Here is a 68,891-nt window from a genome sequence, read left to right as displayed (position 1 = left end):
GCCACGGAGGGCGTTTTGTCCAGAACAGGACACTGTGGGGAGGGGCGGGGGTGCGTGAGGGTTCAGGGCCTCTCTGCCTGGCGGGAAGGGATGACAGCTGAGAGATCCCCAGTTCTTCAACAGAAAGCAGCGTCAGTCCTAGATACCGACGTGGGAGAAACAAGCAGGTGAGCCCGTGGAAAGGGCGCGAAGCCGCAGAGGGTGCAGGCTGGCAGCCCCGCTCCGGGCCCTGCGTCAGCTCCCTGATTTCTGCTCCCTGCATGAGGACGGGGACGCACCAGGTAATCTGTGCTCCTGATGGCGTGCAGGGCAGCTCACCCCAAAACACTCCACGGCAGCACATCGATTGCTCTGAAGTAAAGAGACTTGAGAAACAGCTGGTGCAAAAAGCGTACTCTGCCCTTCTTCTGCTCACCCTGAAACCTGAATATAAATCTCCATGTGGAAACACCTTCCCTGTACCAGAGGTAGAGAGGCATCTTTACAACCAAAGAGGGAAATGCAAGGCTGAAATGGCTGTACAAGGAACCAGCAAACCCTGTTACTTCACGAACTTGCTACCCCAGGTAAAAACCCCTTGTTTTGTCAAATCTTCACACACACAAAGCTGCCTGCCTTGTCACTTCTTGAGTCTTGTATCTTCAATTTTCGCACGAAATTCAGTAAGGTTGGATTTCTGCTATTGTTTTGTCTTAGGTAAATTTAACTGCTAGACTAACCAGGAAGATGGCAGAGGAGAAGAAACACTCCCCCCACACTCATTTTCTTCCATCTTTAATATCCAATTTGGTTACTAGCTAATAGTGTCCGACTCTTTTGTGACTCCGTGGACTACAGCCTACCTGGCCCCTCTGTCCATGGATTTTCCAGGCAAGAATAATGGAGTGGGTTGCCATTTCCTTCCTTTACATCCATTTAGAATGCTTTTCCAAGTCCCAAGACACCAAGTATCAGCCCCTCTCTTGGTTTCTCTTTTTTCTTTTTGGGGGGACCGTATGCCCTCAGGAGGGACTGAACCCGGGTCCTCGGCAGTGAAGGCGCAGTGCCCCAACCCTGGACCGCCAGGGAAGGCGCTCTCTTGGTCCCTTTTAATGGAAAAGCTGTAAAGCGCAAACTGAATCCTCGAGTCCACAAGGAGCGGGAGAGTCTTGGTGCTGCTGAGGCCAAGCTAGGCAGAAGTCTCCTTCTGAGCTGCTCACATGCAGCCTGGAGACGGGGTCGCCCCGCGAAGCGCTCACCCCCTCGCCCCAACCTTCCTCACTCGCAGGTGCGCCCGAGGCACGGGCGCGGCTGCCCCTCCTCTTCCGGGCGTGGGGCTCCCGCTCTCTGGACCCCCGCCCTTTCCTGCGCTGGGCGCCCGTGCTCCCTGCTTCGCGGTTTCCTCCCTCCTTTGGGGAAGCGAGGGGTCCAAGGATATTCTAAGACAGAACAGGCACATCCTGACTTCCAGCATGATGGACATGTCGTTATTCCAGCCTCCCTTGCTACGGATGGTGTGGCAGCATCCAGAGAGGTCCGCAGGTCACTGTGCCTCTAGACTGGACCTTAGAGGTATTGCTTTGTGGCTTCCCAGCCTGAAGTCTGAGGAGACAGCCACCCCAGACCCGTCCCTCCTCCCCCTCCCCAGCAGGCGGAAGCGCTTGACCTCTGACCCCATCCCTGATATTCTCAATGTCACATAGCTGTGTCTGTCCCCAGATGGGTGGGCTTTATTCATTTGGCTGTGTACTTGGTGGGCGCTTTCAACCTGGCTTCCCTGGTGACTCAGACAGTAAAGAATCTGCCTGCAATGTGGGATACCTGGGTTCAATCCCTAGGTCAGGAAGATCCCTTGGAGAAGGACATGACAACCCACTCAAGTATTCTTGCCAGGAGAATTCTCTGTCCATGACAGAGGAGCCTGGAAAGGTACAGTCCATGGGGTCCCAAGGAGTCAGACTTGACTGAGGGACTAACCCCTGCCTTCTTCAACCTGGCAACTCAAGAAACTTCCCCTTCCCCTTCCCCTCTGGGAACTTTTAAGGCCCCTGTCACCCCTGTGGACTGACTGTTCTCTGCACCTCCTACCGGCTGGCACAGAAGCTGTTATCTGCAGGGCACTTGGCAAGGCATGGCTGCCTGCTGCGGGCAGAGAGCTCTGCTCTCATCTGCCTCCCTCTCCTGCATTTTCCATCTCATTTTCTGGAAGACACAGTTGACTTTCTCTTCCAATTTTTCTAGTACTTTTCTCCAACCTTAGCCATTCTATCCCTCATTGCTAAAGACTCCGAGTCCTCTGCTGTTCTTTCCTGCCCTCCGCTCCAGTTCCCTGGAGAATGTCAGTCACAGGCTGCTGTGTTGTCTTCTGCTCCTCTCATCGTCTCTCTTCTCCTGGGGTTTTGCTGCTGAGGTTGGTGTTTATAATATTTGGCTCTCTTTCATACACAGGCTTTCCACAAATGCCTGATAGTTCTGGGATGTTCGTTATATTAAGGAGAAAACACAAAACAAGGTTGGAAATTGTTTACATGGCAGGATGTGAGTGATCTAGGGGTGAGCAGTTGTGTTTTTTTTTTTTTTTTTTTGCTAAGGAACCAGCAAATGGAGGAGCCCCCTGGTCTGGTGGCAGGCAGGGTAGAGGCTGGGTGGTCCACGGGACCTGTAATCCCCTCCTTTCAGTATGAAGCAGGGCAAAGGCTAATAGAATTTGCTGAGAGAACGCACTGGTCATGGCAAACACAGGCTATGGCAAAGGCAGAGGAACCAGAGACCAAATGGCCAACATCCGCTGAATCATCGAAAAAGCAAGAGGGTTCCAGGAAAACATCTATTTCTGTTTTATTGACCATGCCAAAGCCGTTGACTGTGTGGATCACAATAAACTGGAAAATTCTGAAAGAGATGGGAATAGCAGACCATCTGACCTGCCTCTGGAGAAACCTGTATGCAGGTCAGGAAGCAACAGTGAGAACTGGACGTGGAACAACAGACTGGTTCCAAATAGGAAAAAGAGTACGTCAAGGCTGTATATTGTCACCCTGCTTATTTAACTTATATGCAGAGCACATCATGAGAAATGCCGGGCTGGATGAAGCACAAGCTGGAATCAAGACTGCCGGGAGAAACAGCAATAACCTCCGATATGCAGATGACACCACCCTTATGGCAGAAAGTAAAGAAGAAGGAAAAAGCCTCTTGATGAAAGTGAAAGTGGAGAGTGAAAAAGTTGGCTTAAAGCTCAACATTCAGAAAACTAAGATCATGGTATGTGGTCCCATCACTTCATGGCAAATAGATGGGGAAACAGTGGAAACAGTGGTTTACTTTATTTTGGGGGGCTCCAAAGTCACTGCAGATGGTGACGGCAGCCATGAAAGGAAAAGACAGTCCTTGGAAGAAAAGTTATGACCAAACTAGACAGCATATTCAAAAGAAGAGACATTACTTTGCCAACAAAGGTCCATCTAGTCAAAGCTATGGTTTTCACAGTAGTCAGGTATGGATGTGAAAGTTGGACTATAAAGAAAGCTGAGTGGTAAAGAATTGATGTTTTTGAACTGTGGTGTTGGAGAAGACTCTTGAGAGTGCCTTGGACTGTAAGGAGATCCAACCACGCCATCCTAAAGGAAATCAGTCCTTAATATTCATTGGAAGGACTGATGCTGAAGGTGAAACTCCAATTCTTTGGCCACCTGATGGGAAGAATTGACTCATTTGAAGAGACCCTGACGCTGGGAAAGATTGAAGGCGGGAGGAGAAGGGGACAACAGAGGATGAGATGGTTGGATGGCATCACCAACTCAATGGACATGAGTTTGGATAAACACTGGGAGTGTGTGAAGGACAGGGAGGCCTGATGGGCTGCAGTCCATGGGGTCGTAAAGAGTCGGATGCGACTCAGCGATGGAACGACAACACGAGAGACAAGCTAAACACATGGTCACACATCTACAAACTCTTTTTTGAGCAGAGTAAAACAGTACTTTCATGTTTAAAAACCACTTCCTCGCTTATTACCTGGTTTCTCCGTCAACTGTGAAATAAATCTCCAAACACTGAGTACCATTTACTAAGATCCTTCTTATTTGTCCTAAGCCGTGAATTTGAAAATAACCTGTCACATAATCATAAGCTGACTTTCATGATCACTTTGTAATAACATAAAAATCCTTACTAGTCAATCATAAAAAGATTAAAGAAGTCTTAATTCTAAAAAAGAAAAAAAAAGGACCAAATTTAAGAAATTTATCATAAAGACATCGCAGGTATCAAAGAAAACGATAAACAGTCTAGTGGGACTTTTACATTAAGGGTCAGCTCTTCTGTATTGCATGCACATGCCAGTAAGAAGCACACACATTTCATAGGCCCCCGAGCGGGCGCGGGGATCCAGGATCCACACTCACAGCGTTGTGACGTCCGCCGCCCGGCCACCCCACCTTCCGCCTCGAGCAGGCCAGTGCCGCAGCCCCACTGCCCACAGCTACAGTAAGGAGCACGGCCAGGAGCAGGCTGGGCAGGGACCCCGGCGCTGGGGCCCAAATACCTGGGCTGGAGGGGCGGGCAGAGCGGGAGGGGTGGGCGGACTGAGCCATGCCAGAGGGCGGGGCGACAGTTAGACCTGCACAGGGAGCAACAGCATCTTCCTACCCCCGAAGCCCCTCTAGGTAGCAGAGCTGGAAACCCCCAAGCTCTATGGGCTGGAAGCTGATTGTATGGAGGACTCTATCAGGTCAGAAAGGAGGCGAGGGATAAAACTGATCAAACACACTCTTCCTCTTCTGTGGGTTCAGAGGGACGGGAAAGAGTTGTGTGTCTGTGCAGCAGGTGGCGGCTCTGATGGGCACGTAACAGGCCCGATGGGGCCAGAAGGTCGGAGCTAGTGATGCGGTGGGGCGTGGGCTGGGCTCCGTGGGTGACAGAGGAGCTGGGCCCGAGGGAGGGGTGAGGTCCAGGGGCGACTGGAGGAGGAACAACCAGGCGGAGTCACTGGTGGGAAAGGGCTCCCGCTCCCAGGAGGTACACTCAGGACCGGGCAGAGGGTGTGGGCCGGGGAGCAGCCAAGGTGAGGCAGGCAGGGCTGGAAGGATTGAGCAGGGCTGGACTGGAAAGAACCTGGAGGCCGTTCTGAGGAATTGGGGTTTTATCTGTCAGTCATGGGGCTGTAGTGTTAGAAAAGACTCTTGAAGGAAGTCCCTTGAACTGCAAGGCAATCAACCCAGACAATCCTGAAGGAAATAAATCCTGAATATTCATTGCAAGGACTCATGCTGAAGCTGAAGCTCTAAACTTTAGTCACCTGATGTGAAGAGCTGACTCATTGGAAAAGACCCTGATGCTGGGAAAGATTGCAGGCAGGAGGAGAAGGGGACGACAGAGGATGAGATGGTTGGATTCATCATTGACTCAATGGACATGAGTTTGAGCAAGCTCCGGGAGATGGTGATGGACAGGGAAGCCTGGCGTGCTGCAGTCCACGGGGTCGACTGGAAAGCAACACGGTTCAAGCTGGACGAGTAACATGATTCCTTCATTGATCGGTTTCCTCCCCTCCCTCCCTCCCGTTTCCTTTCTGACTCCAGCACCGGCCCTCAGGGTGGACTGGGTGCAGGGGGAGAGGCCCCAGGGGCCCTTAGGACTCGGCTCTGGGGACCAGGGCACAGCCAGGCAGGCCTGAACCCGGGCAGTGCAGCAGTGGCGGGGTGCTGCCCAGAGCTGATGAGATAGTGGAAATCACAGGGTATGAGACCAGGTAGATGGGGGCAAGGGGCCAGGAAAGGAGTGGAGATGCAGGTGCCATTTACTAATCTAACTCAGGTAACTGTACTCATTGTGATGTAATTAACTGAAAGAGAGCCTACCAGGGAACGGGGAACGGGAGGGTCAGGGGTCTAATGTAGAATTGCTGTGCTTAGTCGTCAGTCATGCCGGACTCCTCGCGACCCCATGGACTGTAACCCACCATGGATTGAAAATCCGCCCGTAGGATTTTCATTTCCTGCTCCAGGGGAACTTGCTGACCCAGGGGTCAAACCCACATCTCCTGTCAAGGAGGACTCATGGTGCTTGCGGAGCATTAGGTGAAGGTGTCCAGGAGACAAGTAGGAACAGAGCAGGATACGGGCCGTGGGTGCAGGAGCCGCATGCGGGATTCACCGGCCCAGCTGCGCCTGTGTGTCAGGGTCATGGCTGAGGACAGACGCTGAGGCCCCGCCAGAGTTCGAGTGAAAGTCGCTCAGTCGAGTCCCACTCTGCGACCCATGGACTGTATGGTCATGTATAGAATTCTGCAGGCCAGAATGCTGGAGTGGGTAGCCTTTGCCTTCTACATGAGATCTTCCTGATCTAGGGCTCGAACCTGGGTAACCGCCATCGCAGGCCAATTCTTTACCATCTGAGCCACCAGAGAAGCCCCAAAGAGATACACAGGGGACCTGAAATCCTTCTAACAATCAATTAAAACTCAAAAGATTTTGAAATATTATCTTTTCCAACTAAGTTTTTCCTATGTGATTATTTTTAAGAAAGTAACATTGTATCTGAAAAATATTTCCCTATCTGGTCGAATCTGAAGGATCCTGCCAAAAAAACGTAAAAGAAGGCATTGATCTTCTCGACCCAGGAATGTGTCAATGCAATCAACACTTACCTTATCAGAGGTCTTCTGGAATCTATTTCAGAAGTCTTCCAACAATGTCCAGAAAGGAGAAGGCTTCTGCGTTTTTCAAAGTCTTTATTTTCATGATCTGACTTTCAGCTCTAGAGAGGAAACAGAGTTGGTTTCTGGCAAGCACACCCCAGCAGGTCTGGGTAACCCAGCAGAGCACCATCTCCCACCACCACCAAGGTCAGTCCCTCTTGGCCTCCTAACTCTCAGCCCAATGAGTCCTGTTAGCAAAAGACCGTGCCTGCAGCTCTGCCTGGGTGCACTCAGATGCCATGTCTCAGTAGCGTACAAATGGCAATGCTGAGCATGGCCCTGTTCTGCACAGGTTTCCGGAACTTAGAAGGCTTTTATCCCACTACACTTGATTTTCCTTAACTTTGAAGACCTTTCTCCCTCTAAACTTCTTTCCCCCATGAGTGCTGCATCCTTCCATAATGAAGATTGTCAACTCAAATAGCAGGGTCGTCTAGGCCTCTCCCACGAGTGTGGCACTGGGCTGGGATCTGGGCACCTGGCTGATGACACGACCTTTGACCTGAGGTGCCTCCCAGGTGATGAGAACACCAGAAGTGCTCAGAAGTACTTCCTAGATGTTTTGAGAAAACATCTAGATGGTGGCAGCCACACACAAATTCCCCAAGAAAGTCCCAGGCAGACACTTCACTCCAGACGGACTTTATGGAGGAGCTTCCATATTCTGTGTGGTCCCCACTAGGTGACCGGCCTTAGGACAGCCTCATTCTCCTTGACTTGATTTTGTGTCCGTACGATCAACCACAGTGTCTGGAAAGATTTTGAAAGGGATTGTGAGGCTTCCTGGGGGATGTGATTATGCACAAATGTTAAAGCTCTTCAGCCAGACGCAGAGGGAAACAGCATTTTAGATCCAGGTCTTGCTGGTGATGTCAGTGAACAGGTCCTCTGAAAATGATCTGGGAGGTCCCAGGAGGTGGTGGTGGGAGGCAGGGGCATGTGTCCTGGAGGGGATTGAGGAGAAGTCGGTGGCAGGAAGGAGCCTTGAAATCCAAGCCAGGCCAGATCGGGAAGGGCCTGCACCCAGCACACGGAACCCAGAGAAGGGCGCCCGGTGGTTCCGGGGTTCCGCACATAAAGTGCTGGGCAGCCGGCTCCCCTGCTCCCTGCAGCTCCTGAACGTGACTTCAGGTTCCGGATTTGCCCCAGGTAGAACCTCTCACATGTGAGTGGCTTTCCACCTGGAAAATCGGTCAGATCCTAAATGCAGCAGACCTCGTCTGTCCCGCACACCTGTCTTAACACCCCCCATCCCAGCTCCTCACCCCACCTCAGAGCATGTGCGTGGTGGGCTCTGCTTCAAGACGATCCACAGACTGTTCTCTTTGCAGAAACACTGCAGGACCCATCCCAGAGTCTCGGGTGTTCCTGCCCTGTGAACACAAGGGTAAGACAGGAAACAGCCAGAGCAAGCAGAGGTTTTAAAAGAACGATTTGCCCTAAACTTGTTTAATATTTTTTTCATTTCAGTTATCTCCTAGCCAAGTGCTGGATTTATTATGTTTATTTGTTCGTGTCATGCACAATCCTCTGAGTCAGAAGGTGGTGTGTGAGAGGAGAGGCAGACGTCTCAGCTCAGCGCTCTGAAGTGGAAGAGAAGGGTGTCGGGGTCCCCTAACCCCCTGAATGGGGTCCTCTTCCCAGAGAGGCCTGCAGCTCTGGCCATCCCTGGGCCCCCGTGCCAGCTGTCTGCCTGCCCAGGAGTTAGCGTCCAGCCGTCTGGAGCCAGGCCTCGTGCGACTTGTCCGTAGGAAGGACAGGAGGCAGGGGGCTTCGTCCTGCCATGGGCCTCTCTCTCCACAGGGCGTCCAGGTGAGCCCTGATCCAGGGCCGCCTGGACGCAGCGCCGGCCCCAGCCTCCCCTGATGTTCGCAGCCATCAGGGCAGACGCCCGGGGAACGCCTCTGACCCCAGGAGAAGAGGCAGGAGGCCCGCAGGCCCGCCGCGCGGCTCCCGGCCCTCTCCTGCTCTCAGAGACACTGCTTCAGGGCCCAGGCGCCGCAGGCCTCACCAGGGCGCTTCCACCGGGACCCAGCAGGACGCCCACCCCCACTGTGCGCGGAGCCAGGGGCCTCTGCCCGCTCGTCCTCAGCCCCGGGCCTTCACGGTCCTGACAAGAGGGCTCTCTCCTCTACCGTGGACGTGGGCCGCCCCTGTGTGCCAAGGCCTGAGGGACTTCCCTCCGTCCGGCTTGTATTCCCGTGGTAGGAGATGGGTTTAACCAAGAATGAAAAAACCGAGCTTGAAATGAGAAAAAAAGCTATTCATTTTTTCTCCCTCTTCTGCCAACAGTAGATACATGGACTATATCCTGCCAGGCTCCTCTCTCCATGGGATTCTCCAGGCAAGAATACTGGAGTGGGTGGTTGTTCCCTTCTCCAGGGGATCTTCCCGACCCAGGGATCAAACTGATGTCCCCTGTATTGGCAGGTGGGTTCTTTACTGTCTGAGCCACCAGAGAAGTCCCAAAAAGATACACAGGGGACATGAAATCCTTTTAACAATCAATTGAAATCAAGAGATTTTGAAATGCTATCTTTTCTATCTGAAATTTCCCTATCTGATTATTTTTGAGAAAGTAGCATTGTATCTGAAAAATATTTTCCTATCTGATTGAATCTGAAGGATCCTGCCAAAAAAAGAAAAAGAAGGCCCCTAGAAGGAAGCATTTTCGGAAGTTTTCCAACACTGTCCAGAAGGGAGGAGGTTTCCATGTTTTCAAAGTCTTTATTTCATGATCTGACTTTCATCTCTAGAGAAGAAACAGAGTTGGTTCTGGCAAGCGTACCCTAACAGGTCTGGGTCACCCGGCAGAGCACCATCTCCCACCACCATCAAGGTCAGTCCCTCTTGGCCTCCTAACTCTCAGCCCAGTGAGTCCTGTCCGGGCAGTGCTAGCAAAAGACCGTGCCTGCAGCTTTGCGTGCGGGCACTCAGATGCCATTTCTCAGCAGCCTACAAAGAGCAATGCTGAGCATGGCCCTGTTCTGCAAAGCCTTCCGGAACTTTGAAGGCCTTTCTCCCTCTAAACTTGTTTCTTCCATAATTTTGAAGACCTTTCTCCCTCTAAATTTGTTTCCTCCATGAGTGCTGCATCCTTCCATAATGAAGATTGTCAACTCAAATAGCAGGACCAGGTTGGACATAAAGAGACACTTAAGAAGCAATTCAAATGATAGCGATAAAGATTTCCTGATTCAGAGCTGAGGCCATAGCAGTGTGACTCAGAAGGTGGTAAGAGGTCCTGGGGGCAGCAGGGATGGTAGGGGTAGTGGTGACCTGCCCAGGAACCGAGGGAAGGGAAGGGAGGACCCAGGGCGGTGGATTCCGACGTTAAAGGGGCTGATTACGAGTCCAGCCAGCGTTTCTCAAGGGCAGCACCGCTGACACGTGGGGTCAGATGACCCCTCCTGCTTCTCTTGGGTCCCGTCCATTTCTGTCCCTTATTGCGCCCATCTTTGCATGGAATGTTCCCTTCAGACCAGATCAGATCAGTCGCTCAGTCATGTCCAACTCTTTGCAACCCCATGAATCACAGCACGCCAGGCCTCCCTGTCCATCACCAACTCCCGGAGTTCACTCAGACTCACGTCCATCGAGTCAGTGATGCCATCCAGCCATCTCATCCTCTGTCGTCCCCTTCTCCTCCTGCCCCCAATCCCTCCCAGCATCAGAGTCTTTTCCAGTGAGACAACTCTTCGCATGAGGTGGCCAAAGGACTGGAGTTTCAGCTTTAGCACCAGTCCTTCCAAAGAAATCCCAGGGCTGATCTCCTTCAGAATGGACTGGTTGGATCTCCATGCAGTCCAAGGGACTCTCAAGAGTCTTCTCCAACACCACAGGTCAAAAGCATCAATTCTTCGGCACTCAGCCTTCTTCACAGTCCAACTCTCACATCCATACATGACCACTGGGAAAACCATAGCCTTGACTAGACGGACCTTTGTTGGCAAAGTAATGTCTCTGCTTTTGAATATGCTATCTAGGTTGGTCATAACTTTCCTTCCAAGGAGTAAGCGTCTTTTAATTTCATGGCTGCAGTCACCATCTGTAGTGATTTTGGAGCCCAGAAAAATAAAGTCTGACACTGTTTCCACTCTTTCCCCATCTATTTCCCATGACGTGATGGGACCAGATGCCATGATCTTCGTTTTCTGAATGTTGAGCTTTTAAGCCAACTTTTTCACTCTCCTCTTTCAGTTTCATCAAGAGGCTTTTGAGTTCCTCTTCACTTTCTGCCATAAGGGTTGTGTCATCTGCATATCTGAGGTTATTGATATTTCTCCCGGCAATCTTGATTCCAGCTTGTGTTTCTTCCAGTCCAGCGTTTCTCATGATGTACTCTGCATATAAGTTAAATAAACAGGGTGACAATATACAGCCTTGACGAACTCCTTTTCCAGGCTTCAGCAATATGTGAACTGTGAACTTCCTGATTTTCAAGCTGGTTTTAGAAAAGGCAGAGGAACCAGAGATCAAATTGCCAACATTTGCTGGATCATGGAAAAAGCAAAAGAGTTCCAGAAAAGCATCTATTTCTGCTTTATTGACTATGCCAAAGCCTTTGACTGTGTGGATCACAATAAACTGTGGAAAATTCTGAAAGAGATGGGAATACCAGACCACCTGACCTGCCTCTTGAGAAATTTGTATGCAGGTCAGGAAGCAACAGTTAGAACTGGACATGGAACAACAGACTGGTTCCAAATGTTCCCTTGGTATCTCTAATTTTCTTGAAGAGATCTCTAGTTTTTCCGATTCTATTGTTTTCCTCTATTTCATTGCATTGATTGCTGAGGAAGGCTTTCTTATCTCTCCTTGCTATTCTTTGGAACTCTGCATTCAAAGGGGTATATCTTTCCTTTTCTCCTTTGCTTTTCACTTCTCTTCTTTTCACAGCTATTTGTAAGGCCTCCCCAGACAGCCATTTTGCTTTTTGGATTTCTTTTCCATGGGGATGGTCTTGATCCCTGTCTCCTGTACAATGTCATGAACCTCCGTCCATAGTTCATCAGGTACTCTATCTATCAGATCTAGTCCCTTAAATCTATTTCTCACTTCCACTGTATAGTCATAAGGGATTTGATTTAGGTCATACCTGAATGGTCTAGTGGTTTTCTCTACTTTCTTCAATTTCAGTCTGAATTTGGCAACAAGGATTTCATGATCTGACCCACAGTCAGCTCCCACTCTTGTTTTTGCTGACTGTATAGAGCTTCTCCATCTTTGGCTGCAAAGAATATAATCAATCTGATTTAGGTGTTGACCATCTGGTGATATCCATTTGTAGAGTCTTCTCTTGTGTTGTTGGAAGTGGGTATTTGCTCTGACCAGTGCGTTCTCTTGGCAGAACTCTATTAGCCTTTGCCCTGCTTCATTCTGTACTCCAAGGCCAAATTTGCCTGTTACTCCAGATATTCCTTGACTTCCTACTTTTGCATTCCAGTCCCCTATAATGAAAAGGACATCTTTTTTGGGTGTTAGTTCTAGAAGGTCTTGTAGGTCTTCATAGAAGCATTCAACTTCAGCTTCTTCAGTGTTACTGATTGGGGCATAGACTTGGATTACTGTGATATTGAATGGTTTGCCTTGGAAACGAACAGAGATCATTTTGTCGTTTTTGAGATTGCATCCAAGTACTGCATTTCGGACTCTTGTTGACCATGATGGCTACTCCATTTCTTCTGAGGGATTCCTGCCCGCAGTAGTAGATATAATGGTCCTCTGAGTTAAATTCACCCATTCCAGTCCATCTTAGTTCGCTGATTCCTAGAATGTTGATGTTCACTCTTGCCATCTCCTTTTTGACCACTTCCAATTTGCTTTGATTCATGGTCCTAACATTCCAGGTTCCTATGCAATATTGCTCTTTACAGCATCGGACCTTGCTTCTATCACCAGTCACATCCACAACTGGGTGTTGTTTTTGCTTTGGCTCCATCCCTTCATTCTTTCTGGAGTTATTTTTCCACTGATCTCCAGTAGAATATTAGACACCTACCTACCTGGGAAGTTCATCTTTCAGTATCCTATCTTTTTGCCTTTTCATACTGTGCATGAGGTTCTCATGAAATGGTAGGGACCTAACAGAAGCAGAAGATATTAAGAAGAGGTGGCAAGAATACACAGAAGACCTATACAAAAAAGATCTTCACAACCCAGATAATCACAATGGTATGATCACTCACCTAGAGCCAGACATCCTGGAATGTGAAGTCAAGTGGGCCTTAGGAAGCATCACTACGAACAAAGCTAGTGGAGGTGATGGAATTCCAGTCGAGCTATTCCAAATCCTAAAAGATGATGCTGTGAAAGTGCTGCACTCAATATGCCAGCAAATTTGGAAAACTCAGCAGTGGCCACAGGACTAGAGAAGGTCAGCTTTCATTCCAATCCCAAAGAAAGGCAATGCCAAAGAATGCTCAAACTACCGCACAATTGCACTCATCTCACATGCTAGCAAAGTAATGCTCAAAATTCTTCAAGTCAGGTTTCAACAGTATGTGAACCATGAACTTCCAGATGTTCTAGGTGGATTTAGAAAAGGCAGAGGAACCAGAGATCAAATTGCCCTTGGCTCAAAAAAGCAAGAGGAGTTCCAGGAAAACATCTATTTCTGCTTTATTGAGTATGCCAAAGCCTTTGACTGTGTGCATCACAATAAACTGGAAAATTCTTCACGAGATGGGAATACCAGACCACCTGACCTTCCTCTTGAGATATCCATATGCAGGTCAGGAAGTAACAGTTAGAACTGGACATGGAACAACAGACTGGTTCCAAATAGGAAAAGGAGTACGTCAAGGCTGTATATTGTCACCCTGCTTATTTAACTTATATGCAGAGCACATCATGAGAAATGCCAGGCTGGATGAAGCACAAGCTGGAATCAAGATTGCCGGGAGAAACATCAATAACCTCAGATATGCAGATGACACAACCCTTATGGCAGAAAGTGAAGAAGAACTAAAGAGCCTCTTGATGAAAGTGAAAGAGGAGCGTGAAAAAGTTGGCTTAAAGCTCAACATTCAGAAAACTAAGATCATGGCATCTGGTTCCATCACTTCATGGCAAATAGATGGGGAAACAGTGGTTAACTTTATTTTAGGGGGCTCCAAAATCACTGCAGATGGTGACTGCAGCCATGAAATGAAAAGACACTTACTCCTTGGAAGAAAAGTCATGACCAACCTAGACAGCATATTCAAAAGAAGAGACATTACTTTGCCAACAAAGGTCCATCTAGTCAAAGCAATGGTTTTCCCAGTAGTCATATATGGATGTGATAGTTGGTCTATAAACAAAGCTGAGCCCTGAAGAATTGATGCCTTTGAACTGTGGTGTTGGAGAAGACTCTTGAGAGTGCCTTGGATTGCAAGGAGATTCAATCAGTCCATCCTAAAGGAAATCAGTCCTGAATGATCATTGGAAGGACTGATGCTGAAGCTGAAACTCCAATACTTTGGCCACCTGATATGAAGAACTGACTCATTGGAAAGACCCCGATGCTGGGAAAGATTGAGGGCAGGAGGAGAAGGGGACAACAGAGGATGAGATGGTTGGATGGCTTCACCAACTCAATTGACATGAGTTTGAGTAAATTCTGGGAGTTCGTGATGGACGGGGAGGCCTGGTGTGGTGCAGACCATGAAGTTGCAAAGAGTCGGACAGGACTGAGCAACTGAACTGACTGAGGATTGTATCCTGGGAGACAGCACCTCAGATAGCTCTGAGAAACCTCTGCTCCAAAGAGGTAGTGGGGTAAATTAATATATTTGATTCTGGTGAATGGGGGAGTTCAATGCAATCACACACTTATGAGAGGTTTTCTGCTTCACAAAGAGCTGATGCTGCCATGAAGGGATTTAGTGCTTTCCTAGATATGATGAAGTGCAAGGAGTGGGATCATGAAATCAATTCCTGAAACTCTCTATCCAAAGACCTGTTCCACCAGTTTCCCAAGAGCACAGAGTGCCTCAGTTCCCACCCTGAATTCCCCACAGCGGGTGTTGGAGGTTGGCACTGCAGCACAGGGTTCAATCCTGCTAAACTACCATGCTCCTCTGCCCATGCGATTCTGCAGACAAGAATACTGGAGTGGGTTGCCATTTCCTTCTCTAGGGGATCTACTTGACCCAGGGATTGAACCAGGGTCTCCTGCATTGCATGCAGATGCTTTACTATCTGCGTCACTGGGGTTAACTAAAGTGAAAGTCACTCAGTCATGTCTGACTCTTTGCGACCCCATGGATGTATTCTTTACTATGAGAGCCACCAGAGAAAGACATCGGCAAGCACCAATTTGTAGCTGACAATGCTGTGGATCCAAGCATCTGAATGTAAAAGGTGGTTTCTGGTTTGAAAAGAAAAAAAGGAAGTCACCTTTTCTCAGTTTACAAAGCTGTGGGGCACAATACTATCTCCTGGAAGGAGAGCGGTGCCTGGCCGCGTCTCTCTGTCTTCCCCTTGTAGTCAGTTATCTAAACTGTGACCATGGAGGCAGTAGATTCACGCTGGATTTTCCTAAGAATTCTAGCAGGGACACAGAAAGGTCAACATCAGGTAGGTATTGAAGGACCCTGGGTTTACCCCGCTTGCAGGTCATGGTCACACTTAGGGAAGGAGAGCCAGTGGGGTGAGGAGTCTTGTCTAGCACGTGGTCCCTATGCATCTGGAAGGAGAGCTGGGTGATCCCTCCAGAGAAACATGTTCCAGTGTCGGTGCCTGAACCTCTGCTAGTTGGAAAGAAGGCAGATTGTTTGCCCCAGTCCCCAAAAGCGCTCAAGGAAGCTGAGGTCTTTGCAGTAAATCTAGGAGCAGGGAGCGTGGTGGGAGAGGGTTGTCCTGCTTGGGTGGAGCTCAGGGTCCTTCCCAAACTGTCCCGAAAGAGAGGACATGGAGGAGCCTGGGGTCTGAAATCGTGTAGCGCTTTTGGACTGTGGTGCTGGAGAAGACTCTTGAGAGTCCCTTGGACTGCAAGGAGATCCAACCAGTCAATCCTAAAGGAAATCAACCCTGAATATTCATGGGAGGGACTGATGCTGAAGCTGAAGCTCCAATACTTAGGCCACCTGATGCAAAGAGCTGACTCATTGGAAAGACCCTGATGCTGGGAAAGATTGAAGGTGGAAGGAGAAGGGGATGACAGAGGATGAGATGGTTGGATGCCATCATTGACTCAATGATTATGAGCTTGAGAAAACTCAGGAGATGGTGAAGGACAGGGAAGTCTGGTGTGCTGCAGGCCATGGGGTTGCAGAGTCAGATACAACTTAGCGACTGAACAACAAGTGCCCCAAAGAGGGTGCAGTCTCATCATTTTTCTCTCTTTGGGCAGAGTCCGATTTTAACCCGCTTCTTTAATGACCTGTCACTTCCCAGGTGCACACTGGTAAAATGTCCGCCTGCTCTCTAGGAAAAGCAGGAGATATGGGTTCGATCCCTGAGTGGGGAAGACCCCCTGGAGAAGGAAGTGCTAACCCACTCCAATATTCTAGCCTGGCAAATCCCACGGATAGAGGAGCCTGGAGGGCTACAGTCCATGTCCATGGGGTTGCAAATGGTTGGCTGTGACTAAGTGAGCACACACACACTGTCAAAAGGCAAGGTTACAGGCATTCTGTCCATATGAGGGATCCAGCTCTGTGTCCACGGCCTCATAATGTGCTGTCTGCTGCCCACCTGCTCTGTCTTTTAGAAGGACCAGTACTTGAGCACGTTTCACAACTGAATTTTTGGGCATGGCTGCTGCAGTTTCTCTGGAAGTAATGCTGGGCCATCAGATCTGAAAAGCTTGTAAATACTGTGGATCGCTAACCAGATATGCTCTGTGTCACCTGGATTACTTCTGTTGTTTGTGGGAAACACCCCAGGGTTCACTGTCTCTAAGGAAGCCAGACAGATATAGAAGCTGCCTGGAGCTTATTTCCTGGAACTTATTTCAGGTCCTCCATTGGAGGCCGGAAGTTCTGCCCCTGGACTAGTCTAGAGCTTTGCATTACAGATATTTGGTAAATGTCCGTTTAATTAGCGTGAATCAGTAAGCAATTGACATAATCATCGATGGTCTCACCCATTAGGGTAAGTCTTTTTTTGTTATGTGTCTAAGCCCCCAGTGGACTATTTAGAGACAGCCTTTCTTGGGTCCTTCACTGCAACCTGATTTTTAAGAGACACGGTTAAATCAATCTGCATGCATCTCCATCACGGACATCAGGCAGATATTCTCTAGCGTTTCATGCGTCAGTCAGTTCAGGCAATGCTGGAAAATTCACTTAGAAACAATCCTATTAATGGTGCAAACGTCCCAGTGGAACCTGCGGTGAGGAGGTGAGCACCCTCTCCTCCTGTGTTGGAGCTGAAGCGTCAGCAGGACAGAATGCACTGACCCAGGGGGACGTTTAGTGGCTGCTCTGCGGTCTGGTCCTGGGTGAGTTGCTGTGTGTGTCAAAACTGACTTGTGTTAAGTGACCCGGATATGGGTTGCGACGTGCCTTCTAAATGTATTTTTGGCAACATATTATTTCCAACATTTGAAAGAAGGATTATTTTCAAAAATAAAGCACAGCGAATGAAAACACTGACTTGTAACAATCCCATATTCACAAATGACATAAGCTGTGTTTAGACCCATGATCAGCCTCCTTTGTCCGTGGTTCCAGATCCTTGGCTGGAAATTCAGACTGCTTGATGCATGCCTAACGGGCTTTGTTTACTTGTATTTTCCACGGAGTGCTGAGTCCTTTGAAATGGAAAGAAAAGAAACCAACCCCCTACCTGGGGACAAGTGGGGAAAGAAAACATCCTTTCCTTTCTGAGGATCAGATGTTCTGTCAGGGTTAGCACCAGGGACCAGTTGGGCGGGGTCACAAAGACAAACTTTGTTGACATCATTTCTACCTTTGAGGCGAATCCTCTAAACACGAGACACCAACTGTTTTGCTGCAAGTTTTACTTTCCTTTTAGGTTCGAAGGATTCATTAACAAAAGAAACCACTTGTTATACACAATAAACAATTTCAATATTTAATAGAGGATCATCTGGTTTGATTTCAATCTGCAGTCATCAAAAGAAGAGAAATAGAAACAATAGGGAGAATTAAGTGTATCCATCACCAAACTGGGCTGACAGCCTACATCTAGACTTGAACAGGCCTGTGTGTGCGTGGTAAGTCGTCTCCCTGGTGTCCGAGTCTTTGCAATCGTGTCAGGTTCCTCTGTCCATGGGATTCTTCAGGCAAGAACACCAGAGTGGGTTTCCATGCCCTTCAGGGGACCTTCCCAACCCAGGGATTGAACCTGCACCTCTTACATCGCCTGCACTGGCAGGTGGGTTCTTCAGCACCAGTGCCACCTGGGAAGCCCTGAACAGCGCTGCTGCGTCTGCTAGTCGCTTCAGTCGTGTCTGACTCTGTGCGACCCCAGAGACGGCAGCCCACCAGGCTCCCCCGTCCCTGGGATTCTCCAGGCAAGAACATGGGAGTGGGTTGCCATTTCCTTCTCCAATGCATGATAGTGAAAAGTGAAAGTGAAGTCGCTCAGTCATGTCTGACTCCTGGCGGCCCCATGGACTGCACCCTACCAGGCTCCTCCGTCCATGGGATTTGCCAGGCAAGAGTACTGGAGTGGGGTGCCATTGTCTTCTCCGTGAACAGCGCTGGGAGTCCCAAATAACAGCTATCTGGAGTCCCAGTTGGGAAAAGGTCCCTGGCTGTGCATCCACCCCATGGGTGAGACTTCAAATTGCAGTTTTCAGGGCTCCTGCTTATAATCAAAAGGTGCAAACTGATATCATCAGTTTGTATGCAAAAATACAACTCTGGTTTAACTTTTGCAATGCTGTTTGCTTCACCTTGGAAGTCATACGATGCTTTAGCAGCCGGGGGCTGGCCAGGGGATGGCTAAGGCCATCAAGCAAGGAAGACGAAAGTCCCTTCCTGTGGCCAGTCGCAGGTATTCTTGCAGAGTCCTTGGAGTGTCTGCGGTTTGGCCCAGTTCAAAGATTCCTGATTCCACCTGGTAAGGCCGAGGCCTAAGTCCATCTCCTTGATGGACTTTCGGCTCTGCTTAAAACCCCTTGTCACAGTGACTCAATTTTATTTCTCATTTTACAATACGTTATTTCTGCACAAAGATAAGCTGGAAGGACAGAGCCAAGTGAATAAACCTGGGGTGAAAAGGGCTGGAGAAATTAAGGGTAGAAGTGAGATATCTGAGCCTCCCTCAGTGTTTACTACTCCAAAAACAAAACTAAGGCACTCACACCAGGGGCTTGCTGCTGGCATCTAGTGGGTAGAGGGGCAAGGACAGCCCTCCCACAGCAATGAATTATCCGGCCAGAGGTCAGTACACGGTCGCTGTTGACAGCCCCTGGCTTAGGCTTTAGGGCAGAGAAGGCACTAAGCTATCTAAAGGTGAAAGTCGCTCAGTTGTGTCTGACTCTTTGTGACCCCATGGACTGTAGCCCGCCAGGCTCCTCTGTCCATGGGATTCTCCAGGCAAGGATACTAGAGTGGGCTGCCATTCCCTCCTCCAGGGGATCTTCCCAACCCAGGGATCGAACCCCTGTCTCTTAGTTCTACCTGCATTAGTCAGGTGGGTCCTTTACCACCAGCACCAACAGTGGGCCTTCAGAGAAGTCTAGTGAAAGTCGTTCAGTCGTGTCCAACTCTTGGCGACCCCATGGCCTGTAAAGCCCCAGGCTTCTCTGTCCATGGGATTTCTCCAGGCAAGAATACTGGAGTGGGCTGCCTTTTCCTTCTCCAGCGGGTCTTCCCCACCCAGGGATCGAACCTGGGTCTTCTATGGTGCGGGCGGATTCTTTACTGTCTGAGCCACGAGGGACGCCCCCAGCTCTCCCAGGTTTCCAAACTGAACCTGTCGTGTTTCAGACGAGGCTGGCATTTTCCCCACTGCGGTCACCGGCGCCCTGTCCGCCCTCCAAGGCTGCGCCGGGCGGGCAGGCCAGGGTCCCACCGTGCTTGGTTCACACGGGCCTCTGTGCACCGGAAGAGCGCGCCTGGCTTCGCGCAGAGACTCAAGCCCAGGTACCCGGGCGACGCCCCTCCGGACCAAGTATCAGCCCGTGCGCCCCGCGAAGACCCCGGGCTCGCCCGCTGAAGGCCTCCTAGGGCCGGGCCTTCGCTCCTCCTGCGGCCCCGGGGAGCGGTCACCGCACTGGGGCCGGACCGGACCCACGGCGCACAGGGCGCCTCGCTCGCCCCTGCTGTTCGGCCCTGCCCCAACCGTGCGGCACGGCCCTCCGGACGGCTTCGGTCAGGTCCGGCCCCTCTCGCTCGACTCCGGCCCTCGGGTCCTGCCCGCCCCGCCCTCACGCTCGGCCTCGCCCCTTCCGCTCGTTCCCGCCCGGCCCCCGCCCCTCCCTCTCGGTACCGCTCTCCGTTCCGGCGCCCCGTCCCTCCCGCTCGGCCCCTCCCTCCGGTCCAGCCTGGCCCGGCCCGGCCCGCCCCTCCCTGCGCGGTGTTTGGGCCCGGCGCCTCTGTCCTCGCCCAGCCTGCTCCGGCCGCGCTCGGGTACGTTTCGGGAGGCTGGGGCCGCGGAACCGGCCTGCGCGCTAGGCGGGCGGCGGGCGGCGGGCGGCGGGCGGGGGCGCGCGCCGGGCTGGGTTTCCTTTCGGATCAGGCGGCCGCGGCGGACGTGACGACCCGCTGAGTGTGGCGGCGCCGCCGGCTGGGACCGGGGACTGGAGGACCCTCATGGGGGCGGCGCCCAGCCTTCCCGGGCACCGCGCTCCCAGGTACCCTCGGCGAGCGCCGGGCGTTGGGGACCCGGGGGACCGGGGTGGAGGCCGGAGGACAGACAGGAGCCGGCCTGAGTGCCCAGGTGACCCTCGGGCTAGCGCCGGGCGTTGGGGACTCGGGGGGCCGGGGGCGGGGTGTTCAGAGACCGGACAGGAGCCGGCCTGTGTGCCCAGGCGGACCCGGCGCCCATCGGTCTCCCGCCCACCGCGCGGCCTGCGCTCAGGGTCCCTCAGGCCTGCGAGGATAATCGTGAGGACCGTTTCAGAGCTTGTTTGTTAGGGCTGTTTTTGTTTTTGTTAGACACGCTGCAGGCGCAACATTCCGAGAGTGGGCATCTTCAGTGCTAAGAGGGCCTGGGAGAAACTTTAGTCGCACCTGGGTGCTAGATAAGTTGGCCCCTGAGTTACTTTCTTCCCTTCTCTCTCCCCACCCCCCACCACCCCCCATAAAGCTCTAGTTTGAGAGGAAAAAAAAGTATGGGGAATGAACCTTTACATGCTGCCAGGATTACTGAGCCGCTGGGGGAGGCCGGGGTCTGCTGGGACCCTGGCTTCCGGCCCAGTGGTACCTGGCCAGACTGTACGCCTGCCTGCTGATGTGCTTTAGGGCCGAGGCAGAGAGGGCGTGTGCAAAGTAACCCTTGGATTGAGGTCCCCATGAACAGGAAGGGCTATGGTTATCAGTGTTCTGGGGCGTGTGGTGTCCAGGATTCCCACAACTGGTGACTGACTGCACCCTCAGCGTTATACCACCCCAGAGAAAGGTCATGGCCATGTAAACTAAGTATTTAGAACCGTATGAGGCCAATTCCAGTCCAAAGTGTTGTATTACAACTCAGCTTCTGGCCTGATCACTCCAGCCAGTAACAGGAGAGCGAAATGAGAGTAAATGGAACCACTATTCTTTTCTGTTTGCACTAAGAGCAGGCTACATACACAAAGGGCTTGTTGTCAGACCGCTGGGAAGCCCACACACCTTACACCGCCAAGCTTTCTGGACCTGAGACGAGACCTGGACATGAGAAGAAGGAAAAGCCTGTGCAGTTCTTTTCACCGTTTATTGAACACCGACTGTGGGCCAGTCGTCAGTTGATGTAATCCCCTCAGTAAACCTATAGAGTGGAAGGGGCCATCCCAGTTACACATTAGATAACACACACACACACACACACACACACACACACACACACACACAGACCAGGCGCGGACAACACAGCCAGTTCAGTTCAGTTCAGTTCAGTCATGTCTGACTCTTTGCAACCCCATGAATCACAGCATGGAGGCCTCCCTGTCCATCACCAATTCCCGGAGTTCACTCATACTCATGCCCATCGAGTCAGTGTTGCCATCCAACCATCTCATCCACCGTCGTCCCCTTCTCTTCCTGCCCCCAATCCTTCCGAGCATCAGTGTCTTTTCCAGTGAGTCGTCTCTTCGCATGAGGTGGCCGAAGTATTGGAGTTTCAGCTTCAGCATCAGTCCTTCCAATGAACACCCAGGACTGAAATCTTTAGGATGGACTGGTTGGATCTCCTTGCAGTCCAAGGGACTCTCAAAAGTCTTCTCCAACACCACAGCTCAAAAGCATCAATTCTTCGGCGCTCAGCTTTCTTCACAGTCCAACTCTCACATCCATACATGACCACTGGAAAAAACATAGCCTTGACTAGACATCCCTTGTTGGTAAAGTAATATCTCTGCTTTTCAATATGTTATCTAGGTTGGTCATAACATTCCTTCCAAGGAGTAAGCGTCTTTTAATTTCATGGCTGCAATCACCATCTGCAGTGATTTTGGAGCCCAAAAAAATAAAGTCTGACACTGTTTCCACTCTTTCCCCATCTATTTCCCATGAAGTGATGGGACCGGATGCCATGATCTTTTCTGAATGTTGAACTTTAAGCCAACTTTTTCACTCTCCTCTTTCACTTTCATCAAGAGGCTTTTTAGTCCCTCTTCACTTTCTGCCATAAGGGTGGTGTCATCTGCATATCTGAGGTTATTAATATTTCTCCTGACAATCTTGATTCCACCTTGTGCTTCTTCCAGCCCAGCGTTTCTCATGATGTACTTTTGCATATAAGTTAAATAAGCAGGGTGACAATATACAGCCGTGATGTACTCCTTTTCCTATTTGGAACCAGTCTGTTGTTCCATGTCCAATTCTAACTGTTGCTTCCTGGCCTGCATATAGGTTCTCAAGAAGCAGGTCAGGTGGTCTGGTATTCCCATCTCTTTCAGAATTTTCCACAGTTTATTGTGATCCATACAGTCAAAGGCTTTGGTGTAGTCAATAAAGCAGAAGTACATGTTTTTCTGGAGCTCTCTTGCTTTTTCCATGATGCAGCAGATGCTGGCAATTTGATCTCTGGTTCCTCTGCCTTTTCTTAAACCAGCTTGAACATCTGGAAGTTCACGGTTCACGTACTGATGAAGCCAAGTTTCCAGTAAACCAGACTTTATGGGGAATTAAGGCACCCTTTATCCACCACAGGGGCTTCCCTAGCGGTGCTAGTGGTAAAGAACCCGCCTGCCAATGCAGGAGACATAAAAGACACGGATTTGAACCCTGGGTCAGGAGGAGCCCCTGGTGGAGGGCATGGCAGCCCACTGCAGTATTGTTTCCTGGAGAATCCCATGGACAGAGGAGCCTGGCAGGCTATAGCCCATGGGGCCATAAAAGAATGGAACATGACTTAGTGACTAAACAGCAATAGCAATTCTTAATTACACTGGAAATACTGGGGTAGCACTTTATAGCATCACTTGCACAGCGTGAGAAGAAATCCCTGGCTTACTTTGTCAGTATTGGAAACGAATGGTTCTCAACCTGTTCAAGTTTCTATTTGAAAAAGAATGTTTTGGTTTGCTCTCCACCCCTCTCTCTCTCTCTCTCTCTCTGTCTTTTTGGGGAGGGGGGCGCTGCCATAGTGATGAAGGCTGGACTGCAGAGTCATGACCTGGTGCTCAGCTCTCACTCTGCTCCTTGGAGCCCGGCAGAGCTAAGCTGCTTTTTAAATCAGCTCTTTCTGGAGCTGGTTTTGCTCCATTCTTTTCCCTGTTTTAAGACTACTTCCTTGATTCTGGCTGCTCTGCAGGTCAGCCATCACATAGTTTGCTAATTATGCTCATTTTGTGTTGTTTCTCATAACTTTCCTTTGCATTGTTAGCTGAGTGGAGTCTGCAGGGCCTGAACTATCAGAGCAATTCACACCAGCCCTGGGTACAGGACCCTCCCGAGTTCCTGCCTGGGGAGCACGGTGCTGCCTCTGGTGTTCTGTCTCAGTGCCCCGGGGAGTGCACGAAGCACCGTTTCCTGTCTGATTTCGGGGCCTGTATCAGCGTGGGCTGTTCACTTATCTCCCGATTGACGTATTTTCTGCAGTCAGAGTCTCCTGAACAAACCTCTGGGCCTCACTGCTTCATTCCTTCCTTTTCAGTTTAGCGATTTTACAGGGAGTGGGTATGCGCTCACCTTTAAGGACCATCAGCAACTGTTGTCAGTGGACAAAAAGAACTACCACCAGCATCGCTGTGGCCTTTGAAGACAAGTGCACTTCTGCTTTTTTCTGCATTAGTGTTAAGGCATTGGATATTAAGGCCTGCCAGGTGGCTCAGTGGAAAGCATCCTTCTGCAATGCAGGAGCCTCGGGTTCAGCCCTGGGTCGGAAAGATCCCCTGGAGAAGGAAGTGGCAACCCACTCCAGTATTCTTGCCTGAAAAATCCATGGACAGAGGGGCCAGGTAGGCTGTAGTCCATGGCGTCACAAAAGAATCAGACATGACTTAGCTGCTAAGCAAGAAATTAGATATTAAAGATGGAAGAGAATATGTGTGGGGGGAGTGTTTCTTCTCCTCTAGGTTCTTCCTGGCTGGTCTAGTAATTAAATTGACCTAAGACAAATCATGGCACCCCACTCCAGTACCCTTGCCTGGAAAATCCCATGGATGGAGGAGCCTGGTGGGCTGCAGTCCATGGGGTCGCTAGGTGTCAAACATGACTGGGCAACTTCACTTCCACTTTTCACTTTCACGCATTGGAGAAGGAAATGGCAACCCGCTCCAGTGTTCTTGCCTGGAGAATCCCAGGGTTGGGGGAGCCTGGTGGGCTGCCGTCTCTGGGGTCGCACAGAGTTGGACACGACTGAAGCGACTTAGCAGCAGCAGCAGCAGCAGCAGCAGCAAGACAAATCAATAGCAGAAATCCAACCCCACTGAATTTTGTGCAAACCTTGAAGATACAAGACTCAAGAAGTGACAAGGCAGGCAGCTTTGTGTGTGTGTGAAGATTTGACGAAACAAGGGGTTTTTGCTTGGGGTAGCAAGTTCATGAAGTTAACAGGGTTTGCTGGTTTCTTGTACAGCCTTTTCAGCCTTTTGTTTCCCTCTTTTGCAATAAAGATGTCTCTCTACCTCCTGGTACAGGGAGGGTATTTCCACATGGAGATTTATATTCAGCTTTCAGGGGAACAGAAGAAGAGTATGCTTTTTGCACCAGCTGTTTCTCAAATCTCTTTCAGTTCAGTTCATTCGCTCAGTCGTGTTCGACTCTTTGTGACCCCATGAATCGCAACACACCAGGCCTTCCTGTCCGTCACCAACTCCCAGAGTTCACTCAAACTCACGTCCATCGAGTCGGTGTTGCCATCCAGCCATCTCATCCTCTGTCGTCCCCTTCTCCTCCTGCCCCAATCCCTCCCAGCATCAGAGTCTTTTCCAGTGAGTCAACTCTTTGCATGAGGTGGCCAAAGTACTGGAGTTTCAGCTTTAGCATCACTCCTTCCAAAGAAATCCCAGGGCTGATCTCCTTCAGAATGGACTGGTTGGATCTCCTTGCAGTCCAAGGGACTCTCAAGAGTCTTCTCCAACACCACAGTTCAAAAGCATCAATTCTTCAGCACTCAGCTTTGTTTACAGTCCAACTCTCATCCTTACATGACTACTGGAAAAACCATGACCTTGACTAGACGGACCTTTGTTGGCAAAGTAATGTCTCTGCTTTTGAATATGCTGTCTAGGTTGGTCATACCTTTCCTTCCAAGGAGTAAGCGTCTTTTAATGTCATGGCTGCAGTCATCATCTGCAGTGATTTTGGAGCCCAAAAAATAAATTCTGATACTGTTTCCACTCTTTCCCCATCTATTTCATATAAAGTGATGGGACCAGATGCCATGATCTTCGTTTTCTGAATGTTGAGCTTTTAAGCCAACTTTTTCACTCTCCTCTTTCAGTTTCATCAAGAGGCTTTTGAGTTCCTCTTCACTTTCTGCCAGAAGGGTGGTGTCATCTGCATATCTGAGGTTATTGACATTTCTCCTGGCACTTGTGCTTCTTCCAGCCCAGCGTTTCTCATGATGTACTCTGCATATAAGTTAAATAAGCAGGGTGACAATATACAGTCTTGACATACTCCTTTTCCTATTTGGAACCAGTCTGTTGTTCCATGTCCAATTCTAATTGTTGCTTCCTGACCTGCATATAGGTTTCTCAAGAGGCATGTCAGGTGATCTGGTATTCCCATCTCTTTCAGAATTTTCCACAGTTTATTGTGATCCACACAGTCAAAGATTTTGGCATAGTCTCTTTACTTCAGAGCAATCGATGTGCTGCAGTGGAGTGTTTTGGGGTGAGCTGCTCTGCAGCCCATCAGCAGCACAGATTACCTGGTGAGTCCCCGTCCTCATGCAGGGAGCAGAAATCAGGGAGCTGGCTGACGCAGGGCCTGGAACGGGGCTGCCAGCCTGCACGCCCTGCAGCTTCGGGCCCTTTCCTCGGGCTCACCTGCTCTGTCTCTCCCAGGTCGGTATCAGGCTCAGCTGTTATCCTTTCCACCACTCACAGAGAGGCCCTGAACCCTCGCGCACCCCCGCCCCTCCCCCAGTGTCCTGTTCTGGACCAAACGCCCTCCGTGGCGGGGCTGTCGACCTCCAAGGCCGGACCCTGGAGGTGGACGTGGGCGCGTCCCAAGCCCTTGTCCCGAGCGGAGTCAGCAGGGCCTGGGCCTGGGGCAGCAGGGGAAACCCCGAGGAAACCGAGTTTTGTGCGTGTACCTGTTTGCTCTTTGAAGCAGAGCATCAGTGCTAACAACAGTTAAGAGCAGAGTGAGACGTGGTCGACCTGTGGCCTAAATTTGCGTGACACTGATTTTAAATCCATCCTTTAGACTCGCCACCATGGATGCGCTGTCAGAAGCAAATGGCACCTTTGCCTTGACCCTTCTGAAAAAGCTGGGTGAAGACAACTCGAAAAATGTGTTTATCTCACCCCTAAGCATCTCCTCTGCCCTGGCCATGGTCCTCGTGGGGGCCAGGGGCAACACCGCAGCCCAGATGTGCCAGGTACGTTCGGGAAGCCGGTTCTGGGCGGCGGCCGATGCTCTTTCTTTGGCCGGTGAGCTGGTGTACACGATCGAATCCCAAAGGCCTTGCTCGACAGACAGGCCTACTCCCCAGTCTGCCCCGTCCCTGGGCGTCCCCTCAGCGTCTCTCTGGCTGGTGGTCTGAGGCTCCTGATAGCGCAGCACCCGATTCCAGCAGGACAGGCTTAAACGAGCAAGTATTTATCGAGCCTCTGCTCAGACCCGCTGCCCAAGGCCCTGCTGGCCGAGGCCCGTCCTGCCGAGATGCCCAGAGCCAGCCCCGGGCAGGCTGCACAGGGTGTGGACGTCATCTCCTGGGCCGCAGTGGCCTTGGGGCGCTGACCTCTGGTCCCCTGGGGGTCACAGCCTTCCCGCATGTGGGGTGCCCTTACCCTTCCCAAGATCCTGGGGTCCAGAGGGTCTCTAGGTTTAACAGAGTCCTGATCCCGCCCTTGAGCCTGGGCCTTGAGTTTGACCTTTGCCCTAAGGCCATCACTTTCAGGGTCCTGTGCCAGCTGGAGAGGCTGGGAGTGAGAAACAGTGGCACCCTCCACCCAGCAAGTGTTAGGGCGCAAATACGCGGGTGCTCGTGCTCAGTCATCTCTGACTCTCTGCTTCCCCGTGGACTATAGCCCTCCAGGCTCCTCTGTCCATGGGGTTCTCCAGAAAGAACACTGGCGTGGGTTGCCATGTCCTCCTCCAGGGGATCTTCCCAACCCAGGGATTGAACCCACGAGTCTTGAGTCTCCTGCACTGGCAGGTGGATCCTTTACCACTGTGCCCCCTGGGAGACGCATGTCTTCCCTTTAAGTTCTGCTGAAAAGGGAGCAGTCCCCTCTTGAGCTCGGCACTGTCTCCGCTCCCACTCTCCCAACTCTGAAGGGGCCGCCCTCTCTCTGGGCACCTCCTGTGCAGATTCCGATTCCAGGGGGAGGGCCGGCCTTCCCGCCCTGCATGGGGGTCTCTCCAGGGCTCCTGCCCGAGCTCCTCTCCTCCAGCAGTGGTGCCCCCCCGCCCTCCGGCCTCGGCCGGCTGCTGGGTGCAAAGCCTGTGCCCAGGCTTTAGGTTCGTGTCACGGCGGAACCGGGCCGGGTGTCTGTCTGGACCTTCTCTTGGTGGCTCCCGAACAAACCACCCATGACCAGGAATGACTGGGACCGTGCCTGGCACTCTGTGGCCTGGCCGCATGGTGCCTGCTGGGCTCCTCATGGTCCAGGAGCGACCCGGATCCCGCGAGGTGCTCTCCTCCGTGTGTCTGCTCTGCTGCGTTGTCATGAGGGCCCAGCAGGATGGCTGGGCATTTCTGTGCCCTGGCAACAGGGGGCAAGACAGCGAACGTGGAGGTGCCAGGCCTTTACGAAGGCCCGGGCCCGGAAGAGCCACTTCTCCTGTCTCCCACTGGTCAGAGCCCGTCCCGAGGCCAGTCCAGACCCAAAGATGTGGCTTGTTTGTGCACAGACGGGAGGCCTGTCCACGGCCCTGTCTGCAGGCAGACCACGAGCACAGGGCCCTGGGCTCTCAAGGGGCATTTCTGCACCCGCTGTCGCTGCCTGAGCCCCTGTGGGAGGCAGGCTGGGGGGCTTCCCAGAGCCACTGTGCCTTTATTTGGGTGAGTCTTGTTTTAAGCTGCAGTGACGATCAGTGTGGTTCTTAGGCTGACTTTAGTGTTGTGTCCATTTCCTGTAGTCAGGGCTTACTGCAGTGGTGGGTTTTATCTGTTTTTGATTTCAGACTCTTTCTCTAAGTAAGAGCAGTGGGGGAGGTGAAGATGTCCACCAGGGTTTCCAGAAGCTTCTCAGCGAAGTTAATAGAACGGACACACAGTACTTGCTCAGAACCGCCAACAGGCTTTTTGGACAGAAGACTTATGATTTCCTCTCGGTAAGTCATACTCCCGATTGCCCAATGCAGATAGAGACCGAGGTCGTGTGGAGACGGGAGGCGGGCCTTGTGGTGCAGACAGGCCTTGTGGGCGAGACCCACACAGAGGGCGGGGTGTGGGACCGCAGTCACGACCTCACGCTTCCCGGAACCGTTCAGTCATTGCCTGTGAGAGGAGCCCTGTAACAGCCTTGTTCACATATTCATGAAGCTTCAGTGAGAGGATTGTCAGAGAACTAGCACGGATCATACCGCAGCTGCAGAGGAGTTGGCCCAAAGACGTGATCGAATAAAATATTTCTGATGTTGTTTTTCACATGTTGGAAATATTTTGTGCATTGTGAGACTTGCTCAATTGTTTTATACATGTAAATATTTTGATTATCTTTTCCTATGCAGAAATTTTTTTTAATTTTTGTGTTTTTTACTCTGGTTCTATTTAATCACACTGCTTTCCTGATTTTTAAATTTTTTTCATACACACCTCAAGTAATCTGTGAGTGTGTTCTTATTATATAAAATGCAGACAGAGCCAGAGTCCTCCCACACTCTCTTCCACGTTGCCCCCACGCCCAGTCTGAGGGCTTGTCCCCTGTACCTAGAGAAAGGCTTTGCATCTCACCACCTGTGTGGCTGTTGTTCAGTCGCTGAGCCGTGTCCGACTCTTTCTGACCCCGTGGGCTGCAGCAGCCCAGGCTCCTCCGTCCTCTACTGCGTCCCAGAGTTTGCTCAGAGTCATGTTCTTTGAGTCGGTGATGCATCCAACCCCTCGTCCTCTGTCCCCTCTTCTCCTTTGCCTTCGATCTCTCCCAGCATCAGGGTCTTTTCCGATGGGTCGGCTCTTCATATCTGGTGGCCACAGTGAGGGAGCTTCAGCCTCGGTAGCAGTGTGTGTCCGCCTCACCCTTCCTCACGGTGGCGGGCGGCGTGCTCAGGGGTGGCTGTACCGAGACGCAGCCGCCAGCCCGGGTGGGCGTGGGGTGGGGCCCAGCCCGGGCCGAGCCGGCAGGGACCCTGTGTGTGTGGTTCTGTCCTGTGTGTGCGTGCTACTCCAGATGGACTTTAGAGGGAAGGGACAGAGGGAGGCTCTCAGATCTCCGTGAATTCTGCCTCATTCCCACCCCGACGGCTGCAGCCCTCCCCGTCGTCCTCAGGAAGGGTAGCGGGTGGGCACGTCCACCCCTGCTCAGCACTGCAGGTGCTCAGCCTTTAACATTCTGATTGCTCACGAGACTGAGCAGCTTTACAGGTCACTCAAACATTTGTATTTTTTCTGAAAATTGCCTATTTATATGTCCTTTGTGTAGTTTTACATTTGGGTTTTATGTCTTTTTTTTTTTTAACTGAGTTCTTTGTATGTTTAGGATAGTGATCTTATTCTGTTATATAACTTTTTTCATTATTTTTCACACTTGTTTCAGACTCTGAATTAACTGTTTTAAAACAGGTGATGTAAAGTGAATGTAGTCAGCATGAGGTCAAATATTGGTAAGGTTTGTAGAGCACAGTGTGAATTTTTTTTACAACCTGGTTTACTTGTTTTTATCAGTCTTAGCTACATGCTAGTTTATTGTCATCTTTTTTCTTTAGTTCTACCAGTTTATTGCTACCAACCCATCTCCCTCCACCCTCATGCATGCATGCTCAGGCATGTAACCCTGTGGACTGCAGCCTGCCAGGCTCCTCTGTCCATGGACTTTCCCAGGCAAGAATCCTGGGGTGGGTTGCCATTTCCTTCTCCAGGGGATCTTCCCCACAAGATCAAACCCTCGTCTCCAACATTGGCAGGTGGATTCATTACCACTGTGCCACCTGGGAAGCCTGTGATTTTACTCAGTTATTTATTCAATGTAGCTGAAAACTGAGAAACCAGATTGAAGGTTAATTCTGCACATTCGTTTGTACATTACATAAGTAACCATCAAATGATCAGTGTTGAGGTCGGCGCAGTGAAGAAATAAGCTGTTGGCGTTGTCTGTTTCTGTAGCCATGTGATTCTGTCATTCTGTCTCTCCTAGTCTTTCAAAGATGTGTGCCGCATATTCTACCAAGCAGAGATGGAAGAGCTGGACTTTGTCAGCGCTACGGAGGACTCCAGGAAGCACATAAACACCTGGGTAGCCGAAAAGACAGAAGGTGAGGACATGTCACTACTTCTGTTTGCACAGTATTTGAATCAGTCTTATTTTCCATTAGTTCCTTCCCAAGACCATCAAATGTAAACAGAGGTGGCGTTTTTGTCTAAAGAACTGGAAGCTTTCAAATCCACTTCTGAAATTTAATCAGTAATCAATTTCTCTAGCTTCCCCCCTCCTCATCAATATTTGGTGCACCTCTTCCAGAGCAATCACACTTTGACTTTTGGCTGTTGCTGTTAATGTTCATATAGTCTGCCTTTTCACAAAGGGTGGAAGGAAGGCTCTGGATCGGGCTCCACCTCCCTGCCTGTGCAGCAGAGCGTGTGCTCTGCGGGTCGCTGAGCATCACTGCAAGACACTCGGTCAAGCCCTGGTCCACCTGCGCTTCTTCGTTTTCATGCTCTGCACACTGGCTTTGGCCTCTCCCCTTCAGGACAGTCCCCTCATGTTGTAGACCGAACATTCCTTTTTCGGTCACTGTGAATTATCCTGCCCTATTATTTGTTCATTGTATGTGTTTTATGTAACTCATGGTATTTTTCTGAGTGGAGACATTAAGGTTTTTCTTGCTGATTTAGCTTTAGGGGCCAGGCTCCCTGTGTGGGTTTCCCTGGTGGCTCAGATGGTAAAGAATCCACCTGCCAATGCAGGAGAGGCGGGTTGGATCCCTGGGTCACAAAGATCCTCTGGAGAAGGAAATGGAAACCTGCTCCAGTATTCTTGCCTGGGGAACCCCATGGATGCAGGAGCCTGGTGGGCTATAGCCCATGGGGTCACAAAGAGTCGGACCCAACTTAGCAAGTAAACAGACAGCTCCCTGTTCGTGGTTGTCTGGGGGACGGGGAGCCCTCTGGTCTGTGCACTGACTCCTCCAGGGGGCGGACCAGTGAGTACTGTGCCCAGCACCTCCACCAGGAAACCCTGTTAGCTAACTGGTTCTTTAAATCTTCCTTGCAGGTAAAATTAGAGACTTGCTTTCTGCAAATTCAGTTAACCCTATGACACGTCTGGTTCTCGCGAATGCCATCTACTTCAAAGGAAACTGGGACAAACAGTTTAACAAAGAGCACACTGAAGAAAGGCCATTCAGAGTCAGCAAGGTGAACAAGAATGTGTCATAAAACGAAGGAAGTTCTTGGAAACGGTCCCTGGGGTCCCCTTGGTCTACAGAGCGTGCCAGGAGGCTGACCTCAAGGAACTTGTGCCTCTTGTGGCCTTGGCGGCCCAGATGTGGATGTGGGCACACCCTGGCTTCCTCTCCCCTGCTCCTCCTTTGCTGTATCATGAGCGGAGATCCGTGCGGCCAGTGTTCCGTCTTGTATCACACATCCCACGGGGCAGCTCGCAGGTCTCTGGCCTTCCTAGAACCCCCAAGATCCAGTTCAAACTCCAGACCGTGGCTGTGACGCTCCATGGGCCTGGATCCTACCATCTGTCCCCCTCCCGTCAGGAGCTACCTACACAGACGCCTTTCTCTGCAGGGCCGTCCAGAAGCCTCTCTAGTGGTCTCCCCAGCCCAGGTTCCTGGTTCCTGTGTCCCTCCTCTGAGCTCTCACAGAGTCCGTGGCCTCTCACAGTGGCCCTGATGTCCCAGAGCCCCTCGGGCCCATGTGCAGGACCAGGGAGGTTTCTTGGAAGTTTTCCTGAGGACCATGGCTGGGCTGAGAGTGGTGGGGGTAGGAAGCACAAGTCAGATTGTTTTATATATATATATATTTTTAATAATTGTATGTATTTATCTTGGCTGTGCCGGGTCTTCTTGCCGCGGAGCCTTTCCTGCAGCTGCCGTGGCGGAGGCCCTCTTGGCTCGGTGCTCGGGCTTCTCCTGCCGGTGCTCCTCTTGGTGCAGAGCTCGGGCTCCAGGCCCGTGACCTCAACAGCTGCGGCTCCCGGGCTGTCAGCCCAGGCTCGGTGCTTGGGCCCGTGGGCTTAGAAGCCCCTGGGCCGCGGGTGTTCCCGAGCGGGGTGGGGCCTGTGCCTCCTGCACTGGAAGGCGGGTTATTTACCCCGAGCACCAGGGCAGCCCTGTTGTCTTTAAAACTAGAGCCAACACGGTGGTTCATGGGTCAGCTGTGGGGCGCGAAGGACAGGGGCCCAGGGCTCTCCAGGGTGTGACGGCGGGATGAGTGGTGTCGCCATGAGCAGAGATGGGAAGGTATAGATGGAGCAGGTGGAGGGGAAGACGAGCCGCCAGTGTGGGAGCCGAAGTGGAGGCTCCTTTGCGTCCAGATGCAGATGTCAGGTAGGCAGGAGCCGGGGGAGAGGTCCTGCTGGGAATGTCCGTGTGGTGCCCTCCTGGGTCATCAGCATCCCGAGGCCTGAGCACTGGGAACTAGAGGTGGGAGCTGGAGCCGTGCAGACGAGCTGATGACGTGGAGCTGGGGTGGGTCTGGAAGACATGACGGAGTGTGTGGGTACAGGTGGATGGCTCTGATGACTCGTCCAGCACGTCCACAGGTCTTGTTTCAACTTAACGTTTATCCGTTTCCTTTATAGAATGTGGAGAAACCTGTGCAAATGATGTTCAAGAAGTCCACCTGTAAAATAACCTACGTTGGAGAAATAAGCACCCAGATTCTGGTGCTTCCCTACGCAGGTCAAGAGCTGAACATGGTCATCCTGCTGCCCAGTGAAAGCACGGACTTGAACACGGTAACCGGGCAGCCGTGGCCCCGGGGCCCAGGGTCTCGTCTGCATCCCTGCTGGGCACTGGGCTCCGGGAACTCGTCTGCAGCTGGCAGGCCGCCCTGGGCCCACAGGGTGCGGAGTTTTGGTCGCAGCGGATGGTCCCCGGGGCAGCGCTGCTGCAGACCCTGAGATCTTCTACCTTCTCCTGCAGGTGGAAAAGGCCCTGACCTATGAGAAATTCATCGCGTGGACGAAGCCGGATGTGATGGACGAGGAGGAGGTGGAGGTGTTTCTTCCCCGGTTCACGCTGGAGGAGAGTTATGATATGGAAGAGGTCCTCCAAGACCTGGGCATGACTGACGCCTTCCAGGAGGCCCGGGCTGACTTCAGCGGGATGTCGTCCGGGCGAGGCCTGCACCTGTCCAGGGTCGTGCACAAGTCCTTCGTGGAGGTCACCGAGGAGGGCACGGAGGCCGCGGCTGCCACAGGGGCGGTGGTCATGATGCGCTGCTTGATGGTCGTGCCCCGGTTCAATGCCGACCACCCCTTCCTCTTCTTCATCCAGCACAGCAAGACCGGGGCCATCCTGTTCTGCGGCCGCTTCTGCTCGCCATGACGAGGTGGTGGGGCCCCCAGTGCTCCTCACCGCTCTCCCCGATCTCTGCGAAGAGCTGGAACCCAGAAGAACTTGGCAAAGGTTGACAAATAAAGAGCTGATTGAGACCGCCTCTGTGTGTGTGTCTGTATGTGTGTGTGTGTCTGTATGTGTGTGTGCACGCCTGTGTGTGTGTGTGTGTTTGTCTCTGTGTGTGTCTGTGTGTCTGTGGTGTGTGTATGTGTGTGTCTGTGTGTCTGTGGTGTGTGTATGTGTGTGTTATGTCTGTATGTGTGTGTGCACGCCTATGTGTGTGTGTGTGTGTGTCTCTGTGTGTGTCTGTGTCTCTGTGTTGTGTGTGTTTCTGTGTGTGTGTGTCTGTGTGTCTCTGTGTGTGTGTGTGTGTGTGTGTCTGTGTGTCTCTGTGTCTGTGTGTGTGCGCGCCCGTGTGTTCTCGTGTCCCGTGTGTTCTCGTGTCCCGTGTGTTCTCGTGTCCCGTGCCTTCTCAGAACTGCAGCTGCCATCGGAGGTGGGTGCTCGGTGGTCCCGTCAGTGGGGAGCACTGGCTGCCTGCTCTCTGGGTCCTCCCTCCACCCGCCCCGTCCAGGCCTTCGGGGAGAGCGCTGTCTGCTCCAGGCCTGGAAGGAGGAGCGGGGCTTCCCTGTCTCCTCTGCTCAGTGGCCTTGCTCCTGAGACCAAAGCGAAGCAGAGGCTACGGCAGCCACAGGCAGGGGGAGCGGGCCTCAGAGACCCCCGAACATGAGCCCTCCAGAAACCAGCAGGAGAGGGGAGGGCCGTGGACCCAGACCAGAGAAGTCCATCCCCGAGCCACTGTGTCTGCACTGGGGGTCTGTGGTCAGAGGCCTGTTCAAGTGCTTGACCGTGCACACTCCTGAGCATGCTCAGTTGCCCCCGGGGTCAGAGATGAGCAGACAGGTCCTGTTCACAGGGGCGTTTCAGACCACGTCATGGATGTACACCGGGTGACTTTCCATCCTGCCGCTGGTACTGGAGATAAAGAGGCGGCTAAGGTTTCAACCAGTCCATCCTAAAGGAAATCAGTCCTGAATGTTCATTGGAAGGATTGATGCTGAAGCTGAACCTCCAGTACTTTTGCCACCTGATGGGAAGAGCTGACTCATTTGAAAAGACCCTATGCTGGGAAAGACTGAGGGCAGGAGGAGAAGGGGATGACAGAGGATGAGATGGTTGGATGCCATCACCAACTCGATGGACATGAGTTTGAGTAACTCTGATGATGGACAGGGAGGCCTGGCGTGCTGCGATTCATGGGGTCGCAAAGAGTCGGACTCGACTGAGCGACTGAACTGTACGAAGCTTTCTGCAGCTGCCCATGTTCCCTGCTGAGACGTGGGGCCCACGCCCAGCCAATGCTGAGGTCCGGGTGGAGAGCAATGCGGTGTCCACTGGCTTCCCTGTGGCTTCATCAGGAGCTGGGCTTCCTCTAACCTAATGGTGTGACCCACATTCTCAGCCTGTCTCTAGTCCGCTATCTCTGCTGCTCCCAAGTCAGCGCCTGAGCCGTGAGGAGAGACAGGCTGCAGAGACGCTGCCCTTGGGAGCGGGTGGCGGGCGGGCCAGGGGCATCAGCACCCTCCTCCCCCCAGCCTGTGCCCACTGTCACCTGAAATGAGCTGTCTGTCCCTCCAGGGTCTGAGGCGTCTGTCCTTCGTCTCCATCAGGCCATCAGCAGGGAGATGTAACGATGGACGCAGGGGTCCCGTGTGTTACAGAACCTGTCACACAGCTCGGCCTCTGCGCATCTCTTTCTTAGCTGGATCTACTGTGTTTAATGTCATTGGCAGTTTCCACAACACTGTATTTTTCAATGTGATCTTATTAAAATTTTTAAATAAAATTGCCTTAGAATTTTCCGTGCGTTTGTTATCAATAAACTTGGAATTCCTGTCCTCGTCATAGTCCTTCCCTGGTGGCTCAGACTGGGAAGAATCGCCTGCAGTGAGGGAGACCAGGCTTCGATCCCTGGGTAGGGAAGGTCCCTGGGAGATACTGGCTCCCCACTCCAGGATTCCGGCCTAAAGAATCCTACGGACTCAGGGTCGCAGAGTCAGATGTGACCGAGTCTTCTCACTCTCACTTCCTGTCCTCCCAGTTGATCTTGTCTGTGCCCAGCTCTGGCTTCAAGGAGGAGTGGCTGGTGGGCCTCCCTGGGCACCCCTGGCTCAGTGCTCTGCTTTCATTGTCTTCAGATCCTTTATAGCTTTTGAGCAGAGGGTCCTGCGTTCTCATTTTGCTCCAGACCCTGCAAATTACAGAGCCAGTCCTGCCGTGGACTACAGTATCTTTTATGGAGAAAAATAGTCTTTTTTTCAGATGCTGAGTACCAGGTAAGCTCAAAGCAAATCCTGAGAAATGAAAGATATTCTCAATCCCATCTGTTCACATTAAAATATATACACATTTTGGTCAGGATATTTCCATAGTTGGCTTTTGAACTCCACACAGCATGTTTCCATGAGAGAAAGAGGTAGCCCAGTTCAGTCACTCAGTCATGTCTGACTGTTTGCAAGCCCATGGACTGCAGACGCCAGGCCTCCCTGTCCATCACCAACTCCCAGAGCTTACTTAAACTCATGTCTATCCAGTCGGTGATGCCATCGAAGTGTCTCATCCTCTGCCTTCCCTTCTCTTCCCGCCTTCAATCCTTCCCAGCATCAGGGTCTTTTTCAATGAGTCAGCTCTTCGCATCAGGTGGCCAAGGTATTGGAGCTTCAGCTTCAGCATCAGTCCTTCCAATGAACATTCAGGACTGATGTCCTTTCGGATGTACTGGTTGGATCTCCTTGCAGTCCAAGGAACCTTCAAGAGTCTTTTCCAACACCACAGTTCAAAAGCATCAATTCTTCCGTGCTCAGCTTTCTTTACAGTCCAGCTCTCACATCCATACATGAGCACGGGAAAAACGAGTTAGCCCAGCATGACCGTTAATTTTGTGTGTCACCTTGACTGGGCCAGAGGACCAGTTAATTGGTCTAACACCAATCGAGATGTTTCCGTGAAGGTAGCTTTTACAAGGAGATGAGGATTAAATGAGTCGACTTTGAGTAAGGCAGACTGGCCGCCAGCACGTGGGTGGGCCTGGTCTAGTCAGTTGAACATGACTGAGGTCCCCTAAGGAAGAGGCACTTTCCTCCAGAGGCCTGTGGACTCAGGCTGCACAGAACCCTTCCCTTCCCCCACCTCCTGCAGCAGGGCACCGTGTCCCCCGTCCCTAACTCTCTCTGTGTTCAAAGCTCAGAAATCGCCCGGAAAATGGTGGCTGTCTGCTTTAGCGCCTGCACTGCCCAGCCCTGTAGTTCCACCACTCACTCACAGCCTCCAGGAAGGAGGACGCGGATGGTCCTGGCAGCTTGCTCTGCCTCTATTTGCAACTTTCCTTGGTTATCTGAGGTCAAGGTGCAGGCGGCATGTTCCCCGCTCCTGGTAGGAACAGTCATCTTCCTCTTCCGAGCCAGCATCCTCGTGTCAATGTCCCTCTGGCCTTGGGCTCACCCTCAGTGTTCCTGTGGGCTTCCCCGGTGAAGTATCCGCCTGCCAGTGCAGCAGATGAAGGGTTGATCCCTGGGTCGGGAAGATCCCCTGGAGGAGGAAATGGCTACCGCTCCAGGATTCTTGCCTGGGAAACCCCATGGACAGAGGAGCCTGGTGGGCTACAGTCCACGGGGCCGCAGAGTTGGTCACAAATTAGCGACTGAGCAAAGCAAGTAAAATAAAGCCTCGAGCAGAGAGGTGCCGGTTGGCACAGTCACGCCCCCGTCCCCGTCTCACCACCCAGCCCTGCTTTTGTCCTGAGGTGCCCCCAGAGGCACAGGAGGCCCTTCCTCGGCTTCATGGAGTGGTCTCAGGACCGCAGAGCCAAGCGCTTTGCCATCCACTGGGAATCTGGAGGAAAGATCCCATGATGATCCATCTGCTTGCGAAAATGGGGCTGAAACACTACGGCCATTCCTCAAAGCCTCGACACGAAGGCCCGCATGAGGCGCACCTCCACTTCTGGGTGTGTCCCCAGAAGAATTGAGAGCAGGTCTCAGACAGACACTTGCAGCCCCGCGTCTGCAGCAGCATCATTCACAACAGCCAAGAGTGCAGGCCTCCCACGTGTCCATGCCGGGACGAATGGTAACAAAGGGTAGTCTCTGCACTTGGCTGCACACAACGGAGACGCATCCGCCTTTAAAAGAGGAAGGTAAGCCGGACACAGGCTCTGACACGGATGACCCTTGAGGATGTGACGCCAAGTGAAATCCACCCCTCACAAAAGAACAAATCCTGCGTGATCCCACCCACATTCTTGCCAAAATCTGTCCTCGTTTTCTTCCACTACTCCCGAGTTTGACACGTTTCAGAAATTAAGGTGGAGGTAGCCTGGTTCAGGCTTCAGGAGAAGGGCAGCACACCTCTGCCCGACTTCAGACCCTGCAGCCTGCTGTCCCTCACACCTGCCTGCAAGCGTGACAGTCGTTACCAGCAAGTCAAGGGGCACTTTACATACGGAAGGGCGTGGGCCTTGGAGTTTCTTAGCTCCTGATGTTAGGCCCCAGTGAGGAATCTTCTGACTCACAAGGTGAAACAAACAGCATTGTCACAGTTAAAGAAAAAACCGGAGCTGCGTTGTTTTCACTGAGCCGATGACGGTATCAGTGTGCGGCCTGGGATTATAAATGGCAGCCCCCATAAGCGCAGTGTGAAGTCTTAACAGCCCGGGATCCTTTCCCAGCTGGGGGTCCAGACCGACCTCATTCGGCATTTCCCAGGGAAACTCAAGTCTGGAGATCGGCTGGGAACCCAACTCAGTGATGTATGTGCTGTTAATTCTCTGTATTCTTTCTATTTCTTTTCTTTTTATACCTGCATGCTGAAATTAAGCCAAGCAATCTATTGACAATTAAACTTGTTTATTTGTGTGTAACAAGCTGGAATCAAGATTGCCGGGAGAAATATCAATAACCTCAGATATGCAGATGACGCCACCCTTATGGCAGAAAGCGAGGAGGAACTAAAGAGCCTTTGATGAAAGTGAAAGGGAAGAAGGCGATTTTGACTGAAAACTCAACATTCAAAAGGGAAGATCATGGCATCTGGTCCCATCACTTCATGGCAAATAGATGGGAAAACAATGGTAGCAGTGAGAAACTTCATTTTCTTGGGCTCCAAAATCACTGCAGATGGTGACCGCGGCTGTGAAATTAAGACGCTTGCTCCGTGGATGAAAACTTACGTCTAACCTAGACAGCATATTAAAAAGCAAGACGTTTCTTTGCTGACAAAGGTTCATCCATGGAAAGCTATGGTTTTTCCAGTAGTCATATATGGATAGGACAGGTGGATCATAAAGAAGACTGAGCATCAGAGAATTGATGATTTTGAACTGTGGTGTTGTAGAAGACTCTCAAAAGTCCCTTTGACTGCAAGGAGATCAAACCAGTCAATCCTAAAGGAAATCAGTCCTGAATATTGGAAGGACTGATGTTGAAGCTGAAGCTCCAATACTTTGGCCACCAGATGCAAAAACCTGACTCATTGGACAAGACCCTGATGCTGGGAAAGATTGAGGGCTGGAGGAGAAGGGGGTGACAGAGGATGAGATGGTTGCACAGACTTGATGAGTTTGAGCAAGCTCCAGGAGTTTGTGAAGGACAGGGAGGCCTGGCATGCTGCAGTCCATGGGGTCACAAAGGGTTGACCATGAATGAGGGGCTGAGCTGAACAGAACATGGGGTCTCTCTTGTTAAGGAATCCTTCGAATGGAAAATGAAGGTAAAACTTTTGGCAGACCAATTCAGGACCTGGGGATTTAAATGTGGCTTTTCTTTGCGAAGAACTGCGCTCTTTATCTGCGGAACTCTGTCCTGGATGGTAGGCAGACAGCAACCCGAAGGCGAGCCAGCAGCAGTCGGGGCTCTCTGCGGTTCTCGGCTCAGACTCACCTGCTTCCTCAGCCACGTCTCCCCCTGCTTACAGCTGGGTCACACCTGCCCTGCCCCCGGCGTGCGGCTCTGAGGCTCTAAGAGCTGAATGTGTGTGGTTCCGGCTCAGAGAAGTGTTGGCGGCTGGTGCACAGGGAAAGGGGCTCTCGCCCACCGAGGCCTGTTGCCCAGAGTCACCGGTTATGAGCCCGGGCAGCCACGACTGGCGGCTTGCGAGTAAACAGGTGTCTTGGTTTCCGATAACCGATCACCACAAACTCAGGGTGAATGTGTCCTGGAACCTCGCCATATGCACGACATTAACACACGCTCGAAATCCTGTATATAATTCACATGTAATATGATCAACAACAGCAGTTAGTGCAGGGTGTGAGCACGTTCACCTGAGGTGCGTCCAGGGAACCCAACTGGGGTTCCCCGGGGTCCTGGTTCTGCTCATGGAGCAGGTAATCTCTGGCCAGGGTGCGGGTCGGGGTGGTGGGGGATACAGGAATCACCTATACTCTCATTGTGGCAGAGTCTGCCCTGGGTCTGGAAAATTCTATGAAGTTGCTGGTGAACCATTTTCACTTTCATTTCTACATATGCTCTTCCCTGTATTCCCCAGGCCAGGTTAGATTCAGTCCCAAAGAGATTTTTCCTGTCTTCCTCCGGTTATCATGATTTCTGCCCTCCTGGGCTGAATGAGTCTGTGACACCATCATCAGCTGGTGGGCACTGTCCCCCCTTGAAGGCAGGTAGCGCGCCCGGAGGTATTTCTGTTGTCATAATGGAGGGAGGTGCAGCTGGCCTCTAGTGGAGGTGCACAGGAGCCACGTCAGGAATGGCCATCCGACCCCACTCGTCAGCCGTGCTGCCTGCGAGCAATGCTGGCTGGACACGTAATCGGGCCCCTTTCACGTCAGAACCCACCACATCTCCAGCACAGCGGTGTGTCTGGAGGTTTCTCTTCGGGGGCCTAGTGGGTGACGTGCAAAGTCAGTGGTGGTATTTACCATCAACAGTGGTGGAGGCAGATGTTTACCAAGCTTCCCATCACTTCTCACTGAAGTTAACGAACGTGACACGCAGTGTCTTCTGGAAACTGCCCACCAACTCTGTGGAGCAAATAGGTGTAAACGCTGTCAGGAAGTCAGGTTCAGACATTCGTGAAAAGGAAATACAAGCAACGCTAGCATATGTCTTAAACGCGGGCTGAGAGATACACGTCTGAAACTCTGATTTTGAATTTTAATATTGCTTCTGAATTACGTCTGCCTCCTTTCTTGTTTCTGCAGCCCCCCTCCCTGGCCTCACTCCCAATACACCCACCCCATGTAGCCCAGCCTGTGCGTCCCCCGGACTCCCTGTTCCCGCTGTCCTGTAGGAGGACCACCCTGGGTCCTCCCTTCCCAGCTCTCCGTTCCTGGGCAGGTCACCGCCACCCTCACCGCCCTACCCAGGACCTCTTACCTCTTTCTGAGGCACACTGCGATTGCTTCAGCTCTGAGTCTCAGGGAATTTTACCCCTATCATTTGACTTGCTTCCTAAGTGTCTCTTTAGGTCCAACCTGGTCCTTTCCTCTGTGTCATAAATCCACATTAGGCCTGAACAGGGTTTTTAGAGACAAACCTCTTTGTGAAACTGAAGCTTTCAATCTGTGTAGTTTTCATAAAATTCCTTGGTCTGGAAAAAACCCTCCGAACTGCCATAGTTGAAGTCTGGCTTTTCTGCCATGTGACGCGCCGGGTGGTGGTGGGGTGTGATTAGTGAGCCAGAGGAGGGGTCCTGGCCCTCTGACTGGGCTGCAGAGCCAAGAGCGCCTCTGTGACTCTCACATCCTTCCTCTCAGCTCCTGGTACCATTTCGGGCACTTGACCTCACTGGGGGTGGTGCTGGGTCAGCCTCGGGATCCAGGAATCTCCTGGTTAATCAACGTTCATTTTTAGCCATCAGCCTGATCTGTCCTTCAGTGTTGCCGAACACTGGGACACCTTCCTGGGCTCGGGGTTCCTCCTCCCGGCCACCTCCTGTTTCTTTACAGAAGCTAAAACACCTGAGGACAGAGGTGCAGGGAGCAGGGGAGCCGACTGCCCAGCACTTTATGTGCGGAACCCCGGAACCACCGCGCGCCCTTCTCTGGGTTCCGTGTGCTGGGTGCAGGCCCTTCCCAATCTGGCTTGGATTTCAGGGCTCCTTCCTGCCACCGACTTCTCAATCCCCTCCTGAACTCATGTCCCCGCCCCCAACATCACCTTCCGGGACCTCCCAGGTCATTCTCAGAGGACCTGTTCTCTGACATCACCGGGAAGACCCTGCTCTAAAATGCTGTTTCCCTCTGCGTCTGGCTGAAGGGCTTTAACATTTGTGACAAAGGAGGCAAGAATATACCAAGCAGAAAAGAGAACCTCTTTAACAAGTGGTGCTGGGAAACCTGGCAAACCACTTGTAAAAGAATGAAACAAGAACACTTTCTAACACCGTACACAGAAATAAACTCAAAGTGGATTAAAGATCTAAATGTAAGACCAGAAACTGTAAAACTCCTAGAGGAAAACATAGGCAAAACTCTCTGACATAAATCACAGCAGGAGCCTCTCTGACCCACCTCCCAGCATAATGGAAATAAAAGCAAAGATAAACAAACGGGACCTAATTAAACTTAAAAGCTTTTGCACCACGAAGGAAACTATAAGCAAGGTGAAAAGACAGCCTTCAGAATGGGAGAAAATCATAGCAAGCGAAGCAACTGACAAAGAATTAATCTCAAAAATATACAAGCAGCTCCTGCAGCTCAATACCAGAAAAATAAACAACCCAATCAAAAAATGGGCCAAAGAACTAAGCAGATATTTCTCCAAAGATGACATACAGATAGCTTCTCCAGCTTCTAGAGAAGATGAGGGACACATGTACACCCATGGCTGATTCATGTCAATGTATGGCAAAACCCACCACAATATTGTAAAGTAATTAGCCTTCAATTAAAATAAATAAATTAATTTAAAAAATATTTGTGCATAATCACATGCCCCAGGAAGCCTCACCATCCCTTTAGAAATGTGTCCAGACACTGCGGTTGATGGTACAGACACAAAATCAAGTCAAGAAGAATGAGGCTGTCCTAAGGCCGGTCACCTAGTGGGGAACACGGAAGCTCCTCCATAAAGTCCGACCAGAGTGAAGTGTCTGCCGGGACTTTCTTGGGGAATTTGTGTGTGGCTGCCACCATCTAGATGTTTTCTCATAACATTTAGGAAATACCTCTGAGGACTTCTGGTGTTCTCATCACCTGGGAGGCTTCTCAGGTCAGAGGTCGTGTCCTCAGCCAGGTGCCCAGCTCCCAGCCCAGTGCCATGCTCGTGGGAGAGGCCTAGACGACCCTGCTATTTGAGTTGACAACCTTCCTTATGGAAGAATGCGGCACTCATGGAGGAAACAAGTTTAGAGGGAGAAAGGCCCTCAAAGTTAAGGAAGCAACAAGTTTAGAGGGAGAAAGGTTTCCAAAGTTATGGAAGAAACAAGTTGAGAGGGATAAAGGTCTTCAAATTTAAGGAAAAAACAAGTGTAGAGGGATAAAGGCCTTCAAAGTTCCGGAAAACTTTGCAAAACAGGGCCATTCTCAGCATTGCTCTTTGTAGGCTGCTGAGACATGGCATCTGAGTGCCCGCAGGCAGAGCTGCAGGCACGGTCTTTTGCTAACAATACCCGTACAGGGCTCACTGGGCTGAGAGTTAGGAGGCCAAGAGGGACTGACCTTGGTGGTGGTGGAACATTGTGCTCTGACAGGTGACCCAGACCTGTTAGGGTACGCTTGCCGGAAACCAACTCCCTCTTCTCTACAGCTGAAAGTCAGATCATGAAATAAAGCCTTTGAAAAACACAGAAACCTTCTTTCTGGACAGTGTTGGAAAACTTCCAAAAATGCTTCCATCTAGCGGCCTGGTTTTCCTCTTTTTTTGGCAGGATCCTTCAGATTCAAGCACATAGGGAAATATTTTTCAGATACAATGCTACTTTGTTAAAAATAATCACATACGGGAAATTAAGATGGAAAAGATAGCATTTCAAAATCTCTTGATTTTTAATTGATTGTTAAAAGGATTTGACGTCCCCTATGTATCTTTTCGGGAGTTCTCTGGTAGGTCAGATGATAAAGAATCTGCCTGCAATGCTGGAGACCCAGGTTCGATCCCTGGGTTGGGAAGATCCCCTGGAGAAGGGAACGACCACCCACTCCAGTATTCTTGCCTGGAGAATCCCATGGACAGAGGAGCCTGGCAGGATATAGTCCATGTATCTACTGTTGGGATAAGAGGGAGAAAAAATGAATAGCTTTTTTTCTCATTTCGAGCTCAGGTTTTTCATCCTTGGTTAAACCCGTCTCCTACCACGGGGATACAAGCCGGACGGAGGGAAGTCCCTCAGGCCTTGGCACACAGGGGCGGCCCACGTCCACGGTAGAGGAGAGAGCCCTCTTGTCAGGAGCGTGAAGGCCCGGGGCTGAGGACCAGCGGGCAGAGGCCCCTGGCTCCGCGCACAGTGGGGGTGGGCGTCCTGCTGGGTCCCGGTGGAAGCGCCCTTGGCGAGGCCTGCGACGCCTGGGCCCTGAAGCAGCGTCTCTGAGAGCAGGAGAGGGCCGGGAGCCGCGCGGCGGGCCTGCGGGCCTCCTGCCTCTCCTCCTGGGGTCAGAGGCGTTCCCCGGGCGTCTGCCCTGATGGCTGCGAACATCAGGGGAGGCTGGGGCCGGCGCTGCGTCCAGGCGGCCCTGGATCAGGGCTCACCTGGACGCCCCGTGGAGAGAGAGGCCCGCGGCAGGACGAAGCCCTCTGCCTCCTATCCTTCCTGCGGACACGTCGCACGAGGCCTGGCTCCAGACGGCTGGACGCTAACTCCTGGGCGGAAGGACAGCTGGCACGGGGGCCCAGGGATGGCCAGAGCTGCAGCCCTCTCTGGGAAGAGCACCCCATTCAGGGGGTCGGGGAACCCCTACACCCTTCTCTTCCACTTCAGAGCGCTGAGCTGAGACGTCTGCCTCTCCTCTCACACACCACCTTCTGACTTGGTGGATTGTGCATGACATGAACAAATAAACATAATAAAATCCAGCAATTGGCCAGGAGATAATTGAAATGAAAAAAATATTAAATGAGTTTAGGGCAAATCGTTCTTTTAAAACCTCTGCTTGCTCTGGCTGTTTCCTGTCTTACCCTTGTGTTCACAGGGCAGGAACACCCGAGACTCTGGGATGGGTCCTGCAGTGTTTCTGCAAAGAAAACAGTCTGTGGATCGTCTTGAAGCAGAGCCCACCACGCACATGCTCTGAGGTGGGGTGAGGAGCTGGGATGGGGGGTGATAAGACAGGTGTGCGGGACAGATGAGGTCTGCTGCATTTAGGATCTGACCAATTTTCCAGGTGGAAAGCCACTCACATGTGAGAGGTTCTGAGCTGGGGCAAATCCGGAACCTGAAGTCACGTTTAGGAGGTGCAGGGAGCAGGGGAGATGACTGCCCAGCACTTTATGTGCGGAACCCCGGAACCACCGGGCGCCCTTCTCTGGGTTCTGTGTGCTGGGTGCAGGCCCTTCCCGATCTGGCCTGGCTTGGATTTCAAGGCTCCTTCCTGCCACTGTCTTCTCCTCAATCCCCTCCAGGACGCATCCCCCACCGCCACCTCCCAGGACCTCCAGGTCATTCTCAGAGGACCTGTTCACTGACATCACCGGCAAGACCTGGATCGAAAATGCTGTTTCCCTCTGCGTCTGGCTGAAGAGCTTTAACATTTGTGCATAATCACATCCCCCAGAAAGCCTCACAATCCCTTTAGAAATCTGTTCAGACACTGCGGTTGATGGTACGGACACAAAATCAAGTCAAGGAAAACGAGGCTGTCCTAAGGCTAGTAACCTAGTGGAGAAGGAAATGGCAACCCACTCCAGGATTCTTGCCTGGAGAATCCCAGGGACGGCGGAGCCTGGTGGGCTGCCGTCTATGGGGTCGCAGAGTCGGACACGACTGAAGCGACTTAGCAGCAGCAGCAAGGCTGGTCCTAGCGGGAACCATAGGGAACACGGAAGCTCCTCCATAAAGTCCGTCCGGAGTTTAGTGTCGGCCGGGGACTTTCTTGGGGAATTTGTGTGAGGCTGCCACCATCTAGATATTTTGTCATTACATCTAGGAGGTGCCTCTGAGCACGTCTGGTGTTCTCATCACCTGCGAGGCACCTCAGGTTGGAGGTTGTGTCCTCAGCCAGGTGCCCAGCACCCAGCCCAGTGCCACGCTCATGGGAGAGGCCGAGACGTCCCTGCTATTTGAGTTGACAATCTTCATTATGCAAGGATGGAGCACTCATGGAGGAAACAAGTTTAGAGGGAGAAAGGTCTTCAGAGTTAAGGAAGAAAAAAGTTTAAAGAAAGGTTTTTCAAAGTTACAGAAGAAACAAGTTTAGACGGAGAAAGGCCTTCAAAGTTCCGGAAACCTTTGCAGAACAGGGCCATGCTCAGCATTGCTCTTTGTAGGCTGCTGAGAAATGGCATCTGAGTGCCCGCACGCAGAGCTGCAGGCACGGTCTTTTGCTAATCATACCCGGACAGGACTCACTGGGCTGAGAGTTAGGAGGCCAAGAGGGTGGTGGTGGGAGATGGTGCTCTTCCGGGTTACCCAAACCTGTTGGAGTGCGCTTGCCAGAAACCCACTCTGTTTCTTCTCTAGAGCTGAAAGTCAGATCATGAAATAAAGACTTTGAAAAAACTCCACATCCTGGAGGCCTGGGTCCGCCCCCCTGACCGCCCCCCCCCACCCCCACCCCTCCACCCTCCCTGACTCCCACCCCCCCCCCGACCCCCACCCCCTACCCCCACCGCGATCCCCACCCTCCACCCCCACCCCGATCCCCACCCTCCGCACCCCGGAGGCCTGGGTCTGTGCAGAACCGGAGCTCCCAGGGCAGTGGGCTGAACCTGGAAGTTGTGGGCGGGGCGGGTTTGGAGGCGGCCCTAACCTTCGGGCCCTGTTCCCGGGGCCTCCTGGACCAGAGACCACTCTGTGCTGGGAGCTGGGAGCATCTGGAGCTGAGGAGGCAGGTGAGCCCCTCCCGCGGGAGAGCGAGCTGAAGGGGAGCCCCAAAGGGGAGCCCCGGCAGGGACTCGGGCTCAGGGCACGTCTGGAAGGTGGGGCCTGAGAAGCCACTGCGCTGCCACCTGGAGGCAGAAGGGTGACTGCCTGGTTAAAGGATGGGGAGCTGGGTAACAGAGCTTTCAGAGGTCACAGGGCCTCGGAGGGGCTGAAGGGGCTCTCAGGTCTGGCGGGAGGATGAGCCGTGTCGGTCGAGTGTGTTTGAGCCCCAGGGCTGGGCCAGACAAGAGCCCGAGTGAAGGGTAAGGACCGCCTCCGTCTGCCGCAGTGGCGGGAGGTGCGGAGTGGGGACATGTGGGCCAGTCCAGACGCGGCGTCAGGGCCAGCCTGGCTGCAGAGCTTTAAGGGGACAGGAGGCAAGGCTTGGTGGTGGCTGGTGGGGGGCTGGAGCGGGCCGGGAGGAACCGGGGCCCTCTCAGGGCCTGAAGCGAGCCATGGTGTGAGTGAGGGTCTCGTTACCAAGGAAGGATGGCCACAGGTGGGCTGGGGGCTGACGGCTGTGCCGTGTGCGGTTTCGGGTGGGCCGGGGCCACCCTGCCCACCTGCCTGACCCCCTCTGACCTCCCCGCCTCTCCCACGGCCTCAGTGCTCCCCCTGGCTGCACCCCGTCACCCTGACTGTCCTCTCCTGAACCCCTGTCTTTCGTCCTTTCCTCTCCTGTGTCCCTCAGGACCTGGTTTCCAATGTCAGGCTCGGTGTCCACTGGTGGCTGTTGAGGAAAGAAAGGAGGGAACCTTCAAATCCTGTTTCTGGTAAAGAAAGAACTGAAAATTTTAAAAAAGCACAGTGTCTGGGCCCCATGTCCCATGTCTGAGGGTCCCTGAGGGCTGGGAAGCGGAGGGCAGGCGCCCTGAGCTGGGTAGGGGTTCAGGGACACTTGCTGACCATCAGGACCCGAGGCCCGGCTCAGACGGAGCAGCCACTGTAGGTGGAAATTCCTCGCTTCACAGCCCATTTCCTCCCGGATTCCAGCCTGTCTGGCTCCAGTTCAGCTTCTCAAACATTTCTCAGCTATCAGCTGGAAAATGGGGAGACCTGGTCTGCTTCATAACTGAACATCTCCCAGGGATTCCTAGGAGTATGTGCAAGAATACACGGGGCCTTGTGGGGACCTGGCAGAGGGCCGACAGGGCTCTCACGTGGGGTCTCTCCCCTCCTCCTCTCTAGCCCTGTCCTCCCCCTTCTCAGATGTGAAAGGACTGGACTTCACTGCTCCCAGGAGCCCAGCAGTGTGTGTGTGGGTGCGTGCCCCCGTTCGCCACTGGGGTTCATTCCCCGAGGCTCTCAGCCGCTTGACCTGCTGCCGCCAGGACCACATGCAGTGACCTTAACCTTGGACTTCCTATTTGGACAGAAAGCACCGTACACGGATCTTGCTCCATAGACTATTTTGCGCTCCATCCTGAAAGGACAGTGTCCTGTGTCAGGTGGGCGGCATTCAGAGTTACTGAGGGTCTTTCTCTCCGCTCTCAGACTCCAGACCCGGCCTCATGGATGCGCTCTGTGAAGCAAATGGCACCTTCGCCCTCCGCCTTTTAAAGGCCCTGTGTGAAGACCGCCCTTCAGAAAACGTGATTTTTTCTCCTGTGAGCCTCTCCTCGGTCCTGGCCATGGTCCTCCTGGGAGCCAAAGGGGACACCGCTGCCCAGGTGGCCCAGGTGAGCCTGGAGCGGGGACGCTTTCCCGTGTTCTGTCTGCTCGCCCGCTGCACACTGCCTTCTCCAGGCTGCCTGTGGGAGGGTGCGGTGGACAGGGGTGCAGACGCTGGGGCTGCCCAGACACAGGGGCGGAGATGAGGTCTCCTTCACCAGGGTTTTTCTTGGGTAATCCTTCTCCAGTTAATAGCCTGGACGTGACTATCAAACTTTTGTCTTAATACTTTTATTTTTGCTTAGGAAATGATAATGATTGCTTGAGATCTCAGCAGCTGAGCTCTGTCTCAGTTTGAGAGTACTGATGTTTGTACTAAAACTTATAGCTGTTCGTTGGTGAGAAGGGTAGGTTAATATAGGTATTTCAAGTCAATGATATACCACCATGCTTTCCAGCTGAGTCAGGGGATAACCAGAAATGTGCAAAGAAGGTGCAAAGGCTTGGGCTTTTTACCTGTAGAGATGCCTAGGTGTGAGTTAGCCTAGATGAACAGATACTCAGAAGCATCCGCTCGAGTCGATCCCGTCCCCAGGGAAGTGTCTAGAGCAGACAGAGGAACGCGTGCAGGGGTCGCCCAGAAGGCGGTGTGGTCCTGAGGTGCACACGGGGCCCCCTCACTGCCGGGCGCCTTTCTATTTCACTCTGCCTCTCCGTTCCTCTGAGAACCCTGGACGGTAGTGATTACTCATCGTAATAATTTCCCAGCTTATCTGTGAGGGCCTGAAGGTTGAGGTGTCCAGAGTGGCTCTTTATTCCTGAGGAACTTTATGGTGTGTAGGCAGGCCCGTGAGCCCTAGAGCAGCTTCGTGGGAGAGCTGGTGTGTGGTGTGTCTGGTGTGACGTGGAGTGGGCCTGGCCTTCCTGTGCTGAGGTCACAGGCCCTCAGGGTGCGAACTCCGCCTGGCTGCCTGGCGTGTCTCGGGAAGGGCTCCCGGCCTGCGGGCTGTGGGCTCTGGGCGGCGGCAGACTCTGGAAGCACAGTCTCTGCCACTGTCGTTCATACTCATTTCTCCTCAGATTTTAATGCCTTTATGTGAATCTCTCTTTTTTTTTTTTTTTTTTTTGATAAATTTTAGAGTTAAGTTGTCCTACATTTAGGCACACTTACACTGTCCTTAGGATGCAGGATTTTAAAGCAGCTCCTTCTCTGAATTTCTCCAGTCCTTTCATTCTTTCCTCGTTACTCATCTTTAAACAAGGGAGATCAGCTGAGACAGAAAAGCCAACTCTTTTACCTGTTTCTGTTCTACTTTCTGTATCTTCCCCCTCCCCCGTGTTGTCTTGCTTCTCTGCTGCTGCTAAGTCGCTTCAGTCGTGTTCAACTCTGTGCGACCCCAGAGATGGCAGCCCACCAGGCTCCCCCGTCCCTGGGATTCTCCAGGCAAGAACACTGGAGTGGGTTGCCATTTCCTTCTCCAACACATGAAAGTGAAAAGTGAAAGTGAAGTCGCTCACTCGTGTCCGACTCTTAGCGATCCCATGGACTGCAGCCTACCAGACTCCTCTGTCCATGGGAGTTTCCAGACAAGAGTGCTGGAGTGGCAGGGCCTTCTCCAGTACGTACTAAATCCACACTTAAAAGTCGTGTCCTTTTAGGAATATTTTGTAAAGTATTTGAGAAAAAATGCTGGTCACAAAACTTTTAGAAATTGAAGGGCAATATTGATCATTTTAAATTACTTATCTTGATAGGTGCTTTCCTTAAACACAGAGACGGACTTTCACCAGGATTTCCAGCAGCTACTTGTTGAGCTGAACAAGCCTGACACTCAGTACTTGCTCAGGATGGCCAACAGGGTCTTTGGGGAGAAGACATATGAATTTCTCTCTGTAAGTTCAAGCAACAGAACAGTACACGTTATGATCAAAATGTAGAGGGTGAGAGAAAGACCCCAGAGAACTGACACTTATGAACATGATTTTTAAAACTTGTAATTCTCTAACTGTACTTTGAATTAGTTGAAATTTGACTATTTCTAAAATGCGTTTGTCCATTATGATTATCCATAGCTGAGTTCTCACCTGTTTATAAATGCTGATCTTTTCATATCTAGCAGACTAAGATGATCACCTTTAAGGGATTAATGGTTACTTTAATGTAATATATATACTGTTCAGAATTTTGGAAACTCACTGACCACTCTTCTCTCCAAAGACCTTTAAGGAATCGTGTCTTCGCTTCTACTATGCTGAGCTGGAGCAGCTCTCCTTTGCCGAAGCTGCAGAGCCATCCAGGAAGCACATCAACGCTTGGATCTCAAAGAAGACTGAAGGTCAGCGCTCCATGGTGGCTCCCCCACTTCTGCTCCTCCTGCTCCTCTCGTCCCTGGTCTTTCTGATGGTCAGCGCTGTGTGTTTGGGCCCCATGGACTATCTGAATGTTAATGGACTCGCAGAGGTTCTGATCAGATGCTCGGGCTTTCAACAGCAGAGACTTCATCGTGTCCATTCTCCCCGGAGCAGAGTGACCGGCAGGAGCAGAAGCTCACAGGCTGGGCTTGCAGGCTAACATGTCACAGAGAAGCATCGTCTCCCTCGGGCGTGTGTTCTCGCATCACTGAATGCCGCATCTCTGTCAGAAGGAGCCCGGGGCCGCCTCTGAACAGCCTCTGTGGCCCTCCGTCACACGAGACTGACCCCCTCCTGCTCCTTTCTTGTCTCCTGCCTCCACTCCTGTCCCCAGATGTGATGAGCCTAGACCCGCGACAGGCCCGCTGCAGACCCTCTCTCGGGCTGATGGTTCTGCAGACTGAAATCACTGCACGGGGGTGGGTTGAGCCTCGTTCGCTTCTGTTCCCCAGGGTGTCCTGCTGTGGCCTTGGCCCCATGATGGCTGTGTGATGTTGGGCCCACACAGGCCCCTCTGTACCAATTACACGTGGTACCACTGAGAGCAATGATCCTTCCGCTAGTACATGGACCAGCAGAGAGCAGGAAGTTGTCTTTCCTTCAAGACCTAGCCATCCTTGCCCTGTTTCTCCTCTGCCCTCTCGAGGCGTGAATTAGCAGGGGTGCTCTTAGTTCATTGAAAAGGCTTGACTTGATCTCCGGGGAGAAAGGAGTACCTTTCACGTGCTCCCTGACCTTCTCTGAGAATGTCTGGAGGATCAAATAGTAAAGCCTTTGCTAGAGGCTTCCAGGAGTTTGTCCTTGTGCTGATGGTGTGCCCTCTGAGCCATTCATTGTGGCCTCCTGTGACAAGTCTCCGCGCAGTCCTGGAAGGCTGGCTCTGCATGTGGCCTCTCCAGCCACAGCCTCTCCAGCCCATCCATCGTTTCCTGTCTGTCTCCACCCACCTGGAGCAGACTTATCCTTGAGTGATGAAGTGGTTCACGTCACCCACTTTGCAGAGGTCCTGAAGCACCGTGATCATAAGCGCCACCCCTGTGTGTGTGCGTTCCGTGTAGAACAACCCACACTGGGCAAATCTGAAAGGAGGACTTTGGTTCTAGACTACTAATCGGGATTTTCCAATGAGCCTTATCAAGGGTTTTTTCTATCATGCTTTGTATTCTCTACTTCTCCCTAAGGTAAGATTCCAGAGTTGTTGTCTGCTGGCTCCATTAATGCAGAGACCAAGCTGGTTTTGGTCAACGCTGTCTACTTCAGAGGGAAGTGGAGTGAAGAATTCGACAAGGCATACACCAGGGAGATGCCTTTTCAAGTAAACCAGGTGGGGGAAGCTTCTGAACATCCTGAGAATTTGGTGAAAAAACTGAAAAATTTAACTTTGTAAGAGCATAGATCATTGGTTAATAATAATTTGAAACTTCACACATTTCTGAATGAAATTTTAAACTCAGTGGTGAAGAACTCGTGTTGCCTTTAGTCTTTTGCATTTTTTATTACTCCTAGAGCCTTCAGAACTTCTCATGAAGTCATTGCTGTATGAGTGTGTTCATCCTACATTCAGCCTGAAAGCTCAAGTTTTTCTTTTAAGTCCAAATTGCTCAGATAGAAAGCAAAAAGATGAAGAAGAAATCCAAATTTAAAACCCCCACAGGTGTTAGGAAACTGTGATCCAGGTATTACTATGATGGAGGTGGAGGGTGGTGGGGGGGCGGTCTGCAGAGGGAAAGAATAAGAAAATGTATTTCTTTAATCAATTATTTAAAAAATGAGAATAAATACAGACTTGATTTGCTATTAATTAATCTTCAAAAATTCAGTAATCATAGCTTTCTAATAATAAATTTTGACACAGACCTTAGTCTTGACATTGAGGTATAATTTCAATTGAGACAGGCATTAAAATAATTTGTTAACCACTCCCCCACAGCCAGCCCTTATAAAAATGCCATTTTAATGCAATTCAGAAATTTATAGGAGTAAAACACTTTTCTTCCAATACGTATACTGTAAATAATCAGCCTTCTAGTTGCAGAGTGGGAGGGGAGCGCAGCTGGTCATCCACAGCTGGCATGGATTTTAGAAATTTGTTTTAATCTTTTTGATAGATGACCTGTGTCAACCTGTAAAACTGAATTTAGTAAGGGTAGTGTTTCAGTTAACTTCTGTGCACATATAGCTCGTCTGTATTTTAAAAAGTTATTTCCTCCAATTGAAGTTTCAGAATTGGTACAGTTGTGTTTAAATGCATGAAGACCCATATGGTTCTTTTTTTTTTTTTTTACCATGCAGCACAGCATGTGGGATCTTAGCTTCCTGAGCAGGAATTAAACCCTGCCACGCCTGCAGTCTAACCTCCGGGCCCCCGGAGAACCTCCCTCCCGGCTCCTTGCACTTGTCACACTGTTTTCCGAGCCTGTCTGCATTTCTGGACTGGACTGCTGTGAAACTCTAAGGTTTCATAAAACATTTTTCTAATTAAACAGCAGTGATTTTCATCAGATTCTATTGTTTCATTAGATATATTTACTGGGCATCTTTTAGCTCTGGAAATCTGACTTCCTTTCTGAGCACAGCAGAGCACCACATTTATTTTGCTGAATGAACCATCTTTCACAGGCCAGCACCGGTGTGCTGACGACAGGTGCCTTGTGATGGGAGCAGGGAGAAGCTGCTGGACAGTTTGTAGCACTAATCAGGGCACGGATGCCGTTTCCATCGGGGGTTCCGCACACCCCTCCATCCTCCGCCTCTCCCGGAGACGGTGCTGCCTCCTCCGATGATCTGCGTCTGATTCCGGGTCATCTGTTTACTCCTGCAGAAGGAGCAAAGGCCAGTGCAGATGATGTTTCAGGACAGGGAGTTCAGACTGGCCCGCATAAAGGAGGTGCAGGCCCAGGTGCTTGAGCTGCCGTACGCGGGTGAGGAGCTGAGCATGCTGGTGCTGCTCCCCGACGACCACGTGCCTCTGAGCTTGGTGAGTGTCCTGCGCGCCCTTCCTGCCCGGCTGGCCCTCGAGCCCCTCCTCCCGCTCTTGGGCGTACTAGCTCGGGTACCAGAGCACAAGATGGCACACCTGTCTGCCAGGTGACTCGGGGTGGGGGGGGGGGGGCGGGGGGGCCCTCCGGGAAAGGAGACTCAGGGCTGCCTGACGTTGCTGAACCCCAAAGTCAAATTCTGGCCTTTCAGGTGGAGAAACATCTCACTTGGGAGAAGTTCCTCGCCTGGACCCAGCCTGACTCCATGAAGAAGACCCAGGTGTCTGTCTTCCTCCCGAAATTTAAGCTGGGGAAGACCTACAACATGCGGCCGGTGCTCTCGGGCCTGCGGGTGGCTGAGGCCTTCCAGCCGGGCCGGGCTGACTTCTCAGGCATGTCGCATGGCAGAGGCCTGTGTCTGTCTGCTTTGGCCCACAGGAGCGTGGTGGAGGTGAACGAGGAGGGCACGGAGGCCGCGGCCGCCTCGGCCGCGATCGAGGTCGACTGCGGCCTGGACCAACCCCGGTTCTGTGCCGACCACCCCTTCCTGTTCTTCATCAGACACAATGGCTCCCGCAGCACTCTCTTCTGCGGCAGGTTCTCCTCCCCGTAGAGGTGTGCGTGCCGTGCCTGCCCACCCTGCCCTCCCTGTGTCCCCAGGGCCTGAGCAGCTCCCAGCCTGAATGACCCACCAGCACACCCTTACTTCTCCTCCAGGCTGAGCCCCGAACGGGGATTGAGGGCCAGTAGACCTCAGTGAGACGCAGCCTGAATCCCGTAGGATGGCGGGCAAAGCACTCCGTGGGCCGCAGACTCACTTCCCACTCACTCCCGCGTGCGTTTCTTTCTGGTTGCACTGTGTTCTCTTCCTGGTCACCTGCTTGCCTTAGCCTGTTTCGGTATTCATCCAGGCCACTAGCTGTCACCACCGTTTGATAGATTTCCTGGTGCTTGTGCTTTTTAGGAGCGTTCCGTAATGCGTATTTATTTTTTTGGCTGGGTAGCCCATGGGATGTCAGTTTCCCGACCATGGATGGAACCCACGGCCCCTGAGATGGAAGCTTGGCTTCCTTTCCATTGACCTGCCTGGGAACTCCCTCTTTAATGCCCATCTTATCTTTCTTTGACATTCACTGGTCACCATGAATATTGCCAACCCTGCATCAGGCCCTGGGGAAGGAAGTAGGAGGGTGTGGACCTCTGACTCCTGCCCCCATGGCAGAGGTAGGCAGCTCTGAGGACCACCAGGCTGGACTAGGTCCTGCCTCTAGGTTACCATGTGACCACTGGAAGGATCACACATTTCCTCGTGTTACTGTATTTCTCCACTTCCAACTCTAACGGGAAAAATCACATTCAACCCTTAAAGCTCATTTCCAATGTCATCTTCTCTGAGAGTTGTTTCCTTTCCTGCAAAACCAGAGGTACGTCTTTGTACCCACACTGCCCCTTGGGAGATGGCACGTCTCTGACAGTAGCTCTTTGTATATTGCCCGTCTGTGTTTTCTGGCTTTAAGGCCCTTGGGGATGGGGCTGTGTTTTATGCATCAGGGTGTCACCTAGAGTGCATGGATAAGCAATTTGATGATGAGCTCTGTGACTTTAAAAAAAAGGATTAGAAATCAGTTTTTCTAATTGATAAATAATAAAAACAATTTATTGAAAAAACAATTTATTGTTTTTTTAATAATTTTTTTATTGAGGTGAAATTTATAAAACCTAAAATTACCATTTTAAAGTGAATGACACACTGGTGTTTAGTCTGTTAGCACTGTTGTTCAACCACCACACTGATTTAGTTCCAAATATTTTTCATCTCCCTGTATCCACTAAGCAGTTACTCCCCATTCCCTGCTTCTCCCAACCCGTGGCAACCACCATCCTGCTTTCTATCTCCATGGATTTTCCTGTGCTGGCAATTTCATGTAAGCTGAATCATGCATGACCTCTTTTGTGTCTGGCCTCTTTCATCTCACATAATGCGTATTAAAAAGCAGGGGCATCACTTTGCCAACAAAGGTCCATATAGTCAAGTAGTCATGTACAGATGTGAGAGTTTGGACCATAAAGATGGTGCCCAAGAATTGATGCTTTTAAACTACGATGTTGGAGAAGACTCTTGAGAGTCCCTTGGACTGCAAGGAGATCAAAACAGTCCATCCTAAAGAAAATCAATCCTGAATATTCATTGGAAGGACTGAGGTTGAAGCTGAAGCTCCAATACTTTGGTCACCTGATGTAAAGAGCTGACTCATTGGTAAAGACCCTGATGCTGGGAAAGATTGAGGGCAGGAGGAGAAGGGGACGACAGAAGATGAGGTGGCTGGATGGCATCACTGACTTGATGGACATGAGTTTGAACAAGCTCCAGGAGATGGTGAAGGACAGGGAATCCTGGCATGCTGCAGTCCATGGGGTCGCAGAGTCAGACATGACTGAGCGACTGAACAGCAACAAAATGTGTTCAAGATTCATCCATGTTATAGCAGATGTCAGCAGTTCACCCTTTTTTGTGATTGAGTAATATTCCATTGTATGCAAAGAGCACATACTGTTTGTCCAACCATCCACTGATGGACACTTGGTAAGTTTCCACTCTTGGTTCATTGTGAGCAATCCTGCTATGAACATGCATATACATGTATTTATTTGAGTATTTGCTTTTCATTCTTTTGGGTACATTACTAGGGGAAGTTGCTGGGTCAAATGGTGATTTCATGTTTAACCCTTTGTGGAAATACCAACGTGCGTTCCACTGTGGCTACTCTCCACTCTTGTATGAGGGTTCCAGGTTCTTCACAGTCTTACCAATGTCTGTTATCTCCTTTCTTTTAAAAGTATTAAAAGAAAGTGGGTAAGAAGTGATACCTCACTGTGGTTTTCATTTGCATTTCCCTAACGTCTAATACAGAGAACGCAATGGCACCCTGCCGGGGTCCAGCCCCAGCTGATCCAGGGTATTCGAAGGAGAGACGGCGTAGGCGAGGGTCAGGGAACAACTGCTTAATTAAACGTTAATTAAGGATATAAAGAGTAATAGAATGAGGATAGCTCAGTAGGAAAATTCAGTGGAGAAAAGAGGCTGAGTAGCTTGGTTTACGTGGGGGACCAATAAAACTTCAAGACAAGAAGTTTGCACCACTTACGTAGGCCGCAGGCATCCTTCCGTTCTCCCAAAGGAGAGGAGACACTGAGGCCTCCCCGGTCGGATCTTAGAAGCCCAGGCATAATTAGTAAGCTTGGTGGGTTCCGTGCTCCAGATGGAGACTCAACCAGAGTGAGAGAGAGAGAGACATGGGGAGACCAGTATTTCGAGAAACTGATCCCCATTCTTTATTTTCCATGGTCTACTTTTATACACTGAGATGTTATGCAAAAGTCACGCGGGTCAGCAGTCCTGACTTTTATCAAAGTCAGGTGCTTCATACAAATGTATACAGAGGTCTTAGGGATGTTACATCATCTTCTGGCCAGGGGGCCTGCTGACAATTTATGACCCTCTCCTTGTGACAGCAGTCAGTCAACCAGGACACTTATTTCTCCAGGGGTGATTATTCTTAAAACAGACGCCACCCAAATAAAGTTACATTCCTATAGGGTGAGGGTATAGTGGGTTTTAGTTAAGGAAAGAATTTACTTAGCCTAAGGTCTAACGTGATTAATATCAAAGGTTAATACTTATTTTTTCTATATATTCATTAATGTGTATAAGGGCAGGGGATGTGGAGACTTAGCAGCAAACATTGGCTCAACAAATGAAAAACCCTTCACCAATACGATTTCTAATCAGCCCATTATACTTATACTAATAATTTTCTAACTTTTCTAAAGAACCTGTTTTTAGAAGGTTTAAAGCATCTCGTGCCTCTCACGGTTGGGAGGCTGTGAGCAATCACATGTGGCCGGACAAGCCTGTCAGGCAGGCTAGAGAACCTTCAGAGGAGTTTGTAGGTTGAAACATTCCTATCACACCTAGGAATTATTATTAACTGGAGTTCTAAGTTAACTCCTTCTCCGAAAGAGGTGGTGGGGGACAGCCCCCCGTAAAGTCAGAGGTGTAGGTGAGAGCACAAAGTAGTAAAGTAGGCAGGCTCTGGTTATGGGGGTAGATGCTCGAGGATTTCCAGGGGGACTCCTGAGGCTCGATCCCGCCTTTGCGTATGTCGAGCCTCCTTCCTCATGACCTTTGCCATGGGCGGAGTGCCTCACGCCGGCCCCCAACAGCACCCCACTCCAGTACTCTTGCCTGGAAAATCCCATGGGCGGAGGAGCCTGGTAGGCTGTAGGCCATGGGGTCGCGAAGAACCGGACACAACTGAGTGACTTCCCTTTCACTTTTCACTTTCATGCATTGGAGAAGGCAATGGCAACCCACTCCAGTGTTCTTGCCTGGAGAATCCCAGGGACAGGGGAGCCTGGTGGGCTGCCGTCTATGGGGTTGCACAGAGTTGGACATGACTGAAGCGACTTAGCAGCAGCAGCAGCAGCAGCAGCAACATCTAATGATGTTGTGCGTTTTTTCACGTGCTTACTGACCATTTGTATATGTCTTCTTTGGAGAAAAGTGTGTTCAAGTCCTTTGTTCGTTTTTTCAATGGGCTGTTGGTCTTTTTGCTGTCAAGTTGTAAGGGTTCTTTATATATTCTGGATGTTAGGCCTTTATCAGATTTGTGATTTGCAAGTAATCTCTCCCATTCTGTAGGTTATATTTTCCCTTTCTTGATAATGTCCCTCGATCCACAGAAGTTTTAATTCAATGAGGTTGAGTTTATCTATTTTTTCCCTTTTGTTGCTTATATTTTTGGTGTCACAGCTAAGAATCTATTGCCCTATCCAAAGTCATGAAGATTTACAGCTGTTTTTTTTTTTCCCTAAGACTTTTATGGTTTTAAGTTTTATATTTAGATTGTTAATCTATTTGATATCTGTGATATGAGGTAGGTGTCCAACTTAATATTTTTGCATATTTCTTTGTGGTGTTTTATTGATGAATAATATTTTCCCTGTAATAAAATTCAGGCTTTCCCTTAGTGATTTCTACCCTGCTTTCTGCTCTCAGTATTGGAATTAGCTTCCCACTGAGAAACCAATTAGTCACCTATTTTTTCTTCTGTATTTTTCTACTTTTTAAACCAATTAACTGTTTAATCTGTCACTATTTTTTTGTGTTGTTGACATTCAGGAGAAAATATGACTTGGTTTATTTATAAATAGCCAAGTTCTCAACATTATTTGTGAAACAATCTGCTTTCCTCCAGCCATCTATTGTTTTCATCTTTTTTCTTCCGTGTTGTTGCCTGAAAAAACAGCAACCTAAAAAACTGAGTTATGTTTTATTTGGTGAAAATTTTTAGGACTTGGGCCCTGGAGGCAGCATCTCAAGTGACCCTGAGAGCACCGCTCTGAGGAGGTGGAGGTTGGAGCCAGGCTATATAGAAGGTTTGCAACAAAGGGCCGGTGGTCTTCAATGTCAAAAGTTTTTTTGTAAATTAAAGCAAACCAGATAATCCAAGTTAAGGGATTTGAATTTAGTGCTTTTCCATGTATAGGGAGGTTCAAGAGTCTGGCTGGCTGACATCGCTCCTGTGCCGTGTGCCTCAGCTCTCTGGGATCAGGATCCTGTGTTTCCACATCCTGAGTCACTCAGGGCTCACCGTAGGCAGTGGCTATGGTCTGCTGGCTGCTAACTGGCAGGTATTCTTCCTTCCCGAGCGCCCGTGGGGCTCACCAGGCGACGCTGGAGGCCTGCAGTCACTGACGGCTGACATCCTTGTTTACTGATATGGCAGCAAACGTTCTGTTTCTTGGTTGAAACACCAATATAACAGTCATTGAAGACTCAAATCATATAAATATTCACCTATATTTTTCTTTAGCGTTTTTGTCATTTTATTCCTCGTTATTAATTCGCTTTGGAATTTATTTCAAAGTAACGTGAGAAACCAATTTTTAAAAACCTTTATTTATTCTTGATTGAAGGATAATTGCTTTACAAAATTGTTTATGAAGAAACCAAATTTTTAAGGTAATAAATTTTTTGTGTTTATTAAAAATAGTGAAGATATTAGTTAATTCAGTTTTCTTGAATAAAGACATGATAAAGTGAAAGTGAAAGTCATTCAGTCATGTCTGACTCTTTGCGACCCCATGGACTATCCAGTCCATGGGATTCTCCAGGCCAGAATACTGGAGTGGGTGGCTTTTCCCTTCTCCAGGGGATCTTCCCAACCTGGGGATGGAACCCAGGTCTCCCGAATTGCAGGCAGATTCTTTACCAGCTGAGCCACCAGGGAAGCCCAGGACATGATGGGATTTACCCCAAATGCCCTGCGTGACCAGCAGGGAGTCCAGGAAGCTCTTAAATTGTCCTTTTACTAATTCACCCCTGATGAGTCATACAAGCATGTGAACATGACATTTTTCTGACAGCTTGTCTTCACGGCACTTCTGTGGGCTTGAGGTCAGGAGTTGGTGATGAGGAATAAAGGTATTAGGTTCTTGTCAAAACCAGTCACAGGCTGTTGTCGGTAACTCAGCAACTGAGTCTGGCAGATTGGTGGCTCTGTGGCCTTCTTTCTGATATGTAACTACAAGGGGAAGGGAGTGTTACAAGCGCAAGCAAAGGATCAGTTCAGTTCAGCCACTCAGTAATGTCTGACTCTTTGCGATCCATGAACCGCAGCACGCCAGGCCTCCCTGTCCATCACCAACTCCCGGAGTCCACCCAGACTCACGTCCATCGAGTCAGTGATGCCATCCAGCCATCTCATCCTCTGTCGTCCCCTTCTCCTCCTGCCCCCAATCCCTCCCAGCATCAGAGTCTTTTCCAATGAGTCAACTCTTCGCATGAGGTGGCCAAAGTACTGGAGTTTCAGCTTTAGCATCATTCCTTCCAAAGAACACCCAGGGCTGATGTCCTTCAGAATGGACGGGTTGGATCTCCTTGCAGTCCAAGGGATTCTCAAGAGTCTTCTCCAACACCACAGTTCAAAAGCGTCAATTCTTCCACGCTCAGTTTTCTTTTTAGTCCAGCTCTCGCATCCATACACGACCCCTGGGAAAGCAGAGGACGGTAGGTGCTAAAAGCAGCGCTCGCAGGCTTGGGGCGGGGAGTGCAGAGAAGCGAGCGTAGTCACAGATGCGCACTTAGGAGCAGTTAAAGCAAAAATACCCCAAACCTAGGAACGTTCAGGCCTGCTCATTCTTCTCTTTATCTTTCCTCTTCTTCCTTTTCTCTGAGACAGTAGGCAGGTGTACAGACACGTGAGAGATTCTTTCCCATGCCAACCATTACCAACGGGGTGTCCAGAACTCCACTCAACATGTACTTTCTGCCTGCAGCTAGTGTGTTCTTACAGGTTAAGAGCTCAGGAGGGAGACTCCAGTGCCAATTTGAAGGCCAGGATACTGCATTCTTACCAGCTTACTGCCCCACAGCCCACCCCTTCCTGCTTCGATAACTGGCAAGAATGACTCACAGAACTCAGGAAGGCGCTTTCCATACCATCATGCTTTGCCCTGAGGAATAGAGCCGCCGAGGCTGGGTGTAGGGAGGGCCGCACGGTTTCCAGGCCGTCCCTGGGCACCACCCTCCATGCATTCACCCACCTGGGAGTTCCCCGAGGTCCCTCATTTAGGGGTTTCCTGTGAGCATGATGGCTTCATCATCAGCCACGTGTTTGTCTCAGTCTCCAGCCCCTCTCCCTTCCAAGGAGGTCGGGGTGGAGCTGAAGATTCCAACTCTCGGATCACCTGGGTTTTAGGAGCTCCGTGCCAGGAACTGGGGACAAGGACCAAGTGTGTGCTTTATTATATCCCAACCTCAGTGAAAAACCACCTCTTCAGGAGCCTGGAAAAGGACAGGGTGACTAGTGACGGGCCAGGTGCTAAGTGAGCACCATGCAGGATGTCCCACTTTGAAGGACCCTGAGTCCCGCCTCCCAGCAGAAGGGACTGAAGGGCCCGAGCGGCTGCCCTGGGCACACGGCAGCCTCCATCCTCTTCACAGCGTGGTCCTGCATGTACGACAGTCTGGGATGCTTAGAGACTGACTGGCTCACCAGCGTGATTTTTAGGTTTTTCACGTCTCAGAAAAAGTTATCAACTCTCTAGGGATTGAAAGTGAAAGTGGCTCAGTCCTGTCCAACTCTTTGTGACCCCATGGACTATACAGTCCATGGAATTCTCCAGGCCAGAATACTGGAGTGGGTAGCCTTTCCCTTCTCCAGGGGATCTTCCCAACCTTGAGATCGAACCAGGTCTCCTGCATTGCAGGCAGATTCTTTACCAGCTGAGCCACCAGGGAAGCGCATCCTCTAAGGATTAGAAGGATTGTTTTATTACTGCTCTTTCCCCTAGGCCTTTAGAGTCTTGCCTTTAGCTGTTTTATCCGAACAAGCCAGAGGCATCCAAGCAACACATACATGCCTGGGAGGCAGAAAGGGCTGAGGGGAGAGATTTAATTTTTCTGTTGTTATTAGGAGTTCTATGGATATTTCTGCCACACATAAAATGGTGAGATTACTACATAAGGGAAAGTTTTGTTTTTAATTATTCCTGAAGACATAAACAAAAATTTTACAGCAATAACTCAGCAAATGAGTTTCTGTTCGGTAATTAGCAAAGCATTGACATGCCTCATTGTTCAGTGATGTGCTCACAAGAGCCAAAATCTGCCTAGTATTTGAAGCTGTTTCCTCCTTTTTTTTATTAAAGTGTAGTTGATTTACAATATTGTGTTAGTTTCTTGTGTGTAGCAAAGCAATTCACTTACACATACATATATTCTTTTTCATGATGGGTTATGAAAAGATACTGAATATGGTTCCTTGTGCTACACAGCAGCACACTGCTATTTATTTAGTTGTGTTAGGGAGGTAGAATAGGGAAAAGGAGTCCAAAATGGCGGTGGCTAAAAGACAAGGAAGGTCAAAGGAAGGTCTGAGGACCAGAGTGAAAACTTCAGGCAGAACGAACAGCACTCCTGGCTAAGCCCAATTTGCATAGGGCAGGCCCAGGTGGAAGAAAAAACATATAAAAGGAGGAGCCAAAGCGCTTTCTCTCGGACTCTCTCTCCCGCGTGCATGCGCGCGCTCTCTCTCTTTCTCTCTCTCCTTCTCCCTCCCCACGCACTCCTCCACTCTCTTCTGTTCAAGTCTTGGATTCTCCTGCTATCTTCTAAATAAAATGGAGCTGTAACACTGATTTGCCTAAGAGCTGTAACACGGTTTGTCCAAGACCCGAGAGCTGTGATGCGCAGAAGGCTTTAATGTCCGTCGCTCCAAATCTTTGTTGTGACGAGACAAAGAACCGAGGAACATACACTCGGCGTGACATCTATGGTGCTGTGACTCGGATTTAACCTGGCTGAAACAACCTCCGCGCGGAAGAGGCCAAGCACAGCAGGAGCCCAATTCAGCGAAGCTCCCGCGCTAGAAGCAGAAGGCGAAGAAACCCAGCGCAGGGGAAGGCCCATCGTGCTGGAAACCGGGACAGTGAAAAACGAACTCAGCAGAAAGCTCACGCAGCCCAGTCTCAGATTCCAGAAGACCTCCAGTTAAGGTAAGAGGTCCTCGCTCCTATGGCTGGAGGGACCTTAACAATCTCTCGTTTCTTGTTTCCTCGAGCCTCCCTACAGGAGGGCGGCAGAGGCACAACTGAGGACTCTGGAGAGGCTGCTCCTCAGCAAGTCCCGAAGGCACTCTCTGCTGAGCCCCAGTATCTGTTACACCAGCCGGTGGGACAGATGTCACGCGAGTGTATGTTCCTCGGTTCTTTGTCTCGTCACAACAAAGATTTGGAGCGACGGACATTAAAGCCTTCTGCGCATCACAGCTCTCGGGTCTTGGACAAACCGTGTTACAACTCTTAGGCAAATCAGTGTTACAGCTCCATTTTATTTAGAAGATAGCAGGAGAATCCAAGACTTGAACAGAAGAGAGTGGAGGAGTGCGTGGGGAGGGAGAAAGAGAGAGAGAGAGAGTCCGAGAGAAAGCACTTTGGCTCCTCCTTTTATATGTTTTTTCTTCCACCTGGGCCTGCCCTATGCAAATTGGGCTTAGCCAGGAGTGCTGTTTGTTCTGCCTGAAGTCTTCACTCTGGTCCTCGGACCTTCCTTGTCTTTTAGCCACCGCCATTTTGGACTCCTTTTCCCTATTCTACCTACCTAACAGTTGATACATAGTAGTATGTGTGTATATATATATATATATATATATATATAGTGTATTTATTAGGACTTCCCTGGTGGCTCAGGCGGTAAAGCGTCTGCCTACAGTGCGGGACACCCGTGTTCAACCCCTGGGTCGGGAAGATCCACTGGAGAAGGAAATGGAAACCCACTCCAGTACTCTTGCCTGGAAAATTCTAAGGACAGAGGAGCCTGTGGGGCTACAGTCCATGGGGTCGCAAAGAGTCGGACGCGACTGAGCCACTTCACTCAGTGTATTTATTATCCCTTTTTTAAAAGCTTAGTTTAACAAATACACTGAATGTTGACTTCTGACCCAGATGCTGAAATATAAAAATGAGAAGAAAAAAAAAAAGAGAACTGGTTTGATCCTTGGGTCAGGAAGATCCCCTGGAAAAGGAAATGGTGACCCACTCCATTACTCTTACCTGGAAAATCCCCATGGACAGAGGAGCCTGGTGGGTAGTCCATGGGGTTGCAAAGAGTCAGACATGACTGAAGCAGCTGAGGGCACGCACATGTGCACACACACACACACACAAACACACACACACGATTGTTGACTGACATTACAGGTGGGAGGGACTCCTGCATCCGGTACTCGACCCTGCCTTCCACTGGGAACTGCCTCCTCACTGGGCATCCTCAGGGGTCCAGTAGGACCCTCCTCCCAGGGGTTGTGCAGGGAGGACTGACTATTTCAGTGTCTCCCCAGCCCTGGGGGCCGTACCTGGGACAGAGCAGGTCCTGGGGAGTCACGGGTCCAAGCGCAGACACCCGCCTTCCGTGGGATTCTCGCTGCCACTCCTGTACCTTGCGGCGCCTTCTCCCCACACACTGGATCCCGCCACACCTGGGGAGGCAGGGTTCTCTCATCCTGCTGGCCCCTCGGTCTCCAAAAGCTCTGCCTGTGAAGCCAGAGACAGCTACAGCCTCACCACTCCCAATCTGCCCATTTCTTGGACAGATATTTCTCAGTTTTATGAACTACTTAATATTGTTCTTCTATTCATTCCCAACTTTTTTTTGAAAAGATTGCAGTTTGCATTCTTGCAGAGACAACAGCTGGAACTCTCCAAACTCCTACTCGTTAATACTTTCAAACACTCTGTGAAAACGCAGGGATCGCGTGCCGGATTCCAGCTCCAGCAGCCAGGGATTCAACCTGAAGAGATGGATGGTGTTGGCGATGATGATGTAGCCTCTGACTCTTACTACGGAACTACATGTTTATTTCAAGCTTCAGGTTCTCTTTTATACTTTGACAAAAGCATTAGGTCAGAGGTTTGACATTTTTAGTTTCCCCCACCCACATTTACTGTACTTAACTTGTGATTACATTGTAACTCATGCTACATTCCTCAGTTTATTTCTTATCTTTCTAAATCTTGTTCACCCCTAGCATCAGTGGGAGATCATTATTAAGCTTATTATCTCCTAAAAAGGCTTCTAGCTATTCTTAATTAATCCTAAACTCTAAACTCAGCAAACTTCTTTTGCCATAAGCATTCCACTCGCAAACAGTTCTCAGATAATATCCTTCCCATGGCCTTAAGCTGCAGCCTACATGCTCATCCTGGGACATTCTTTGTAAAGATCCTTGAACAAACGTCAATGGTTATTTTATAGATTATTTTCTGGGCACAACTGTAGAAGGCTTTGTGCTTTCTCATGCTTCTCTCAAGCACCTTAACATTCTTTCCAGCCAACTCAACCGAAGAAAGGAAAGAACAAGTCAGAGTCACAAGGCCTAACTCCTTCATCCCAGGGCCGTGCCTGCGAGATGAGGAGAGGGGGTTGGGGCAGTGCCTCCATTTTGTCAGTAATGCCTGACGCGGCTCCTGACAATCACGGTTTGATGGCAACAGCAAATGTATGTGAATTTGGCTTCTAGGCATGAGGACCACAAGAGTTTGAGGAGGTGGCCCTCAGCTCAGAGAGTGTTCTTGTGTGTGCTATCCCACGTCTGTGGTTTAATATTACTGAGACCCATCCCCTTTCTTTCCTTGTTCTTTTCTTTTTAAAGACAAAACTGTAGAGGCATCACCTCTCAATTCAGTTGATTTATTGGCAAAACTGATCCTCCTTAATGCTACATACTTCAAAGGAAGCCGTCTAAGGAGTTTGATTTAAAAAAAGCCTAATGGAGAAAAGCTTTGTCAATTAGAAGACGAGGCTGTGTCTGCTTGTGCAGAAATTGTCTAGAAACACTGGGGTCTCTTATGGGCCGAACTGTGTCCCCTCCAACCCCCAGGACCTCAGAATGTGAAAGTGGAATTTGGAGATGCCTTTAAAGAGGTCGTTAAGGTAAAATGAGGTCACATGGCTGGGCCCTGAGCCGATATGACTGCTGTCCTTTTAAGAAGAGGAAACGGCACAGATGCCCAGAGGGAAGATAACGAAGACACGTGGAGAAGATGCCCTCTACGAGCCAAGGAGAACAGCAATCAGAAGGATCCAGCCTTCCTGGCGCCTTGACCTTGGATGTCCAGCCTCCAGAGCTGAGATGATAAATTTCTGTTGTTTAAGCTCCAGAGTCTGTGCTACTTTGTTACGGCAGTCACAAGAAAACAATTTCAGATTTCAAGAATCACGATGATTTCTTTTGGGTTTCTCCATGCAAATAAGTGCCTAAGCACAGAAATGATTCTGTTAATTTGCATCATATTAGTGTTCTGGGTCAAGTTGATATTTTTAATATGTTTTGTTTTTCTCTTTCAATCAGCTGGTGGCAATCGTCTGGTTTCAGTTTTACCTGCTTTCTTTAGAATGTGAACAGAGGCTGATGTGTCATGTCCTGAGCGGGCGAGATGCAGGCAGGGGTCCTAGGGGCACCCCCTGGGGTTGAGGAGCTGAGCGAGGTCATTCCTCACCTGACGACCACGAGGACCCAAACGTCTGAGTCATCCCTCGGTGGGGTGCTCTGTACACCCACATCTAAAATACACCCTCTGAGCACCAGGTCTTGGACTTAGAGGTGGTCTGAAAATTAAATGCAACTTCAGCTGTGACAGAGAAAGGCCAACCCATTTTCTGAGGTGCTGGGATCCCGTCCTGGGGGAGGATGGGCAGCGTCCAGCTCTCGGGGTGCCTTTCACATGGAGCTGGATGCATGCGACCTCCCGGATCCGGGGAACTGTGGCCCTTCCCGTCCGGCTCAGACCTGACACCTGGCTGCGACCTGCTGAGGTGGTGAGAGACACAGAGTCCTGTTCTTCAAGGCGCTCACAACTTACAAAAGGGAAACAAACCCACCTTTAATACGAGAGAGAGCTTGGTGAGAAAACATACTTGTGGAGCACTTTGCAACTTAGGAAGCACTGTTAACCAACATTTATTAAATATTTACATTTACATTTGATTTTCATAATAACTCCTGGACACAGGTAAAGTAAGAACCCTTCACTGTACAAATAAGGAATTGAGGACAAAGAGCTTAGTAATTTGTCTAAGACGGCACAGGTAGTTAAGTGGCAAAAATGGGACACAAACTGAGGTGTTTGATTACAGAGAGAGATAAGACAGGAGGGCGGAGGTTAAAGAGAAACCTGAAGACGCAGGCTGATGGGCTGAGCCTCGGGTGGAGCAGAGGCGGGGCAGGGGACGACCCAGATAGGGGTCTGGGAAGAGGGAAGGACAGAAGGGGCTGGACAGATGGAGGAGCTGGGAGACCAGAGTTGCGTTTGTTCGTACCCGATTCCAGGTCTTCATTATTCACGCTCAGCGGCGTGAGGAGGCCGCCAAGGCTAGAACACCGTTACAGTCATCTTCCCAGAGCCTGACCTGATTCTTGGCACTTTAATAAAAATGCGCTGCTAAGGATGTTGTAAACACGGCTGACCCCGTGGCTGGAGGGTGGCTGGGCTTGGGGAGGAAGGGCCCGAGTCAGAGGTACCGTGGGGCAGGGCGAGGCCCGTCTCCCCTGGTGGGAACTTGACCTGCGGTTCACTCAAGGAGACGTCGCGTGTTCCGCCGTCACTGAAGATGCTGCTGCTCTGAGTTGCCTCAGTCATCCTGAAGCTCTTTGCGACCCCATGGACTCCAGCCCACCAGGCTCCTCTGTCCATGGGATTCCCCAGGCAAGAATACTGGTGTGGGTGACCTTCCCCTTCTCCAGGGGATCTTCCCGACCCAGGGGTTGAACGCAGGTCTCCCCCATTGCTGACAGGTTCTTTACCCTCTGAACCACCAGGGAAGCCCCAGTTGAAGATAAAATGAGGCCCAACTGTTTTTGCAGACCTTGAGTCAGAATCTCTCTCATAAGGAAAGGAAGAGAATGGGCTGGGGGTGGGGGGAGACCTCACGGCTGTCACCCCCATCCTTGCCCTGCTGACCGCGAGCACAGCTGAGCCCGTGAAAGGGGGTTTCGTGTCCCCAGAACTTCCCCTCTCCTCCCACGCTGGGGCCTGGAATCCGGGCTATTTTCACTCCACCCCTTATGGAAACAGGAAATAACTTCAGAACAGCTTGTTTATATGAGCTGGTACAGGTTCAGCTTAAACATCGTTTCCTCCAGAAGGCCCAGCTGACCCTCTGGCTGGACACCCCCTGACCTGGTCCCCGCTCGGCCCTCCAGCCCCACTTCCTCCCAGCAAAGGTTC

General features: G+C 50.9%; 2 protein-coding genes and 2 long non-coding RNA genes across 10 annotated transcripts; 3 read left to right on the top strand and 1 right to left on the bottom strand.

Moving 5' to 3' along the window:
- Nucleotides 1-20,051: 20,051 nt before the first annotated feature.
- Nucleotides 20,052-34,171, top strand: LOC102391011 (serpin B6). 3 transcript variants are annotated; one of them, XM_025264908.3, is made up of 7 exons: nucleotides 20,052-20,211; nucleotides 26,602-26,776; nucleotides 28,528-28,677; nucleotides 30,696-30,813; nucleotides 31,773-31,915; nucleotides 33,312-33,467; nucleotides 33,655-34,171. In XM_025264908.3, exons 2-7 carry the CDS (start codon nucleotides 26,612-26,614, stop codon nucleotides 34,057-34,059), a joined length of 1,137 nt encoding a protein of 378 aa, XP_025120693.2. In that variant the 5' UTR covers nucleotides 20,052-20,211; nucleotides 26,602-26,611; the 3' UTR covers nucleotides 34,060-34,171. The 3 variants fall into 3 exon arrangements, with proteins under 3 accessions (XP_025120693.2, XP_025120686.2, XP_006044520.2); XM_025264901.3 differs by lacking the exon at nucleotides 20,052-20,211 and adding an exon at nucleotides 20,286-20,435; XM_006044458.4 differs by lacking the exon at nucleotides 20,052-20,211 and adding an exon at nucleotides 25,969-26,104.
- A 6,152-nt stretch (nucleotides 34,172-40,323) lies between these two features.
- On the bottom strand, nucleotides 40,324-47,034 carry LOC102410003. Its single transcript, XR_326543.4, has 4 exons — nucleotides 46,894-47,034; nucleotides 43,252-46,700; nucleotides 41,460-41,911; nucleotides 40,324-41,104 (listed from the first exon to the last, which is right to left on the bottom strand). It is a non-coding gene; the product is annotated as an uncharacterized LOC102410003 (long non-coding RNA).
- On the top strand, nucleotides 46,937-55,772 carry LOC102410221 (serpin B9). Of its 5 annotated transcripts, none has more exons than XM_006047339.4 (8): nucleotides 46,937-47,069; nucleotides 47,792-47,873; nucleotides 48,595-48,779; nucleotides 50,467-50,604; nucleotides 50,930-51,047; nucleotides 52,305-52,447; nucleotides 53,945-54,100; nucleotides 54,313-55,772. In XM_006047339.4, exons 3-8 carry the CDS (start codon nucleotides 48,612-48,614, stop codon nucleotides 54,712-54,714), a joined length of 1,125 nt encoding a protein of 374 aa, XP_006047401.1. In that variant the 5' UTR covers nucleotides 46,937-47,069; nucleotides 47,792-47,873; nucleotides 48,595-48,611; the 3' UTR covers nucleotides 54,715-55,772. The 5 variants fall into 5 exon arrangements, with proteins under 5 accessions (XP_006047401.1, XP_044782393.1, XP_006047403.1 ...); XM_006047340.4 differs by lacking the exon at nucleotides 46,937-47,069 and adding an exon at nucleotides 47,178-47,363; XM_044926458.2 differs by lacking the exon at nucleotides 50,467-50,604.
- A 7,617-nt stretch (nucleotides 55,773-63,389) lies between these two features.
- On the top strand, nucleotides 63,390-65,647 carry LOC123328665. Its single transcript, XR_006543659.2, has 2 exons — nucleotides 63,390-63,662; nucleotides 65,413-65,647. It is a non-coding gene; the product is annotated as an uncharacterized LOC123328665 (long non-coding RNA).
- The last annotated feature ends 3,244 nt before the right edge of the window (nucleotides 65,648-68,891 follow it).

Source organism: Bubalus bubalis, chromosome 2 (assembly GCF_019923935.1).
Source record: "Bubalus bubalis isolate 160015118507 breed Murrah chromosome 2, NDDB_SH_1, whole genome shotgun sequence".
NCBI lineage: Eukaryota > Metazoa > Chordata > Mammalia > Artiodactyla > Bovidae > Bubalus > Bubalus bubalis.
The sequence above is the reverse complement of the archived record's forward strand: the minus strand, read 5'-3'. Positions and strand labels throughout refer to the sequence as shown.

Bases quoted from the DNA above. Each gene is read 5' to 3' on its own strand.
- LOC102410221 (XM_006047339.4), top strand. From the start codon at position 48,612: ATGGATGCGCTCTGTGAAGCAAATGGCACCTTCGCCCTCCGCCTTTTA. The intron at 50,605-50,929 runs GTAAGTTCAAGC...TTCTCTCCAAAG, and splicing joins AGACATATGAATTTCTCTCT to ACCTTTAAGGAATCGTGTCT. The intron at 51,048-52,304 runs GTCAGCGCTCCA...CTTCTCCCTAAG, and splicing joins GATCTCAAAGAAGACTGAAG to GTAAGATTCCAGAGTTGTTG.
- LOC102391011 (XM_025264901.3), top strand. From the start codon at position 20,395: ATGGGGGCGGCGCCCAGCCTTCCCGGGCACCGCGCTCCCAG. The intron at 28,678-30,695 runs GTAAGTCATACT...TGTCTCTCCTAG, and splicing joins AGACTTATGATTTCCTCTCG to TCTTTCAAAGATGTGTGCCG. The intron at 31,916-33,311 runs GTGAACAAGAAT...TTTCCTTTATAG, and splicing joins GGCCATTCAGAGTCAGCAAG to AATGTGGAGAAACCTGTGCA.